The 72,089-nt window shown below is 44.1% G+C and overlaps 1 protein-coding gene across 1 annotated transcript; it reads right to left on the reverse strand.

Annotated features, from left to right (window-relative positions):
* Positions 1 to 9,773: 9,773 nt before the first annotated feature.
* On the reverse strand, positions 9,774 to 39,645 carry clrn1 (clarin 1). Its single transcript, XM_072572050.1, has 3 exons — positions 39,073 to 39,645; positions 19,537 to 19,716; positions 9,774 to 12,947 (listed from the first exon to the last, which is right to left on the reverse strand). Exons 1-3 carry the CDS (start codon positions 39,323 to 39,325, stop codon positions 12,682 to 12,684), a joined length of 699 nt encoding a protein of 232 aa, XP_072428151.1. The 5' UTR covers positions 39,326 to 39,645; the 3' UTR covers positions 9,774 to 12,681.
* Positions 39,646 to 72,089: the final 32,444 nt, after the last annotated feature.

The raw sequence follows: 72,089 nt of genomic DNA on the forward strand, positions 1-72,089 counted from the left end.
TTCAGGACCAGGATACCTGCATAACCCAACTTGCACCATTGGGGCCCCACTACAAACCCAAAGCACTTATGGAATGGCATAAAGAATACTGCACTTTACCCAGGAATGTCCCCTTTAAAGAAAATGACAGTCTAATCACCTCAAACTCAGCAAATGAAGAGCTCACCTACTTAGCATTAGGAATTTGATGGGCTGAAGGGCCTCTCCTGTACTGTCTGATTCTATAACTTGCATTTGTTAAGTAATAAATAAACACTAGAAAGGCCAAATTATGAGAAATGACATTAATACCAGATTAAAAAAAACCCATAACAATCAGGGTATGAAAAGGGCAAGCTGTGAAACATTGAGTCATCAAAACAATTATCGTTGAACCAAAAGATCTGTATTCACTTCCAGACTTGGTTCACAGTTGCCATCACATGGCCAGTCAACAAATTACAGTTTATTTCAAAACATGTTTCTGCCTCTCTTTCAATTGTTCCTTTCCCATCCTGAAGCTTCTAACCTGACCATCTGTATGGTGATGTTTGCTGACAGAAGGATATTGGCCCCTACACCAGAGAGAACTCTCCTGCTCTTCTTTAATATGAAGAGTTATAGGGACCTAACAGCACAGAAAAAGGCCCTTTGGTCCATCAAATCTATGCTGGTCAAAAACGACCCAACATTTCTAATCCCATTTTGCAGCACTTGGCCCATTGTCTTGATTGTAATGACATTTTGTGTGTGCTCATTCACATAGTTTTTCCATCCACCCTCCCCATTTGGACGGACAATTCACCTTTTGAGTCTGCTCATATTTATAATGAAGATCAATGGGCACCATTTAAAAATCTGGGTCTCATTCTGGTGTCCAGGGGCAACTTTTTCTCTCAAATAACACAAGCAAAATATCCCTCACTGGACTTAGTTTTGATTTAAAAGACCCATCTTGTCAAAGGTTTTCATCTTGTGTTCATCAGGACAATTTGCAAGAGACACCAAAATTAAAGAGGAAACAGAGTTATACTGGGGACATTATTGATTTGTTGGCAAGTGGGGTCTGATTGTTAAAGGTGTTGCTCTGGTGAATGGGCCAGTTAATGACAATTGACAGTTAACTGTCAAGCTTTGTTTAAATTTTAAATGAGATATTGACCTGAGAAATGAAGCAGAGAATAACTGTCACCTATTTTGTTGTGTTGAAGCAGGCATTATGTGTAAATTTGTTCATTCTGTCTACAAAGAACAGACCCTATATATTCATATATATATATATATATACATATATAGCTTTCAAAACATATGTTTACCATACGATATGCCAGACTAAAAACCCCAGATTGGTTGTCAACATAATTTTCAACACACTGAGGTTGTGTTATCCAATTGAAGACTCATATCTAATTCTGGACACTGGTGTGACATTTACAAGCAAGATTAGACACAGTTGGTGCTTTTCTTGCTGCAAACAGCCAAAAGGATATGCTATTTGAAGCAGTCTTCCAGCCTTCAGGAGATACGGCCTAAACACTTGGCATCACACCAGCACTAAAATTCATATACCACTTTACTTATTCATGTGATAGACATAATGTCTTTTTGGTTCCGTGGCAGTACCTAGCTAGTGGTGAAGACCACTTGGATTTCTGTTGCATAGTTGCAGTGTGAAAGAGCTAACTTTACCTGTTGCTCAAACTTTTGAGATATCTTACAAGAAAGTCTGGTTAAACTGGCTCCTTTTAAAGCATAATTACATTTGGATCTGGGAGAAAGGTATCCACAAGGGAAGGCACCTTTTTAAATTAACTTTACTTCTATATGCCAGTTCGTGATTTTGTGTAATATAAGTGAGAAATGATTAGATCCATAAATCAGCCCTTTCTTCCAATTCAGTCTAAATGGTGGTGTTCTCCATGGATTGCTACGCTTGTAAAACATGCCTAATGTGTGCAAAATTAAAAACTTTTGACAAAACGTGTCTTTTTCAGATGTATCCACTTTTGCAGATCAGATGGCTATTTGCTGTTGTGGAATTTTCCTGTGTTTAAGAATGCTTTACCAGCGATATGGTCCAACGATCAGGCGTTCAAGAGACCCAGGTCCACCAGAGGATGTAAAAGATTAAGTTGCCATCGTCCTACTGGACCAGGAGGCTACTCTCTCATTGGAGAGAAACAGCACTTTGGAAAGACAAATCAAGGCAGGACATATGCACTTAATGTCGAGTGTGTGGTGCTGGAAAAGCATAGCAGGTCAGGCAGCATCCGAGTTACAGGAGAATTGACATTCCGGGCAAGAACCTTTCGTCAGGAATGAGGCTTGTGAGCTGAGGGTGTGGAGAGATAAACAAGAGCGGCTGTGGGGCTGGGGGCAAGGTAGCTGAGAGCACGATAGGTAGATGAAGGTGGGGGGGTGACAGGGATAGGTCAGAGAGGAGGGTGGAGCGGATAGGTGGGAAGGATTCTGGACAGGTAGGACAGGTCATGAGGGCACTGCTGATTTGGAGGGTTGGAAATGACATAAGGTAGGGAGAAGGGAAATGAGGAAACTGGTGAAGTCCACATTGATGCCAAGGGGTTGGAGGGTCCCAAGGCAGAAGATGAAACATTCTTACTCCAGGTGTCAGATAGTTAGGATGTAGCAATGGAGGAGGTCCAGGACCTGCATGTACTTGGGCGGCATGGGAGGGGGAGTCGAAGTTTTTGGACACTGGATGATGGGGTTGATTGGTGTGGGTGTCCCAGAGATGTTCTCTGAGGTGCTCTGCAAATCGGCGTCCTGTCTCGCCAATGTAGATGAGACTGCATCTGGAGCAACGGCTACAGTAATGACATGTGTGGAAGTGCTTGCAATGTTTGCAATTCCTGTGATGGCAGGGGAAGATGTCGGGAGGTGGGGGTGGGTTAGTGGGGGTTTGTGGACCTGACAAGGGAGTCATGGAGAGAATGGTCTTTACGGAAAACAGAGAAAGATATATCTCTGATGGTAGGGTTAATTGTAGGTGGTGGAAATGGTGGAAGCTAATGTAATGTATACGGAGATTGGAGGGGTGGAAGGTGAGGACCGGGGGTTCTGTCCTTATTGCAGTTGGAGGGGTGGAGTTCGAGGGCAGAGGTTTGGGAAGTCGACGAGATGCACTGGAGGGCGTCATTGACCACGTGGGAGGGGAAATTGCAGTCTTTGAAGAAGGAGGCTGTCTGGTGCGGTAGGCCTGGCACTCCTGGGAGCAGATGTGGCAGAGGCAAAGGAATTGGGAATAAGGGATAGCATTTTTACAGAAGGCAAGGTGGGAGGAGGTGTAGTCCAGTTATACACTTAATGGTAAGGTCCTGGGGAGCGTTGCTGAACAAAGAGACCTTGGAGTTCATGTTAATAGTTCCTTGACAGTAGAGTCGCATATAGATAGAATAGTGAAGAAGGTATTTAGTATGTTTTCCTTTATTGTCGGAGCATTGAGTATTGGATTTGGCTGTACAGAACATTGGTTAGGCCATTTTGGGATATTATGTGCAATTCTGGTCTCCTTCCTTTCAGAAGGATGTTGTGAAACTTGAAAGGGTTCAGAAAAGATTTACAAAGATGTTGCTAGGGTCGGAGGATTTGAGCTATAGTGAGAGGCCAAATAGGCTGGGGCTATTTTTCCTGGAGCATCAGAGGCTGAGGGATAACCCTATGGACGTTTACAAAAGCATAAGGGGCATGGATAGAGTAAATACACAAGGTCTTTTCCTAGGACTGGCGGAGTCCAGAACTAGAGAGCATAGGTTTAAGGTGAGAGGGGAAAGATATAAAAGGGACCTAAGGAGCAACCTTTTCATGCAGAAGATGGTAAATGTATGGAATGAGCTGCCAGAGGAAGTGGTGGAGGCTGATACAATTGCAACATCTAAAAAGGCATCTGGACAGGTATACGAATAGGAAGGATTTAGAGGGAAATGGACCAAGTGCTGGTCAATGGGACTAGATTAATTTAGGATATTTGGTTGGCATGGACGAGTTAGACTGAAGGGTCTGTTTCCATTCTGTACACCTCGATGACTCTCTCATATGTTGTGCTTTAACCTCAGACAAGTTGAGAAGAACAGTCTTTCACGGTAACCTCAGCCACTGCAGCATTTGAATTTTAAAAGTATTTGTCTCTTTCTTGACTATATTCAGTGACAGGCTTGGACTGTTTTTACTGGAGCGTAGAAGATTGAGAGGTGACCTTACAGAAGTTTATAAAATCATGAGGGGTACAGATAGGGTCAAGGGAAGGTGTGCTTTCCCTCCAATGGAGGATTTCAAGTCTCGGAAGCACATTTTGAAAGTGAGAGGAGAGAGATGTACAAAAGACAGGAGTGGTAAATCTTTTGCATAGAGGGTGGTTCAAATGTGGAATGACCTTCCTGAGGAAGTGATGGATGTGGGTGCAATCACAATGTTTAAAAGACATGTGGATAAGTACACAAATAGGAAGGGATATGGACCTGGAATGCGGCAGGTGGGATTGGTTTAATTGGGCATGGACTAGTTGGACAGAAGGGTCTGTTTCTGTGCAGTATGAATCTAAGACTCGATCTTCAACCCGGGGACCCACATTAGGGGAAATATGATCCAACTGATTAAATAAGTCTTGAATCTTCATTCCCAATAATAGTGCCCATGAAACTGTCATAATTATGATAAAATTTGATCTGGATCACTCATCACTTTGGTGAAGGGAATCTGCTGTTCTGGCCAGGTCTGGCCTGTATGGGAGTCCAGGCCACAGCAACATGATTAACTCTTCACTATCCTCTGAAATGGACCTTGCAAGCCATTCAGTTATCTTTAAGATAGCAGCTCACTGCTGCCATCTCAAGAGCAATTAGCAAGGGACAATGAACATTGGTCTTCTTACCAATGACACCCATAATCTCAGAAACTGTTGTTTGACTGTACAACAACCCTGACCATGCTATCAAGGGAATCCATGTTTGTAAAGATCTTTGAAGCTTCCCGATGACATAGTAAGAGGGACACAATGAGATAGAGTCATAGAGATGTACAGCACAGAAACAGACCCTTCGGTCCAACTCATCCCTGCTGACCAGATATCTTAAACTATTCTAGCCCCATTTGCCTGTACGTGGCCCATATCCCTTTGAAGCCTTCTTATTCATATACCCATCCCAGATGCCTTTGAAATGCTGTACTTGTACCAGCCTCCACCACTTCCTCTAGCAGCTCATTCTATTCACACGTCATCCTCTGTGTGAAAAGAGTGCTCCTTAGGTCCCTTTTATATCTTTCCCCTCTCATCCTAAAGCTATGCCCTCTAGTTCTGGACTCCACCAACCCAGGAAAAAGACTTTGCCTATTTGCCCTAACCATGCCCCTCATGATTTTATAAACCTCTGTAAGGTCACCCCTCAGCCATTGATGCTCCAGGGAAAATAGCTCCATCCTATTCAGCCGCCCCCTATAGCTCAAACCCTCCAACCCTGGCAGCATCCTTGTGAATCTTTTCTGAAACCTTTCAAGTTTCACATCATCATTCTTCTAGGAGGGTGACCAGAATTGCACACAATATTCCAAAAGTGGCCTAACCAATGTCCTGTATAGCTGCAACATGACCTTCCAACTCCTGTACTGAATGCTCTGACCAAGAAAGATGCCAGGTTATAAACACTAACAGGATTTCCTGAAGAAGGGCTCATGCCCGAAACATCGATTCTCCTGCTCCTCGGATGCTGCCTGACCTGCTGCGCTTTTGCAGCAACACATTTTCAGCTCTGATCTCCAGCATCTGCAGTCCTCGCTTTCTCCTATAAATACTAACAGTATGATGGAGCTGATTTAGCAGGTAGAATTGATGATGAGTCATCCTGTATTTATGTCTATCTGACTATTAATGATACCTCGGCTCTGTAACACTAGGTTTCAGCAACTTGTTCAGACATCAGAATGATCTCACTCCCTGCTTAGTGTTATTTTTAAAAATCATTTTTGTGTCGAGACTGTTGCTGGCCAGTCCTCTATTGATTGAGCAGCTTTCAATGACATAACAGATATGAACAACGTCTCAACACGTTAATCTTGTTCACAAAAATTCAGATTTGTCAACTTTGCTGTCATTAATCCTGTCACAGGACAAGAGGGAAAGAACAGGAAATGATCTACGATTCTAACATAAGAGCTGGGAGCAGGAGCAGGCCATTCAGCTCCTCGAGCCTGCTAAGCCAATCAACACAATCATTCGTGTTGATCTAATCTCGGTTATTCAACCCCATTTTCCTGCCCACTCTCTATAACCCTTCAAACTGCTACTAGTTAAAAATCCATCTCCTCCTTAAATGTACTCGATATCCTGACATCCACTGCATTCTGGAGTGGTGAGTTCCACAGATTCATGACCCTTTGAGAGAAATAATTCCTCCTTACTAGGAAGCACACAGTGGCTCAGAAGTTAGTACTGCTGCCTCACGGTAGTGTGGACCTGGGTTCCATTTCATCCTCTGGTAACTGAGGAATTTGCACATTCTCCCCGAGTCTGCATGGGTTTCCTCCATGTGCCTCCGGTTTCCTTCCGAAATCCAAAGAGGTGTGGCTTTGGTGGCTGTGCTAAATTGCCCATAGTGTCCAGGAATGTGCGGGTTAGCCCTGGGAAATGCAGGGTTACTGGGATGGGTTGGTGTAGACTCAATGGGCTGAATGGCCTGCTCCCACACTCTAGGGATCTTGCGATCACTATCTTAAATCTGTTACCCCCTAACCTAAAGCTAGGGGAACAAAGAGGAGTGGAACTGTGACTCTTAAACAGCCACAAAGAACTGACCAGCTGCCTTTGACCTGGTTTGACTTAATAATTAAATTTACCTGAGGGAAGCTGTCTCAAAATATGTTGTTCATTTTGCAGAGTTTGAACTTTATTTTGATTAATGCTTGGGAGTGCATAACCCTTTTGCTAAAAGTTCGATTCTAACAATATGTTTCTAAATCTGTTCAAACTTTTTTCACATTGATCTACTGCATTGAATGATGTATTAATCCATGGGCAGAAACTGTCAATCTGTTCAAATTTCCTGCCAAAACCATACTCAGGTGCAAGCCATACTGATATCAAACTGCGATTTTTGAGAAGATTTGTAGCTCAGGTTGAGTTTCAGGCTGCAAGTTTGCTCGCTGAGCTGGCAGGTTTGTTTTCAGACATTTTGTCACCATGCTAGATAACATCATCAGTGAGCTGTGGATGCCTCATTGATGTTGTTACCTAGCATGGTGACAAAACGTCTGAAATCAAACCTGCCAGCTCAGCGAGCAAACCTACAACCTGATTTAAAACTATGGTAACACATTCTGGAGGTCCTGCTGGTATGCCTGCATTATTTATGCTTGTTAATTTCTATTTGTTGTGTTAATATTGCAAATTAATTAATTTGACGTGTCATTGCTAAAGCTTTACACTTTGTGACTAATAGCATGAACTCTCCAAAACTTGGTCAATCTTATTAAAGCTCAGTTTGCAACAACTGCAGCATAAGGTAAAGTTGCTCGAGTTTTACCAGACCGTAGGGCTGCTTTCACATCAGAGAGGGAGATGATTAGTGGTGGTTTAACCTCAGGCAAGGGGTGTGGTGGAGAGACTGGGACCTTCATGGTAACCTCAGCCAGTGCTACAACATATGCACCTCCTGGAGTTTATTTTTCCTTCCATTTTTCACCGTCACTGTGACCTCCTGACCTCACACTCATACTATTTCTAAACAAGGGGGTAGGCCATTCGGTCTGGTTCCATTCAATATGATCATGCCTGATCTCCTATCTCAGAATCCCCACAGTGTGGAAGCAGGCCATTCAGCCCATTGAGTCCACAACAACCCGCCAAACAGCATCCCACCCAGACTCTCTCCCTACCTCCTCCCTGAATTTCCCTAACCCACCTAGCCTGCACCTCCCTGATCCCTATGAGGAAATTTAGCATGGTCAATCCACCTGACCTGCACATCTTTGGACTGTGGGAGGAAACTGGAACAGCCAATGAAAACCCAAGCATGCACAAGGAGAATGTGCAAACGCCACATAGACAGTCGTTGGAGGGTGGAATCAAACCTGGATCCCTGGCACTGAGGCAGCAGTGCTAACCATGGAGCCACTGTGTTGCTCTGACTCCTTTACATGTTTCCTATTTTGCCCCAGGTCACTTTAAACTCTAATCAAAAATTATGTTTTTTTCATGAATATATTCAGTGACTACACCTTCATGGCCTTCTGTGGTAGAGAATTCTGTTACTCCTTTCATCACACTGTTAAATGGCCTAACCCATGCCTGAGACTGTGACTCCTGGTGTGAGAAATCAGGCATCTTCTGAGCATCTAGACTAGAGAACCAGATTAGGATTCTGTACATTTCAATTAAGTCCTCTTGTTCTTCGAATTGTTAGTGAGTATATGCCCAATCCCTACTCAGAGCACAGTTCGGCCACCCTGGAAATGGGACACACAGAAATCTCATTGCTGACCAACATTTTGAGAATGACTAATAAAACTCAGCTCGTACCTATGTCCTTGATCAGAAACATTACACTTGCTGCAACAATGACATGCATTTATATAGCACCTTTAGTACAGTAAAGGAGATTCTTACTGGCATTGCCATTGCTCTGGACACTGAGACCAAAGAGAAAGGTCTAAACCAGCATCGAAGGAGAGACAAGTTGGGTACTTGCAAAGATTAAGGAGTGAATTCCGGTGTTTGGGACCTAGGCAACTGAAGGCCTTGATTGAATAACGTTAAGCGTTGTGCAAGGGGGCAGAATTGGATGAGTGCAGACAGATCTCAGTGGTGGTGTTGTAGGGCCGAAGGATGATACAGAGATAGGAAGCAGTGAGGTAACGAAACGTTAATAAGAGCGAAAGTTTTATAATTGAGCTGCTGCCGGACCTGTAAACTATGCAGCTCAATAAAGAGCTTGGAGCATGAGGACTGCATAAAGTATGGAGGTGATTGGCAAAGCATCACACACTGAACTCTGAAGGATGAACAATATATGGTGCGCAGAATGTTCTCCATTGAATAGATTTTCAGGGAGGAGGCAGGAAATTTGAGCTGCAAAGTTTCCTGTGTCTGCGTGGGTTTCCTCCGGATGCTCTGGTTTCCTCCCGCAATCCAAAAGATGTGTAGGTCAGGTGAACTGACCATGTTAAATTGCCCACAGCACGAGGTGCATTAGTCAGGGGTAAATATAGGGATGGGGAATGGGTCTGGGTGGGTTTCTCTTCAGAGGGGCAGTGTGGACTTGTTGGGCCGAAGGGCCTGTTTCCACACTGGAGAGAATCTAATCTCATCTAATCTAATCTAAAACAAAGCCATCTCCACCAGTTCCGAGGAGGTGAGGGATAAAGTGGAGTCAGTCTCACACCTCACTGGAGACTCGCCGAAGGTCAGGAATGGAGGTAGGCAGACGGCAAGGCTGATCGGACAGAATGGCCAATCTCCTTTATTAGGACATTGACCCAGTTTTGAAGAGGAATGTCAGTCCCTCAACTCTCTCATCCCTGTCTCCTCATGCTTCCTCCATTACTCCTCATTCCCCCAAAGCCTCCATGCACCTTCAAACCCAACTCCATACCCTCATGCCTCTACATACCACCCTCCACCCCTTCCCATCAAGAACTCTCTGTCGCCACTCACCCTATATCCATTAGGGACAGAGATCAGGCTCTTTTTGAAATTGATGTTGCTTAAAATAAATAAATGCACCACACTGATAAAACACACTTCAAAACAATTCCGAAAGCACTAAATTCCTTCAAAGTGGTGAACATGTTGTAAAAACAATCATTTATTTCACTAACTACATCAAAGACAGCTAATCCTTTAATACCTTATCTAAAGTAGCAATAAAAATATGAAACCAGCCCACTGTTCCAATCAGCTGTTCTTGAATGTTTTGGGCTCAGTTATCATAAAAGATCAGGGTAAAATTAAGAAGAACACCTATTCAAAGTGAAAAAAAAACACATTTATCCATGTTACACAAACTGCCAGATTTTCACTTCCCAAAGGAGGTGGAAATTCAGCCAAATGCTGGTGTGTGTTTTGAAAGTCCCTAAAAAAATCTTACACTCACAGAGTTTATGACCACTTGTGAAAATCTTCTGAGGAGTCCACAATATTCTGAAGCAAACATGAAACATTTTCACAGCTCATTAGATGCTGGTTTGTAAAATAGATGTGTTTGTAACGCACTAGATTACACCATAATGTCCTGCAAAGTTAAATCAACCGTTACTTCCACCAAAATTGTGTAAATGATGACGTGAATTACAGTACATTGTTCATTGGAGAAACTGCTATAACAAAGTCAAAAATATATTTAAAAAGTATTGGTAAACCTTCCTTGTCATCTTTAGTACTGGGAGGTACAGACAGGTCTGAATGTGAAAGAATCTCCTCCTTTCAACACAAAAGCTCTAAAACACTATTATCTCCATTGACTAATGGGCAACTTGCTTGAAATTGTGAGGATACCAATTCCAGCTTTTGCAGTTGTAGTGATGTTGTGATAGCTGTGCTCATTACAAATGGTTGGCTGAGTTCCAAATACTTTTGGGAATGGGTTAGAAAACTGGGGATCTAGACTGTTTCACCATTTTCAAATGGCTTCCCAATAATCCTGACCTGGCCACAATGTGGGCCTATGTGTTGAAGCACCACAGTCAACTCCAGTTCCCCCTTCCCCAACCCCAGACCCGAAAAGTAGCAGACTATGAGGACGTTGAGGGGTGGGTTAGTAAATTTGCAGATGACACAAATGTTGGAGGTGTCGTTGATAGTATAGAGGGCTACTGCAGGCTGCAGCGTGACATAGACAGGATGTAGAGCTGGGCTGAGAAATGGTAGATGGAGTTCAACCTGGATAAATGCGAAGTGATGCATTTTGGAAGGTCGACCTCGAATGCTGAATATAGGATTAAAGACAGGATTCTTGGCAGTGTGGAGGAACAGAGGGATCTGGGTGTGCAAGTACTTCTTCAGGAATGGTTTATGCCCGAAACATCGATTCTCCTGCTCCTTGGATGCTGCCTGACCTGCTGCACTTTTCCAGCAACACATTTTCAGCTCTGATCTCCAGTATCTGCAGTCCTCACTTTGTTCTAGTTGATTTTAACCTACGGCGAATCCTCTTGCAAGGATGCCTTCCTTGAAGAAGCTCTCTTCCTCCCTCTACAAGGATCTCAGTGAGTCTCTCTCTCACTGCACCCCTCAGGTCATCTCCTCTGCCCTGAAGCTCTTCAGCCACGTCAGCATTCTTGAAGAAGGGCTTATGCCCGAAACGTCGATTCTCCTGCTCCTTGGATGCTGCCTGACCTGTTGCGCTTTTCCAGAAACACATTTTTCAGCTCTGAACTCCAGTATCTGCAGTCCTCACTTTCTCCTTTCATTAATGGCTATAGGATAGTTGTTAACTGTACATCTGAAATAAATTACTAGTCGTATCCAATATGTGTTAAGGACAAGGTGCTATGAATAGAATAGAACAGAACAAAGTAAACAAAGCAGAAATTGCTGGAGAAACTCAGCAGGTCTCGCAGCATCTATGGAGAGAAAACAGAATCCAGCGACCCTTCTTTAGAACAATGGAATAGAAACCAAGCTATTTATGTGGAAACTGCAACTCTACATAAATTTCCTAAACCAATTCTTTTTGAAAATGCAACACATTAAATATAGTTGTTCCTTTAGCACTGACACCTTTAAATAACTGAAAATAAACTATTAAAATGCTTAAGGGAAAATTAATTCCTTGTAAACGTTATGTAGCTTGAAATTTTCTTTTGCAATATTAATACTGACTGAAGAATGAATGGGACAAAATATTCAAGTTACAGCTAAGCCATTTAGGGACAGAATTAGAAACGTACTTTTCTACACTAACAGTGGCAGAAATATGAAATTAACTGCCCTGAAAATCTGTAGATATTGGTGGTCAATTACAGCTGCCAAGATTAAAGACAATTCTTTTTGTTAGGAACGCCCTCAAGTGTAATAAATGGGTTTTGAACCAGGGTCTAATTGAAAGGCAGAGCAGGGCCAGAGGGGCTGAATGGCCTACTCCTGTCCCTGTGCATTTCAGGATGTGAAACCCTTCTGTGTGTTACCTGTTGAAAGTATGTAAAACTTAATTTGACACTTATTTCCTTACACTAAGGACGTAAGCTTTTCCACATGCCAAAATGTTTGTTGCTATTACTGCACCACAATATTTCGAAGGTGGTAACCATTTTACAGTCATTACAGCCCAGGAAGTGACCACCCAGCCCATGAAGTCCATGGGGAGCAATTCTACCAGTCCCACCCACTGTTCTGTCATGTAGTTATTTAAATTTATTTCCACCAGGTTTCTATCCAATTTCGTTTTGAAATCATTCACGATTCCAATGTACGCCAGGTGGCCAACCCTTTGGTTATTAATTCTGTTTTCTTGTCAACATGATGTTGTTTCTCAAAAACTCATCAATATTGCCTTATTTTTAGTCTCAATCTCCCCAAATGTTATCTATCCAAACGTTGTATCATCTCGGTGGGCAAAACATTGCTATCAATGAGCAATGCAGTATATAATCCATGTGCGGGATTCTGAATTATGTTCAAGAGTTTCAATGCAAATTTAGGGGAACGTTAGCCACATGTTGACTTACAAGTCTTGAGTATGCTGGGACTAACATGTTTTAGTACATAAGGTCAGCTCCCCCATTACTTGAATCTGCGTTTTTTGGTTTGAAGAAAGGGAATTGAATTCCAGCTAGTCTGATGAGCAGTATGTTGACAGAATGCATCGCTGTGCAAACAAAGAGAAGCCAGAAAGAATATCCAAAAGCTTCAGTCTGTGTCTTGAAGACAAAGTTTGCCTCTTTGTAGTTTGCAATCTTCTCAGACAGGCGATGAGTTTTTACTTCAGAGGTAAAGAGTATCATCACCATAAAACCGCAGGAACCTGATGTGGAAAGAAAGGATGATATTAAGAAAATATTTGAAAGGACAAAATAACTTGTGCCTCTGTGCTTTTCATGTGTTACCACAATAATTGTGAAGATAGTGTCGCCTGTAATTCTTCATCAATTGCTAGAAGCTTCAAACGCTTTTCTCATTATCTTTCTAATTTACTGATACGACTGTCCTCTGACTGACATCCACTAGACCCTCTGGCATTGACTTTCCAATCGTCATAGAGTCATACAGCATAGAACAGGCCCTTCGGCCCACCATCTCTGTGCTGCCCAACTAGTGGGCGGCACGGTGGCACAGTGGTTAGCACTGTTGCCTCACAGCGCCAGAGATCCGGGTTCAATTCCCGCCTCAGGCGACTAACTGTGTGGAGTTTGCACGTTCTCCCCGTGTCTGCGTGGGTTTTCTCCGGGTGCTCCGGTTTCCTCCCACAGTCCAAAGATGTGCAGGTCAGGTGAAATGGCCATGCTAAATTGCCCGTAGTGTTAGATAAGGGGTAAATGTAGGGGTATGGGTGGGTTGCGCTTCGGCGGGGCGGTGTGGACTTGTTGGGCCGAAGGGCCTGTTTCCACACTGTAAGTAATCTAATCTAATCTAATCAACCCCATTTACCTGCATTTGGTCCATAACCCACTCTGCCCTGGTATTTTAAGCATTCATCCAGATGCTTCTTAAATATTATGAGAATACTTACTTCCACCACCCTCCAGCACATTCCCTATTTCTACCACCCTCTGGGTGAAAATATTCCTCCTAGATCTCCTTTAAACTACTTGCTCCTTACCTTAAACTTGTGCCCTCTGGTCTTAGATACACCTGCCATGGGGGAAAAGATTCTCATGATCTATTCTGTCTACGCCTGCTATAATTTTGTATATCTCAAATCAGATCCCACCCACCCTGCCTCAGCCTCCTCTGCTCCAGGGAAAACAAACTCAGCCTATCCAGTCTCTACTTACAACTGAGACTCTTCATCCCAGGCAACATCCTGATGAATCTCCTCTGCACCCTCTCCAGGGCAATCATAGCTTTCGATTGTGTGGGGACCAGAACTGCTCACAGTATTCCATCTGGGACCTAACCAATGTTTTATAAAGTTGCATTGAGAATTCCTTACTTCTATATTCTACGGTCCAGCTAATGAAGACAAGCCTCCCCCATACGCCTTCTTCACCAGCCTGTCTGCCTGTGCTAACAACTTCAGGGATATTTGGACTGGTACACCAAGGTCCTCTCCGTACTCCCTAGGGACCAATCCTTCCCTGATTGAACCTCCCAAAATATATCACCTTACACATATCAGGATTGAATTCTATCTGCTGTTGCTCTGCCCAATTTACCATTTGATCAATATCATATTGTAGCCTGAGACCATCCTCCTCACTATCAACAAACCCCTCGATTTTCACATCACCCGCAAACTTACAAAATATACCTTCTATATTCACATCCAAGTCATTAATGCACATTACAAACAGCAAGGGTCCCAGCAGCAATCCCTGTGCTACACCACTGGTCATCAGCTTCCAATCACAAAAATAACCCTCCATCATCACACTTTGCCTCCCATTTGGAAGCCAATTTTGGATCCAGTTGGCAACCTGCCCTGGATCCCATGGGCTTTTACCTTTTGGATCAGCCTTCCATGTGGGACCTTGTCCATGTAAACCACGCCAAATGTACTATCCTCATCAATATATTTAGCCACCTTCTCAAAAAACTCAATTAGATTAGTCAGACAGAATTGCCCTCTAAGAAATCTGTGCTAACCATCCCTGATCATCCCCTGTTTTATTTCAGTATGGAGTTATCCCGTTCTTCATAAGTTTTTCCACTAATTTCCCTACTACCGATATCAGGCTACCTGGTCTATAATTACCTGGCCTATCCCTGCTGCCACACTGGAACAACTGAACTATATTAGCTATCCTTCGGTCATCTGGCACTTCACATGTGGCCAGCAAAGTATTAGATATCTCTCCCAGTGTCTCCTCCCTTGCTTCCTACAGCAGATTGGGATACATTTAATCAGGTCCTCGAGACTTATGTATCTTTATACCCTACAAAATGCATCTTCTTTCAGCAGCATTTACCCCTGACTAATTCACCTGACCTACACATCCCTGAATACAATGGGGCAATTTAGCATGACCAATTCACCTAATCTGCATCTTTGGATTGTGGGAAGAAACGGAGCACCCGGAGGAAATACCCGCAGACACAGGAAGAATGTGAAACTCCACACCGACAGTCGCCCGAGGCAGGAATGTTTACCTATTGTTTATTTGCTGTCTCTGCTACCTAACTCTGTGATCTGCCTATATTGCTCGCAAGACATTGCTTTTCACTGTGTCTCGATACAGATGACAATCAATTCAATTTAACTCAACATCCTCAATGGTCCCAATGCCAACCAGTTTCAATACAAACTATTAAGTGCAACGCTCCTTCAAATTAGCATTAAGAAACAATATTTTTTAAAAATCAGCAGAACGAAGCTAATGAGATTCATATTAGCTTAGCATTGTCTGATCCAAGAAAGTTCCCCGAGATTCCATTAGAATTGGATATGAGTCAGTGGTAATATACGTGCAACTTAGATCTCTCTGAGCTTGCAGCTAATGGACACTAAAGAGCATTGCTAACTTGCACCTAACTAACACTACCATAAGGCATACTGACAAACATGAGGGAAAAGTTCTAACATAAAAAAAAACCTGGTTTGACCACTTATGATGCCTCAGCTCATTTATCACTGTTGAGTCACTGGCTTGAGCTAATTAATGTTGGACAGTAATGCAATTCGTCACTATTATTTGTTAACCATGTAAAGAGAAACATTGATTGCTCAAGCAGCCCAAACTGGTGCATCTAAATCCTTGATTCCTCACGAGTAATTTGAGTTGTCTGATGAAGTTCACTAATCCTTTGTGATAGAGTTATGTTCTAAGACATGGAAATACCATATGTGCATAAATCATTTGGGGCGGCATGGTGACTCAGTGATTAGCACAGCTGCCTCACAGCGCCAGGAATCTGGGTTCGATTCCAGCCTTGGGTAATTGTCTGTGTGGAGTTTGCACATGTTGGGATGAAGGGCCTGTTTCTACGCTGTAGGGATTCTGTAGTTGGGTGCAGCATCATTGAACCAGTGAGAATGAAACAGGCAACATTTTCTGCCAACTGATTTGGGGTCAATTAGAATGGGGAGGTGGCTGTATATTGGGAATGTTGCAAGAGCGTAATCCCAAATCCCAGGCTAATGTTCTGGGGATGTGGGTTTGATAAATCCCACCAAAGCAGATGGTGACATATGAATTCAATAAGACACGCTGGAGTCAAGAACACTCAGCCAAATAATGACAAGGTAATGTCTGGCAATATCAAAGTCTTTAAGATAATAAGAAAAGACAGGGGTAGATCAAGATAAACTCTTTCCACTGGCTAGGGATTCTAGAAGTACGGAAAATTGTCTAAAGTTTTGGGCTCGACCACTCGGGAGAGATGTTAGGAAGCCTTTCGACACACAAAGGGTGGTAGAGGTTTGTAACACTCTTCGTCAAATGGCAGTTGATGCTATATCAATTGTTTGTTTTAAAACTGATGCAGATATATTTTTGTTAAGCAAAGGTATTAGGGGAAATGGGCCAAAGGCAAGTGTATAGAGTTAGACCAGAGATCAGCTGTGATCGCACTAATTGGGAGAACAGGCCCAAGGGGCTGAATGGCCTACTCCTGTTCCTATGTGAAACCTCTCTTGTTCACTAATATCCATTAGGGATGGAGATTTACCATCCTAAGCCATTCTAACCCGCATGTGACTCCAGACCCACGGCAATGTGTTTGACTCTTATGGGATGGGCAATAAATGCTGGCCGAGGTAGTGGCATCCATATTCCACTGAAATGTTTTTTTGAAAACTTTTCAACTTCTCACTGCAGTGCTGAACTAATATTTCAGGTCATAGTAAGTCCCATGTGAATTTCCTTTCCACAATTAAGTTGAAAATGATACCTTTATCTTTACACCATTCCTGAAATGTGCATGTTTTATGGGGTTAGAAGGTAACAGAAGTAAAGAATTCTTCTTCTCATCATTGATTCAACATCAATCATTTATACCAAGCAACAAGTTTGTAACACTTTATTCTCATTGTTGGGCCTGAAAATTCAACTTGAGCTGACAAGGTAATAGCCTCATGTTGAGACTATAGGTTGAGATATGCCACTTCCAGCCTGAGGGTCTTATGTATTTGAGTTAATGGCAGTCTGGCTCTGGAGCACAGTTTTCTCTTTACTCCTTCACTGGATAGGCCATCGCTGGCACAACCTACAGTTATTGCTCTCGAGCTGTCTTCTCAAGGATGTAGGTTTGCTCACTGAGCTGGAAGGTTCATTTCCAGACGTTTCGTCACCCTACTAGGTAACACCTTCAGTGGACTTTTCAGCTCAGCGAGCAAACCTACATCCAGAACCTCGACCTGAGCTACAAATCTTCTCAAAACTCACTAATGTCTTCTCAAGTCTAATTGAATGATTTGTTGGGCAGTTAAGAGTGAACTAGATCAGGCCAGACCACATGAGGAATGAAACTTTGCTTCTCTAACGTAAACCAGGTGCATTTTAACCATCAGTCAGTTCATTGTCACCACCACTGATAACAGCCTCTTGTTAAATTAATTTAGTTTCCAATTTGCACTCCTGTTCCCAGCCATCAGTCCAGGCGACTTCACTATAAGACCATATGACATAGAAGCAGAAGTAGGCCATGCAGCCCATCGACTCTGCTATCCAATGATATCATGGCTGATCTGAGAATCCTGAACTCCACTTTCTTGCCTTTTCCCTATAATCCTTGAATCCTTTACCGATTAAAAATTTGTCCATCACACCCTTGAATATACTTAATGAGCCAATCTCAACAGTGCTGCCTGGTAAAGAATTCCATGGATTCTCTACTCTCTGAGAAAAGAAATCCCTCCTCATCCCTGTCTTAAATGTATGACCCCTTATTTTGACATTATACACTGAGGGTACCAGACTCTATTACAAGGGAAACAACCTCACAGGACCTACCCTCTCAAGTCTTGTATGTTTTAACAAGGTTGCCTCTCATTCTTCTATATTGCAACAAGTTCAGGCCCAAACTATCCAACCTCTCCTTATAAATCAGTCTACCTATATATCTTCTTTGGACTGTCTCCAGTCAATTTATCTTTCTTTTCACTACCAGACCAGTCACATAACAATGAGGTTAGTGTAGCCTATATCGTTTTTATGTCTTGCATTTATTTATTGCTTTGTCCTGTTTAAATTTTATGGGTCCGAAAGTTTGGCTGGAATTTGTTTATCTCAAGGTAAATTCTCATTTCAGTGCTGAAGCAGACACTAAGTTCATCGCAATGAACTTGCTATCAGCTCAATGGCTACTGAGTGAGTCAGATAGTTTTGGGGTGTACCAGAAATCTGACATCAAGTGACTGACACATCAGCACTATGCCTGAGAGTGTGCTGCACTGTCACAGGTGGAACTGAAGGCTTTTCAGAAGGTAAATTGAACCAAGACCTAGTACATAGAAGAGTACAGCACAGGAACAGGCCCTTCAGCCCATGATGTTGTGTTGAACATGACACCAAGTTAAACTAATCCCTTCTGCCTCCCCTTGGTCTTTATCTCTCCAGTCCTTGCTTAATCATGAGCTTATCTAAAAGCCCCTTAAATGCCCCTATCATATCTGCCTCCACCTCCATCTCCCAGCAGCATATTCTAGACTCCTACCCCTCTCTGTGTACAAACTTGCCCCTCACATCTCTTTTGAACTTTCCCCATCTCACCTTAAATGCTTGCCCTCAAGTATTGGACATTTCAACTCTGGGAAAAAGATTCTGACCGTCAAATCTATCTATGCATCTCATAATCTTAAAGACTTCTATCAAGACTCCCTGCAACCTCCACCACTCCAGAGAAAACAATCCGAATTTTTCCAGCCTCTTCCTATAGCTCATATCCTCTGATCCAGGCAGCATCCTGGTAAATCTCTGTTGCACCCACTCCAAACCCTCCAAATCTGTCCTGTAATGTGGCGACCAGAATTGAACTCCGTACTCTAAGTGTGGCCTAACCAAAGCCTTATAAACCTGCAACATCATTTCCTGATTCTTGTACTCAATGCCCCGACCAATAAAGGCAAGCATGCCATATACCTTCTTTCCCACCTTTCCTATCTGTGTGGCCACTTTCAGGGAGCTATGGACTAGAACCATCCCTCAGTACATCAATGTTCAGGATCCTGCCATTAACTGTATATTTTCCCTTAATCTGATCTATGCTGTTGTGTAAATGATCCTATGCCAGTACTGGGAGATAAGCTGGGTATCCTGATTATCTGATCATTTATTGCTATCTTTGGGAGCTAGCTGCAAAGGAACTTCCTTTTTAAGATTGTGAAGTTTTCAATTAATTTCAGTCTAAGCAGAACCAAGACAAAAAAGGAAAACTCTTGCCATTATTCCATCTGCATTTTTCCAGTGTTCTAACTTTGGGATTGACGAAAAGGAGCAATTCCCTTTGATACTCACAGGCGATGGTATTCCAAAGGTACAGGCCATTTGGACCTTGGAGGGTCTCATAAGGTCTTCCAAATGCATTGAACATAAAGAATCCTGCCGCCACCAAAGCGAACACAATTACCACAACAGAAAACAGTATTACAGCAACATGAAGACCTGCAGGAATCGCATCCAAGAGTGTTGGAAAAACTGAAAAAAAATAGAAATAGCAATTGTTAAGAGATGGTTGTCCTGGACTATTGTTTGCAGCTTGTGCTGGGGCATTTGCGCGATAAGGTTTTTCTTTCATTTTTCCAATTTCACCTTCTGCTTGCCTGGATAAGTACATCGCTTGAGGAGCTCAACATCAAAGCAATCTGCTTGATTAGCACCACCTTCAACATTCACTCCCTCCACATACCACTGTACAATGCCTCTACTGCATCCCATATGCAATACAGCCACTTGCTTAAGCTCCTTTGACAGCAACCTCAAAACCAATAACCTCTATCACCTAGAAGGACAAGGACGATAGGCACATTGGAACAAGAGCTTAAAAATGTATTACTGGAAAAGTGCAGCAGGTCAGGCAGCATCAAAGGAGAAGGAGAATCGACGTTTCGGGCATAAGCCCTTCTTCAGGAATCCTTTGATGCTTTTCCAGCAACACATTTTTAAGCTCTGATCTCCAGTATCTGCAGTCCTCACTTTCTCCACATTGGAACAAGACCAACTTCAAGTTGCCTTCCGGGTTACACAGCATCCCACTCTGTAATGATAGCCAAATATTAATATTAGTCCAATATTAATATTAGCCAAATATTAATATTATCCAAATATTAAGAACTGCAACCCACTCACAACGTGTTCAGAAAAGATTTACAAGGATGTTGCTAGGATTGGACGATTTGAGCTATAGTGAGAGGCTGAATAGGCTAGGGCTGTTTTCCTTGCAGCGTTGGAGGCTGAGGGGTGACCGTATAGAGGTTTGTAAAGTCATAATGGGCATAGATAGGATAAATGGACAAGGTCTTTTCCCTGGGATGGGGAGTCCAGAACTAAAGGACATGGGTTTGGGGTGAGAGGTGAATGATATAAGGGCAACTTTTTCATGCAGAGGGTGGTGCCTGTATGGAATGAGCAGACAGAGGAAATGGTGGAGGCTGGTACAATTACATTCAAAAGGCATCTGGATGGGTATATGAATAGGAAGTGTTTGGAGGGATATGGGCCAGGTGCTGGCAGGTGAGACTAGATTGGGTGCGATATCTAGTCGGCATGGACAGGTAGGACCGAAGTGTCTATTTCTGTGCTGTACATCTGTATGACTTCAGACCTGTCCACTTTTGGTTTTGACAAGGCTGTGACACAGGGTGGGGCAATCATTTAAATATTTTCATGAATTAAAATTTCAGAGAATTCAGACAAGAATCCCTCTGTGCAGCTGAGAAGTTCTGCCTCTTGTAAATATTGGCAGAAATTTGTTTTCCCCCCGAGACCTCAAGGATTAAGCAATAGAGCTAATAATCCATTGATTGCACTCATATGGAGGTTGGGAAACAACCAGATGGATATCAGGATGTAACCCAATTTTAATTGTAGAGTGGTTGTTTCAACACGTACCAGCAACTATTTTTAAAACCCAAAGTGTCCTTAACAGAATACTTCACTCACAAGATTAATACTAAGCAATTAACCCCAGTGCACATGGCTTATGTTGTATTGAATAGAAAAACAACAGGGTGAAAGAATGTCCCTTCTGAATGCTTTCAGAATGACAGACACAACTGCTTTCTTTGTCACTGAAATTTTATATTGAGGTTATTGCTGATCCATAGGTTGTCAAGAGCTGGTATGATATTAACAATGCCAGACAGATGAAACAATTTAATTTACAGCTGTAGTTTAGCAGCTCACAGTTTGTTATCCTGCGCCACAACAGCAACGTTGCCCATTTTGCTTCCACAGAGCATCTGTCAGACAGAATCAGGTTCCTATTTGGCCGCTGAAGACATGACATGCCTAGTACAGAATTAATAAACCGTAACCTCAGTTAGATTGCATAGCTCCGCAGCCAGGGCTTTGTTTATATGTGTGCTTGCTTTGTACATACATCTGAGAGGGGGATTAGGGTACTCAGCAGTAATAGATCATGCTCCCGTCTTCTACTCCAATTCCACTCCTCCTAGCTCTGAGTTCCAGCCTGTGTTAAGTGTGTTCATCCCAATTATGTCAACTCTCAATTTGTATCAGGTATGAGCATAACGCATCTTCCTCAGATATTACAGAACATGCTGCTGTTAAATCCAATAACTTACTGATGGCAAGGTGGTGGTACGATGATATTGTAACCCAGAGGCCCAAGGTAATGCTTTGGGCATTAAATTCTACTTCTGGAGCTGCTAGAATTGAAATTAAATGGACTAAAATCTAGAACTGAAAGCTAGTCTTAGAAATGGTGCGTATGAAACTATTGTTGGTTGCTATTAAGACCCATCTGGTTCATTAATCCCCTTCAGAGAAAGGCAACGTCTGGCCCAGCAATGTGGTCGATTCTGGATTGTCCTTTGAAATGGTTCAAAACAAAACCTTTAGTTCGAGGAGAATTAGGACAATTGCTGGTTTTGTCACTGAAGTTTAGATCCCATGAAAGTATGGATCCAGGCAGTGGGCTGTGACGGGGGTCAATGAAATTGACTGTCCACCCTTTTTCCACAGTTACATTCATGTTTCGGTGTCTGTTGAGAGGGTGCACTTGGTGCCCGCCAACACAATTTAAAGATAAGTGGGCACTGCAGGGGCTGGAGTGCATCATCACACTGAATAGCCGTATTTTGATTTGACTTTTGAAGCTTCCACTTCCAGGTTTGTAAGCTTCCGATGACCATTTAATTTTGTTTTTGTTACAGTCCCAACCAGCGGCTGTTTAACAGGAATCAACGTTTTAAAGGAGTAGAAAAGAAACGTCGAAGAAGGTCGGTTTTATGGAGTGTGTTAAAGGATGAAAGGTTCTGGATTAAAGGATGAAGAGTCTTCCAGAGATTGGGACTGGCTGTGAGCGCCTCAGGCAGAATATTTAAAATTCAAGATGTTCAGGGATCTGGAATGCGAAGAATGTGGCTATCACATAGGCTTGTGGATTTTGGCAGATTATAACAACAGCAAAGAACTGGGCTATGGAGAGATTTGAAAACAAAAAGTATTTTCAAACTGAAGCACTACTTAACTGGGAGTAAATGTAGACACTGCCAGATCTGCTAAGTTCTTCCAGCAATTTCTGTTTTTGTTTCAGATCTCCAACATCCACAGTTCTTTGCTTTATTTCTGCTCCTGTGGGGTTTCTCCCCACAACAATTGAGGATCACTAACACCATCATTGAGGCTAGCTTTATATTCCAGATTTCCCAACTGAGTTAAAATTCCACCCTCTCTCACGTTCGATATGAACCCATATGCCAAGAGGATTAGAATGGACCCCTGGAGTGGGTGGGCAATGAAAATTGCTATCTTGATGTCGAGATCTTGACACTTCACAGGCCTTTTTTGGAATTTGAAAGAGGTGTTGGGGAATTGGGGGTAGCAGGGAGGATGCCTGACATCGGTTAACAATTCCTCAAGTTCCTAAGGGAATTTATTCAGGGGTTGATGTGGAGCAGAACTATTGAAAAGTTGTTCAAGCGTGCCTGTGCAGTCTCATGCATAGCTATCTGGCTTCATCATGGGTTTAAATAACTTCACAGGCAATGGCTTCATAAACCTGGAGTTGACTCTGGAGGTGACTTAATTAAAAACACTTCAGATTCTGAGGCGAAAAGTGTGGTGCTGGAAAAGCACAGCAGGTCTGGCAGCATCTGAGGAGTGGGGGAATCAACGTTTCAGGCATAAGCCCTTCATCAGGCATATGAGGACAGCGGTGGGGGTGGGGTGGGGAGGGATGCTGAGGTAGCTGGGAAGGAGATAGGCAGATGCAAGTGGGGGTGATGATGATAGATCAGAGGGAGGGTGGAGTGGATAGGTGGGAAGGGGGATAGACAGGTCGGACAATTCAAGAGGGCAGTGCTGGGTTGGAGGGTTGAATCTGGGATGAGGTTGGGGGGGGGGGGGGGGGGGGTGGAGGGGAGATGAGGAAACTGGTGAAGTCGACGTTGGAGGGTCCCAAGGTGGAAGATGAGGTATTCTTCCTCCAGACATCGGGTGGCTTGGATTTGGAGGCCCAAGACTTGCATATCCTTGGGGGAGTGGGAGAGGGAGTTGAAGTGGTCAGCTTGACCGAGTTGATATTACAAGCATTTTTCCTTTTAAAACTTAGAACCAGTGGCATCATTTAAAAATCAGGGCTCGCCCATTTAAGGCAAAGACGAGAGAACATTTTTTCTTTCAGAGGATTGAGAGCCTTTGAAGTTCTCTTGCTCAAAAGGCATCTGATGCAGAATCTTTAAATATTTTGAAGATTAGATTCCCTACAGTATGGAAACAGCCCGTTCAGCCCAACAAGTCCACACCAACCCTCCGAAGTGTAACCCACCCAGACCCTTTCCCCTAGCCTATATTTACCCCTGACTAATACACCTAACACTACGGGCAATTTAGCATGGCCAAGTCACCTGACCTACACATCTTTGGATTGTTGGAGGAAACTGGAGCACCCGGAGGAAACCCACGCAGACACAGGGAGAATGTGCTAACTCCACACAGACAGTCACCCAAGGCAGGAATCAAACCCAGGTCCCTGGCGCTGTGAGGCAGCAGTACTAACCACTGAGCCACCATGCCACCCTGTTTGTGCCCAAAACATTGATTCTCCTGCTCCTCGGATGCTGCCTGACCTGCTGTGCTTTTCTAGCGGCACAGTTTTTGAGTCTGAAGTCATAAGTATGCCAGACCATGTAAGTGCAGCAGATGTGTGGTAAATCCTTTGGGTTTTGAACAACAATTGAAAATAGTCGTCAATTCCAGATTTATTAGTGGAATTTAAATTCCATCAGCTTCTGTAGTCAGATTTAAACCCATGTCATCCGATCATTCATCTGGGCTTTTGGATTACTAGCCCAGTGACATTCCCACTTACTCACAATCTCTTTGGCATGGTCTCTAACATCGCACTGAGTTTGCTCCCTGGTTAATGAGGTGATGAATATTCAAAAATGATATCGCAGAATCAACACACTTGGTTCCCAAAATTCACTCTTCCATTGGAATCTGGAACTTGCTGTGGGATTGATTGACATATCCACAAAATGTCAAATCAAATGTTGGTGATGACACTTTACAATGTTCATTCTTTGCTTTCCTCTGGGGAAGCAGTTGGCTTTGGTGGGTTGAAGGGATCAAGCTGGATCTCCAATGATGGTGGTGGTAATGGGGGGGGGAGGGGTGGGGAGCAATTGTTGATCACACCAATTCTCAAATCAATTAATTAATTAATACTACAAGCTCACCTGTTGATGAATTTTTGTGGAAGATAACGAGATGGAGAGAAGAAAATTGGCTGAAGGTAAGGGCAAAACTAAGGAATTTCATGACAATTCTATGATTCATTCAGCTGCATTTGGAGAGAGCTACCAAAGATCTGGCAAACAAAATTACCTATTTCTACACTGGAACCATTCTATGATTCTAAATTTGGGTAATTATATGCTGGGGGGGTTAATTAACCTTGGACTCAGGAACAAGTTGGAGGCAATGGAATTGGCTGTTTGCTGCATAAAAAAACCAAACTTACTTTCTACTGAAATCAATGGAACACAGTTGGAGTGTTTAACAAGCAACCGGTTTGAGAGCTCCCATTTTACACGATCATTAGGGTTAAGATTACTCCATACAATTTCCTTTATTATTTGTGACAGTTAGAACCTTAGTTCTTTAAAATTGATGAAAATTATCATTCACAGCAGTTTTATTGCATGTGGTTCAGTCATCAATTGGAAACAATCTCCTTTCAAAAACTTCAGAAAGATTACTTTCCATCGCACAGAGTCCCATTAGGTCATTTTGTTTCTCCTATTCAACATAACTTCCATTTGTCATTAATTCACTTCAAAGTGCCCCTTTGAGACAGCTCTCTTGTAAATCGGCCATTAGAATTGTGTAGCTTGAAGATTACACTGACCGCATCTGTTTTTACAGTGTGTCAAACAATCCACTTGCCACGAATAAGCTACCCTTTCTTGTTTAGTATTTTTTAATTAACTTGCCTTACTGTTATTCACAAACCATGCCAGTCTTATCAAAGGACAATTGGCCAGAATGTAGAAGTGCTGATGAGCACAAAATGCGAGTCACCGGGCAGATTAGGATACCGAAAAATAAAGCAGGTCAAGTCAAAATACTGACTAAATTTAGTTTCGATTCATCTGCTGGTAAGAAGTCTTAATTTCTAAACTTTTTTGTGTAATCTCTGTTTTTGATCAAAATATGATGAACGTTATAATTTCATAGTGAACTAGTAGCATACATAAGACATGAATGAGGAATAGCAGCTAACTGCACATAATAGATGATTGTAACCTTTACAAAATTCATAACAAATAATATTCCCTCAGCAGAAACTCACACAGAAGTACAATACACTGTTTTATCAAGCCCTCTGTGCTAAGGGTTGTTGCTAATCGCTGAAGAATGTCAACTTGTTATAAAACCACTTGTACTAAATTTAAATTGAATTGGTGAAGCAACAAGAAAAATGTTCAACATATTTTAATGACCTGCACAACTTAAAAGTGCAGCGTGGCAATGCCCTATGCCCTGAAATATTAACCCACATGTATGGGTTATACTATGTTATAGTATGTGGAGGAGGGACCATAGAAAGCAAAGAAAAGGGTACAGTTTGCTGCACAATAGCAATGAGATTCAAGTTACATTGTAAAAGTTAAAACTCTATTACTATCACAAGACAGGTGGGTAAAGGCATTCACCCTACAAGATCCTGAAATATTCTGCTTTCCCCATCTGTCCTTAAGAAATAATTAGATTGGGTAGACCTTAATGCTGTCTCCAACATTAACCCTTTCAAAAGCACTAGCATATACAACAGTCTTTATAGAGTAATAGAGAGGTACAACACGGAAACAGACCCTTCAGTCCAACTCGTCCATGCTGACCAGATATCCTAAATTAATCTAGTCCCATTTGCCAGCATTTGGCCTGTATCCCTCTAAACCATATCTTTTCCCATCCAGATGCCTTTTAAATGTTGCAATTGTACCAGGCTCCATCACTTCCCCGGCAGCTCATTACATACATGCACAAGCCTCTGCATGGAAAAGTTGCCCCTTAGATCCCTTTTAAATCTTTCCCCTCTCACCCTAAACCAAAGCCCTCTAGTTCTGGACTCTCCCACCCCACGGAAAAGACTTTATCTATTTACCCTATCGATGCCCCTCATGATTTTGTAAACCTCTATTAGGTCAACCCCCTGCCTCCGATGCTCCAGGGAAAACAGCCCCAGCCTATTCAACTTCTCCCTATAGCTCAAATCCTCCAACCCTTGTAAATCTTTCCTGAACCCTTTCAAGTTTCACAACATCCTTCCTATAGGAGGGAGATCAGAATTGCACACAATATTCCAAAAGTGGCCGAACCAATGTCCTGTACAGCTGCAACATGACCTCTCAAGTCCTATGCTCAATGCTCTGACCAATAAAGGAAACCATACCAAACGCCTTCTTCACTAAACCATCTACCTGAGACTCTACTTTCAAGGAACTATGGACCTGCACTCCAAGGTCTCTTTGTTCAGCAACATTCCCCAGGACCTTACCACTATGTGTATAAGTCCTGCTCTGATTTGCCTTCTGAATTAACATTTTCCCTTTTACTTAGAGTCATAGAGTTGTACAACACTGAAACAGAATCTTCTGTCCATGCTGACCAGATGTCCTAACCTTATCTAGTCCCATCAGCCAGTATTTGGTCCATATCCCTCTAAACCCTTCCTATTCAGATGCCTTTTAAATATTGTAACTGTAGCAGCCCCCACCACTTCCTTTGGCAACAGACCATACACGCTCCACCCTCTGCATGAAAAAGTTAAACCTTAGGTCTCTTTTAAATCTTTCCCCTCTCATCATAAACCTATGCCCTCTAGTTTCTGACTCCCCTAGCCTGGAAAAAAAGACCTTCGCTATTTACTCTATCTATGCCCTTTCTGAATTTATAAACTCCTATAAGGTTGCGCCTCAGTGTCTGACGCTCCAGGGAAAATAGCCTCAGCCTCTCCCTGTAGCTCAAACCCTCCAACCCTGAAATATCCTCGTAAATATTTTCTGAACCCTTTCAAGTTTTCACAACATCTTTCCTGTAGCAGGGAGACCAGAATTGAATGTGGTATTCCAAAAGTAGTCCCACGAGTTTCTTGTACAGCTGCACCATGACCTTCCAACTCCTAAATCAATGTTCAATAATAATACTCAATACTATTGATACAAGTTTATCACACCAAAACATTTCAACTAAACATGCATGAAATGAACATGCAATTAACAACAGGTGGCAATAGATGTTCAGAGAGAACATGAAGTAAGACATAATTTTTCACTCCAAATGAGAAACCCTGAGTTATATTGGTCTTTTCATTAATGATGGAGTGTTAAACTGTCACAATCATGGCAGGCAAGGATGGATTATATAGTTTTCTCAGTAGTGAGTGTTCACCTAGCCACCAATACACAAATCCGAGATTGATAGATTCTTGTTGTATAGATTCTTGTTGTCTAGAGGAATTAAGGGCTACGGGGAGAACGCTGGTAAGTGGAGCTGAAATGCGCATCAGCCATGATTGAATGGCGGAGTGGACTCGATGGGCCGAATGGCCTTACTTCCACTCCTATGTCTTATGGTCTTAAGTATAAAAGCAAATTACTGTGGATGCTGGAATCTGAAACCAAAAGAGAAAATGCTGGAAAATCTCAGTAGGTCTGGCAGCATCTGTAAGAAGAGAAAAGAGCTGACGTTTCGAGTCTAACTGACCCTTTGTCAAAGCTTTGGACCACTGTAATAAAACAGAGAACTGTGGATGTTGGAGATCTGAAACAAAAACAGGAATTGCTGGAGAAACTCAGCAGGTCTGGCAGCATCTGTGAGGAGAAAACAAAATGTTAATAATTTGAGTCTGGTGACTCTTCATCAGAACTGTGAAGTGTGACTGGACTAGAAACATTAACTCTGCTTCCTCTGCTTCCTGGCACAGAAGCTGCCAGAGCTGCTGAGTTTTTCCAGTGATTTCTGCTTTTGTTCCAGATTAGTGGGCGGCATGGTGGCACAGTGGTTAGCACTGCTGCCTCACAGCGCCGGAGACCCGGGTTCAATTCCCGCCTCAGGCGACTGATTGTGTGGAGTTTGCACATTCTCCCCGTGTCTGCGTGGGTTTCCTCCGGGTGCTCCGGTTTCCTCCCACACTCCAAAAATGTGCCGGTCAGGTGAATTGGCTAAGCTAAATTGCCCGTAGTGTTAGGTAGGGGTAGATGTAGATGTAGGGGTATGGGTGGGTTACGCTTCGGCGGGGCGGTGTGGACTTGTTGGGCCGAAGGGCCTGTTTCCACACTGTAAGTAATCTAATCTAATTAGTAAAATCTGGAATTATAAGCTTCGTTTAGAGATGGTGACCATGAAATTGTCAAGATTTGTTGCAAAATCCCATCTGTTTCACTGATCTCCTTTAGGGAATAAAATCTGCTGTTCTTACCTGGTCTGACCCACATGTGACTCCATTCCTACAATAATGCAGTTGCCTCTCAATTGCCCTCTGTAATGGCTGAGCAAGCCACTCAAGTTTAAGAACAATTAGAGATTGTTTATTATTATTTTATTATTCCAATTTAAGATGACAGAAGGGCATACATGAACCAAAATATTCATTCACGATTCATTGATGTAGAATTCATTTGTGTATTAAAGTGAGAAATAGTTTCACACCTGGGAAATATCTTTCCCAAATTGAAATATGATTAATATGAGAGGTAAATTTCAAAAGATTATGTGAAGGAACATAAATAGTTTAACTTAAATAACAAAGTCCCAGCTTCATCTGCTGCTGACTTGAGGCCATTGTTGATGGAAATTTAAATTGGCGATAAATTAATGTTTAAAAAAATTAATTACAAAGGATTACTTATTTGCAGAATACTAGACCTTTTGGAGTACTTTTCCATGCTGAATACTTGAACTAAATACAGTAAAGATATTTCTAATAAAAGCAAAGTACAGATCGTTCCACTCTAACATGCGTTTCATTAATATGAATTTGCTATAACACGAATGACGAATTTGGGACACTGTTTCTAAAGCACGAAATTTTAAAGCGTGCATTGATTATAATGAGATTCCTGCCCCATTAGTTCAAATGGTGCAGATATTATACAATTTCTTTTAACACGGGGTTGCGTGAGAATAGAACTATCGTGTGATAGCAGAACCGACTGTACTGCACATCCAAACAAGTGTCATATCAAATTTGAAACGTTAACTTTTGTTCTTTTCTTCGCATATGCCAGACCTACTGAGTTTCTCCAGCACTTTCTGTTTTTTGTGAAACATATTTCTAAAGCCGCTGAGAGTTTTGGGTCTTTGAGAAATAGAATTTGTGCCAGCTCAGTTTGCTTGGTCATTCTTTAGCTCTTAAATCAGAACACTGCCGCATCCAGCTTGAGCACACTTGATTCTAAGGAAATACTGCATTGCCATTTCTTTGCAAGTAATATTAATCAAATCTGTCTAATCTGTTGAGTGTTTGGATGTTTGAGGTCCTATGATACTGTTTGAAAGAGATTAAAGGGTTATTCTGGTCAACAGTCCTCCCGTAAACCACCTATAAAGCAGATTTATTGCGGAACATTTTGTTATGATTTAAAGGGCACTGCAGTGTACCAAACAAGCAACATCTTTGCTTACATGTCAGTATTGACTGCAGTTCAGAATGGCTTGAGGGGTATAATGCAGAGTTGTGAAAATGCACATTTGTTTCCATGGATAACTCTACTTTAAGGTTACAGTGTCGAGTTTACAAAAACAAGGGATTTAATTGATGTATGACTTGCTGCTGTACTTCAAATTATGCAACAATAGTCATTGGCTCAAAACGACCTAACTAACCTGGAGAGATCACTTGTAGATGGACCGAGTGACCCCTCTGATTTCCTCCGAGACTTCGGTTAGCCAATTGCTAAATTTCAAGGGATACTTCATTGTAAACCTAACTTGAGGGATTTGGCTGTGAGCAGCTAATTCTGCATCACGTTTCTGTGCTTGCAAGCTTAATGGTCTTTATTGCCTCCAGCACTTAATCTCTCCAAAGGGAATATTTTTCCTGAGTGATCTGAATTTTGATGACCTGTGAACATCTGCTTGGCATTTCCAAAGCAATTCTAAAGTCAATTTGGTAACCTCAATTTACTGAGTTAAGTACTTTGTTGCAATAAGCTTTTGTAACCCTTCTTGCAAGTTAATGGATTTACTCAGGCCCCCTTCAATGAAGTATTTTTAAAAGGAAACTTTTCGCCAAAGGAGCAGAATGGTTCACTTTGCCATTGCTGACAGCAGAATTGCTATTATTTTTATATTGCAGACAATGTGCCATAGTATAAATACATAACTAAAAACCTGTTTTTCTAAATTGATTAAAGTAAAATCAACAGGGAAAACTGCAAGGTGATATAATGGGAAATTGCATTTGAACTCAGGCCAGATCTAGGAGATGCAATTCTACTTTTTGACTGATGTGTTTGTATTTAATTCTGCAAATAGAAGCTAAATACCTTGGAGTTAAAGGTAAGTGGACAAACATGTGTTGTGACTGAATCAATTAAATTTATTAAAATATATGTGCTTTTAATTTAATTTTATATTTGTATCAAAAGAGGTTTTTTTATTCATCCATGGGACTGAGCCAGCACTTCTTGCCCATCCCTTCAGAAGGTGATGGTGTGCTGCCCTCTTGAACTGCTGCAGTCTGTGTGTTGTTGGTAAACCCATAATGCCCTTAAGGGAGGGAATTCCAGAACTTTGACCTAACAACACTAGAAGGAACAGCAGTATATTCCAAATCAGGATTTAAGTGGCTTGGAGAGAAACATGAAGGTGATAGTGTCCCCATGTATCTGCTGCCCTTGTCCTTCTGGATGGTAGAGGTTGTGGGTTTAGAAGGTGTTACCCAAGAAACCTTAGTAAATTTCTGTAGTGTATCTTGTAGATGATACACACTGCTGCTACTGAGCGTTGGTGGTGAAGGGACTGGATGTTTGTCGACGTGGTGCCAATCAAATAGGCTGCTTTGTCCTGGATGATGTCAAGCTTGAGTATTGTTGGAGCTGCACTCATCCAGGCAAGTGGGGAGTATTCCAACACAGTCCTGACTTGTGCATTGTAGATGGTGGATTACGTTTTGGGGGAACTCACCCATGAGATGAGTTATCCACTGCAGGATACCTTGCCTCTGACAGTTTTGTGACTATCCAGGTCAGTTTTTATTTAGATTATATGGAAACATGCCATTCGGCCCACTAAGTCCACACTGACCCTCCGAAGAGTAAACCACCCAGATCTATTCCCCTACATTTACCCCTGACTAATACACCTAACACAATGGGCAATTTAGCCTGACAAATTCACCTGGCTTGCACATCCTTGGATTGTGGGAGGAAACCGGATCAATCAGAGGAAACCCTTGCAGACACGGGGTGAATGTGCAAACTCCAAACAGACAGTAGCCCGAGGCAGGAACTGAACCCAGGTCACGGGCGCTGTGAGGCAGCAGTGCTAACCATTGAACCACCATGCCGCTGTTTTTGATCAATAGTATTCCCAGGATGTTGATGATGGGGTTCCAGGTTAACACCATTGAATATCAAGTGATAATGTTTAGATTCACTCTTATTAGAGATAGTCATTGCCTGGCACTTGTGTTGCACACATGTTACTTGTCGCTTTTCAGCTCGAGCCTGGATATTTGGACATGGACTGCTTCAGTATCTGAGGAGTTGCAAATGATGCTGAACATTGTGCAATCATTAGCGAATATCTGACCTTATGATGGAGGGAAGGTAATTGATGAAGACAGTTGGGCCTTAGACACTACCCCGAGGAATTCCTGCAGAGGCATTTTAAGAGGTGAGATGACAGACCAACCCTGCAACGCCCGATTCTACCTCCTTCCCAAGATCCACAAGCCTGACCACCCTGGCCGACCCATTGTCTCAGCATGCTCCTGCCCCACCAAACTCATCTCCACCTACCTTGATATTGACCTATCCCCCCCAGTCCAGGAACTCCCCACATACATTTGAGACACCACCCACGCCCTCCACCTCCTCCAAGACTTCAGTTTCCCCGGACCCCAACGCCTCATCTTCACTATGGATATCCAATCCCTCTACACCTCCATCCGCCATGACCAGGGCCTCCAAGCCATCCATTTCTTCCTCTCCCGACATCCCCACCGGTACGCTTCCACCGACACTCTCATTCGTTTGGCTGAACTGGTCCTCACCCTTAACAATTTCTCCTTCAAATCCTCCCACTTCCTCCAGACCAAAGGGGTAGCCAGGGGCACCTGTATGGGCCCCAGCTATGCCTGTCTCTTTGTTGGCTATGTCGAACAGTTGATCTTCCGTAATTACACCGGCACCACTTCCCACCTCTCCCTCCGCTACATTGATGACTGCATTGGCGCCACCTCGTGCTCCTGAGAGGAGGTTGAGCAATTCATCAACTTCACCAACACATTCCACCCTGACCTTAAATTTACCTGGACCATCTCTGACACCTCCCTCCCCTTCTTGGACCTCTCTATCTCCATTAATGATGACCAACTTGACACTGGCATTTTTTACAAACCCACAGACTCCCACAGCTACCTGGATTACACCTCTTCCCACCCTACCTCCTGCAAAAATGCCATTCCATATTCCCAATTCCTCCACTCTGCCGTATCTGCTCCCAGGAGGACCAGTTCCACCACAGAACACACCAGATGGCCTCCTTCTTTAGAGTCCACAATTTCCCTTCCCACGTGGTTAAAGATGCCCTCCAACACACCTTGTCCACATCCCACCCCTCCAAACATAACAAGGATAGAACCCCCCTGGTGCTCACCTTCCACCCTACCAACCTTTGCATAAACCACATCATCCGCCGACATTTCCGCTACCTCCAAACAGACCCCACCACAAGGGATATATTTCCCTCCCCACCCATTTCCGCAAAGACCGTTCCCTCTGTGACTACCTGGTCAGGTCCACGCCCCCAGCAACCCACTTTCCCTTCCTGGCACCCTCCCCTGCCACTGCAGGAATTACAAACCTGTGCCCACACCTCCTCCCTCACCTCGATCCAAGGCCCTAAAGGAGCCTTCCACATCCAAAGTTTTACCTGCACATCCACCAAAATCATTTATTGTATTCGTTGCTCCCGAAGCAGTCTCCTCTATATTGGGGAGACTGGATACCTCCTAGCAGAGCGCTTTAGGGAACATCTCTGGGACACCCACACCAATCAACCCCACCGCCCCGTAGCCCAACATTTCAACTCCCCCTCCCACTCTGCCGAGGAATTGCAGGTCCTGGGCCTCCTCCACCGCCGCTCCCTCACTACCCGATGCCTGGAGGAAGAACGCCTCACCTTCCACCTCGGAACACTTCAACCCCAGGGCATCAATGTGGACTTCACCAGTTTCCTCATTTCCCCTTCCCCCACCTCATCCCAGCTCCAACCTTCCAGCTCAGCACTGTCCCCATGACTTATCCTACCAGCCTATCTTTCTTTCCACCTATCCGCTCCACCCTCCTCTCTGACCTATCACCTTCATCCCACCCCCATTCACCCATTGTACTCTTTGCTACCTTCCCCCACCCTCCTCTCTGACCTATCACCTTCATCCCCACTCCCATTCACCTATTGCACTCTGTGCTACTTTCTCCCCATCCCCACCCCCCTCTCATTTATCTCTCCACCCTTCAGACACCCTGCCTTATTCCTGATGAAGGGCTTTTTCCCGAAACGTCGATTTTCCTGCTCCTTGGATGCCGCTTGACCTGCTGTGCTTTTCCAGCACCACTCTAATCTAGACTCCAAAATCCACAGCCATTTTGCTTTGTGCCAGATATGACTCCAACCAATAGAAAGCTTCCTCCCCTGATTCCCATGGATTCCAGTTTTGCTGGGGTTCCTTGATGCCACCCTCGGTCAAATGCGCCCTTGATGTCAAGGGCAGTAACTCTCACCTCACTTTTGGAACAGTCTCCGAATGGCCATTTTTAATTAGGTTGAGTTTGGTTTATGGCTCTGCCAAATGAAGATTAAAATGTGTGGAGTTCTTGTGGCCTAGTGGCAGTGAAAGAGCCTTCAGGCCAGAGAGACTGGGTTCAGGTCAAACCTGTCCCATAGAGGTGTGCCAACATGTATTTGAACAAGTTGTTTAAAAATAATTATGAAAATATACATGATAGGGTTTTGTGGCACATTGTTGGTGTTCCTGGGCTAGAAGATCAAGATTCATCCTGGAATCACAGAATTGTTACATTGCCAAAGGAGGCCATTCAGTCCATCACGCCAGCACCCATTCTATTCCCTAGTGCTAATCTTCTGCCTTTTTCTCCCATCTCTACACTCAATTTTTATTCAAATAATCATTCACTCACAATGAATGTGCGTCATTACATGTCTGAGCAGGTTGATCAAACACAAATTAAATCTTATCCAGAAAAGTCAGAGAGAAGGGAAGAAGGTTTCATGGTATGTGGTTGGTTGAAACAAAACTGTAACTTCAAAGTGTATAGAGTTGCAGCACAGATACAGACCCTTCGGTCCAACTAGTCCATGCCAATCATAATCTCAAACTAAACTAGTCCCACTTGCCTACGTCTGGTACATATCCCTCCAAACATTTCTTATTCAACTACTTATTCAAATATCTTTTAAACGCTGTTGCTGTACCTGCATCCACCACTTCTCCTGGAAGTTCATTCCACATATGAACCACTGTGTAAAAATAATTGCTCCTCATGACTTTTTAAAAATCTTTCTCCTCGCACCTTAAAGATATGCTCCCTATTCTTGAAATCCCCCACTCTAAGGAAAAGACACCTGCTATTTAGCCTATCCATATTCCTCATGATCTTATAAAACTCCATAAAGGTCACCCCTCAACCTCCCAAACTCCAGTGAAATAAAGTCCCAGTCCATTCAGCCTCTCCATATAAATCAAGCCGTCCATTCCTGGCAACATCCTGGGAAATCTCTTTTGAATCTCTCTGTCCAACTTCACACTGTCCTTCCTATAAGCCTGAGCTTTGGTTAAAGCATTGGACGTCAAGTGAATAACTTGGTGTAATGAGTCCCTCCCAAGTCACTCTAATCTTTGGGAAAAAGGAATGAGTCAACACCACAAAACCAGTCAAACACTCAGCATGAGGTTCACTCAGGCAGGGCACACGGATGATGGTGAGAGAATCATGATAGTGGGCTGAAGGGATGTTATGGGGGGGGGGGGATGTAGGCAAGTGGCTGTTGTGATGATAACAGGTTTTTACATGTTAGAGGAAATGGGCAGCTGAGGTAAGGGATGTAACCCTTACCAACTAAGTTCGTGAGCAATTAAATCTCCCCAGGGTTACCTCCCCTCCAGGGTTACCACCCCCTTCCCCCCCCCACCCCCATTTCCAATTTGAGCAGCATTTCAGAACTGCTCTCAATGTGACACCCACCAAAAGCTGGTCAGATCTTAATTAATGGAACCAAAGAAAAGTAGTGCTATAGAAAGAGGCTCTTCTGCCTATCCTGTCTGTGGTGACTGAATAACCTGGTTGCCCATTCTAATCCTATTTTCCAGTGACTGGTCTGTGTGATATTAAAGAGTTAATTTGCTCTGCTAACCTGCAAGAAATTGAATACCCCGGGGGCAGGGTGGGATGTCTCTGTTCTACAGGAAGAAGGTAAGTGAATTTACATTCCCATCCCTTGCCATTCAGAGCCATTTACATTGTCATCATCTCCTATTCAGAAATCAATAAGAACATTACAGTTGGAATCCTGACCACACCCTATAGTTACAAAAGGAATGATCCATAACAGATTTGACCATTAAAAGATGATTTACATTACATTGTTTCTGAAGGTGATGTGGTCACTGCATTGTGTGCTGAGTGACATGTGCAGTAGATGTGATCTATATGGACTTCAGTAAGGCGTTCGACAAGGTTCCCCATGGGAGACTGATTAGCAAGGTTAGATCTCACGGAATACAGGGAGAACTAGCCATTTGGATACAGACCTGACTCGAAGGTAGAAGACAGAGGGTGGTGGTGGAGGGTTGTTTTTCAGACTGGAGGCCTGTGACCAGTGGAGTGCCACAAGGATCGGTGCTGGGTACACTACTTTTTATCATTTACATAAATTATTTGGATGTGAGCATAAGAGATACAGTTAATACGTTTGCAGATGACACCAAAATTGGAGGTGTAGTGAACAATGAAGAAGATTACCTCAGATTACAACAGGACCTTGACCAGATGGGCCAATGGGCTGAGAAGTGGCAGATGGAGTTTAATTCAGATAAATGCGAAGTGCTGCATTTTGGGAAAGCAAATCTTAGCAGGACTTATACACTTAATGGTAAGGTCCTAGGGAGTGTTGCTGAACAAAGAGATCTTGGAGTGCATGTTGCGGCTGTACAGAACATTGGTTAGCCCACTGTTGGAATATTATGTGCAATTCTGGTCTCCTTCCTATCAGAAAGATGTTGTGAAACTTGAAAGGGTTCAGAAAAGATTTACAGGGATGTTGCCAGATTTGAGCTATAGGGAGAGGCTATCCTATATTTACCCCTGACTAATGCATGTAATCTACACATCCCTGAACATAATGGGCAATTTAGCATCGCCAATCCACCTTACCTGCACATCTTTGGACTGTGGGAAGAAACTGGAGCACCTGGAGGAAATCCACACAGACACGGGGAGAATATGCAAACTCCACACAGACAGTTATCTGAGGGTGGAATCGAACCCGGTCCCTGGCGCTGTGAAGCAGCAGTGCTAACTACTTAGCCACCGTGCCGCCCCTCTGTTCCTTCCCATAACTGTTTCCTCTCGGACGCAAGCCAACGTGGGAAAGTTTTGGAAGCTGAAGAGGGCCTCAAGTTTCATAGAATCATAGAATTCTTACAGTGTGGAAGCAGGCCATTTGGCCCATCGAGTCCACACCAACCGTCCAAATAACATTCCAGTTAAATTCAGTCACCCTTTCTGTTTCCTCTAACCCTGCAGTTCCCATGTCTAATCCAACAATCCTGCACATCCCTGAACACTATGGGCAATTTAGTGAAGCCAATCCATTCTCGGACTGAGGGGGGAAACTGGAGCACTCGGAGGAAACCCACTTTTGGTTTGACCCTTTCTCTTGTGGGGTCAAGAGCAACAGGACTACTTCTGTGGGCTACAATGAGAATTTATGTCTCCTTAATCTGAATCCACTCCACCTGCTACACCATCCATGACAACCACACACCCCCACCACACACACAGAAGGGCGGTAGTATCTGTCCTTACATCTGGCCTAGACATGACCCCAGATACACAGTAATGTGGTTAAACAGTAAAATAAACAAAGAACTACAGGTGCCAGAAATCTGAAACAAAACAGAAATTGTTAGAGAAACTCAGCAGGTCTGGCAGCACCTGTGGAGAGATAAAAACAATGACTGCAGATGCTGGAAACCAGATTCTGGATTAGTGGTGCTGGAAGAGCACAGCAGTTTAGGTAGCATCCAAGTAGCTACTTGGATGCTGCCTGAACTGCTGTGCTCTTCCAGCACCACTAATCCAGAATGTGGAGAGATAAAGCAGAGTTAACATTTCGAGTCCAATGACCCTTCTTCAGAACCTGAACTGAATAGGACCCAAAATGTTAACTCTGCTTTCTCTCTCCACAGATGCCGCCTGACCCGCTGAGTTTCTCCAGCAATTTCTGCTTTTGTTTCAACAATGTAGTTGAATCTTAGCAAACCCCCTGAAATAGCTGAATAAGACTTTGAGCTCAAGAGTAATTAGGGATGGGCAATTAATACTGGCCTTGCCAGTGACACCGTGAAAGAATTTTCAAAAGCCTCAAAGACTGGTTAGATTTTGTCTTCTGTAGCTACATTTCACCTGGTGAAGGACTCAGCAACAGGACAGTATACAACACATTGGTGTTATGTGGCACAATGCCCGATCATTGGTTCGTTCAGTTAGTTTCACAGTCGGTTTGCAATGTTGCAACAGTGTGGGTTCAATTCCTGCACTGGCTGTGGTCATTATAAAGGTTTCTCCTTCTCAACCTCTCACCTGAGGTGTGGGAACCTTCAGGGTAAACCAGCACCGGTTTGTATGTCTAATTGGTTTGATCAGACTATAACTCTGTACCAGGATCTCCAATGTGTGCAGTCCTCACTTTCGCCTATAGCTCTGTACTGCTGAGGCCATTATTCCTACTTTCACCACGTCCTTCATATTAATCTCATGAAAGCTGGGATCTGTTACTAAATTAAATGAAATTGATATCTGAGTGATTGGAATGGCGGAACAGAATACCCACATGTTATCTGCAGGCTCCTTCCTCCCAAGCCGCACTCCCGAAGTCGCTGTCCGTGGAAAAGCCCGTAGCTGATCCGCCCGATGAATTTTTCCAGTTCGCTGCCTGAGGCATTGACGAGCTGGGCGCCAGTCTGACACAGGACAGTAGCTTCTGCCCAGCTGGGAGTGCCCAGGGCCAGGGCGGCAGTCAGAGCAGAGGCCAAGCTCAGCAAACCAGCTCCGCACAGAGTCACCTTCTTCTGGAGGCTGGGCATCTCGAGCAAAGAGCTCCCAGACACTGTAGCACAGACTCAGAGCGATGGACACTCTCTCTAAAAATCATTCATTCATTGCATAGCCCTCTCCTTACACCCAGCAGGGGGCACTTCATTCCAACTGTTTCCAAAAGATGGTTTAAAAACTCCACTCGAATATTAACAGGAATGCTCCAGGAGTTAGCGGAACTCATCCAGATAACAACAACAAACCCTTCCTGCGATTCCCCCGTTTACCAGCCACAAAGCTGCTCCCTGGTGACACTGTCTCTGTGTAATGTGATAAGGCTGTCTTTGTTCTCCTGGTCTTTCCCCCAGTGCTGGGCCCCTGCCCTCCGTCTGATTGGATCTCGCAGTCAGCTGGGGGGTGGGGGGGTAGGCTGGCGAGGGAGCTCCTTCATTCACCTAGCGCCCCGAACAACAACAGCAACTACTGCTGCGACAACAATTCCACCCATCCGTAATAACGAACAAAAGCAGAAATTGCTGGAGAAACTCAGCAGGTCTGGTAACATAGAGTCATACAGCAGGGAAACAGACCGTTCACCCCAACTCTTAAACTGAACTAATGCCTCTAATTTTGGCCCATCTCTTTCTAAACCTTTCCTATCCATGTACTCATCCAAATGTATTTCAAATGTTGTAACTGTACCCACCTCCACCACTTCCTCTGGCAGTTCATTCCATGTACGTAGCCCTTCCCTGTGTGAAAAAGTTGCCCCTTAGGTCCCTTGTAAATCTTTCCCCTCTCAACTTAAATCTATGCCCTCTAGTTTTGGACTCCCCCACTCTGGAGAAAAGACCTTGGCTATTCACCTTATCTATGCCCCTCATGATTTGACAAACCTCTATAAGGTCACCCTTCAACCTCCTGCACTTCAAGGAAAAAAGATCCAGCCTATTCAGCCTTTTCTTATAACTCAAACCCTCCAGTTTCGGTAACAGCCTTGTAAATCCTTTTTGCACCCCTTCCAGTTTAATAACATGTCATAGAGTCATAGAACTGTACAGCACAGAAACAGACCCTGTGGTCCAACCTCTCCTGGATTAGTGGTGCCGGAAGAGCACAGCAGTTCAGGTAGCATCCAAGTACTACAACCTCTCCTGGCTGACCAGATATCCCAATTTGACCTAGTCCCACTTGGCCTATATCCTTCCAAGCCCTTTCTATTCATATGTCAAGATCAGAGTGGAAAAGCCCAGCAGGTCAGGCAGCGTCCGAGGAGCAGGAAAATCGATGTTTTAGGCAAAGCCCTTCATCAGGAATAAGGCTGGGAGCCTCGGGGGTAGCCTGAAAAGCCGATTTTCCTGCTCTTCTGATGCTGCCTGATCTGCTGTGCTTTTCCAGCACCACTCTGACCTTGACTCTGATCTCCAGCATCTGCAGTCCTCACTTTCTCCTTTCTATTCACCTACCCATCCAAATACCTTTTAAATGTTGTAATCGTACCAGCCTCCATTACATCCTCTGGCAGCTCATTCCATACTCGCACTACCCCCTGTGTGAAAAAAGTTATCCATCAGGTCCTTTTTAAATCTTTCCCCTCTCACCTTAAACCTTGGACTCCCCCACCCTGGGAAAAAGATTCACCCTATCCAGGCCCCTCACAATTTTATAAACCTCTGTCAGGTCACCCCTCAGCCTCCGACCCTCCAGGGAAAAAATTGGCCCAGCCTATTCAGCCTCTCCCAATAAAACCCAAACCATCCATTCCCGGCAACAACTTTGCAAATCTTTTCTGAACCTTCTCAAGTTAAACAACACCCTTCCTGTAGGAGGGCAACCAGAATTGAACACAGTGTTCTAAAAGCGATCTCACCAATGTCCTGTACAGCCACAACAATGCCACCTCAACTCTTCTACTCAGTGCTCAGGCCAATGAAGGCAAGTGTATCAAAAATGCCTTCTGAACCACCCTGTCTACCACTTGAGCAGAGAAAGCAGAGTTAATCTCTCAGGTGCAATGACCCTTCTTCAAAACATTTTAAATAACTTGCTCAACATTCTCAATAACCTGCATGCACCTTGTTAATGAGAGAAATTTTTGGGAGTCAGCTGAGTCATTTGCTGAACATCCTAAATAACTTCTGAAGGAGAATCACTGCAGCCGTGGCTGTACTTTCTCTCTCCACAGATGCTGCCAGAGCTGCTGAGTTTCTCCAGCAATTTCTGCTTTTCGTTTCCAGATTTACAGCATCTGCAGTTCTCTGTTTTATCCGAAATAACGCCACTCTTCTCAAATACTGCTCTGGATCCCCCATATGGCCCTGTGTGAATTTCCAGTCACATTACTGTTTCCTGTAAATTTCAGCCAACGCCCCGTCAAAACTTTGCCGAAAATAACAAAACAAAACTTGCATTCCCAGCAGATTGCAATCGAACAGTGAGTCTGCTTCATGACACCTCTGAAAATTCAAAGCCTCCCTGATGTTTAAACAGGGCACAATGATCCCCAGAAAGGAAGCAGCAAGAGATCTAAAAATAAAATATGAGGAGATTGCAAATTGCTATTTGATTTGAACACACTATTTCAGAACCAAAGTGGTGGAAAGCAACCATTTATCACAGGCTATATAGCACGGAAACAGACCCTTTCGTGCAACTTGCCTGAGATGACCAGATATCCCAATCTGACCGAGTCCCATTTGCCAGCATTTGGCCCATATCCCTCTAAACCCTTCCTATTCAAATACCCATTCAGATGCCTTTTATACGTCGTCATTGTATCAGCTTCCACCTCTTCCTCTGGCAGCCTGTTCCACACATGCACAATCCTCCCAACCAGAAGGTCCAACTGCCCCAGCCATGTGTTAATACATTGGTGAAAGATTAGGATTGGTTAAATTCCTGACACATCCAGGGCAGGTAAGGACCTTAAAATCAGGATGCTGGAAATCTGAATTTTATAAAGATATGCTGGATGAATTCAGCAGAAGAAGAGTCATACTGGACTTGAAATGTTTGCTCTGCTTCTCTGTCAGAGTGCCTGATTTTCCAGCACCTTCGGTTGTTATTTCAGGTAAGGAACTGGTTTGATTTTCACCTTCCTCCCAATAGGAGGCATTGATGAGGACTTGTGGGTACACTGTAGCCATGGTAGACAGAGAGTGTGTTGGCTGGCCAACCGATCCAGCCATATCCTGGATAACATAAATGAAGAAACATAGAAAACAGGAATGGGAGGAGGCCATTCAGCCCTTCAAGTCCGCTCCATCATTCAACATTGTTATGGTTGATCTTCCAACTCAGTACACTGTTCTTGCTTTCTGCTTATAGCCTTTGATACCTTTATCCCTCAGAACTATATCGAACACCTCCATGAAAGCACTCAATGCTTTGTCCTCAACTGTTTACTGTTGTAGACAATTCCACAGGCTCAGTACTGTGTGAGTGAAGAAATTCCTCCTCATCTCAGTCCTAAATGGCCTACCCTGTACGTATTTTCCAAATCAACCTGTTCAGAAATGTTAATACACATTTCTGGATACTGGGCCCTCCTGACTCTGAGGTAGGGGCTGTACCACTGTGCCTCAAAAGTCCTGGCCTACTCAGTATCCTTAGATAGACAAATGCAACCCATTCGAGGCAGGCAGAGAATGTTCCGGAACAGTCCTAGCTTGCAAGAGGGATTTTGGTGAGTTGGTGAGTCACTCGCTGAATAATGCTCAGCCTTTGATCTTTGCCAATGCCATAGGGTTTGTGCTGCTTGGGCCAGTTCAAATGTTAGATCAATGTTAGTGTAGGCAAAGGCCTAGTGGTATTATTGATAGACTCTAAATCCAGAGACCCAGGTAATATTCAAATGGGTTCAACGTGGGTTCAAATCCTGTCATAGCAGATGGTGGAATTTGAATTCAATAATAGTCTGGAAATAGGAGTTTAATGATGACCACAAAACTATTGCTGATTGCCAGACAAAACCCATCTGATTCACTTTTGTCCTTCAGGGAAGGAAACTGCCATCCTTACCTGGTCTGGTCTATATGTGACTCCAGACCCACAGCAATATGTTTGACTCTTAACTGCCCTCTGGGCAATTAGAGATGGGCAATAAATGTTACCCTAGCTGGTGACATGAATGACGACGTTTTTAAAAAAAATTGTGATTCTCAAAGATGCTTGAGGAGGAAAGTCTTCTCCCAAGCGGTTGTGAATTTGTGGAATTCCCTAGGAGAGAGTGAGGGCTGGAGATCAGAGTCAAGAGTGTGGTGCTGGAAAAGCACAGCCGGTCAGGCAGCATCCGAGGAGCAAGAGAATCGACATTTTGGGCATAAGCCGACATTCTGATGAAGAGTTTATTCTCAAAACTTTGACTCTCTTGCTCCTCGGATGCTGCCTGACCAGTTGTGTTTTCCAGCACCACACCTTTTGACTGTGGAATTCCCTGCCCAGTGAAACAGTTGAGGCTACCTCGTTGAATGTTCTTAAGATAGATTGATTTTTGAATGGTAAAGGACTGAAGGGTTATGGTGAGCGGGCTGGTAGGTGGAGCTGAGTCCACACAAAGATCAGCCATGATCTTATTGAATGGTGGAGCGGGTTCGAGGGGCCAAGTGGCCTACTCCTGCTCCTAGTTCTTATGTGGATTCCAGGGAAGCTGTTATTACTCATAATGAGAAGGTGCCAAACAGCTCCCTTTACAACGTCCACACAGGCTCAGGTTACCAGGAGGCCTTGCCTCTCAACCACACCCCTCATGTGACCTTCAGGTTAATCTCACCACCAGTCATCTCTCTGTAATGACAGAGCAACCCTTTGGTCCTCTGGGACAATGGCGACTTTACCTTTTATTCTGTGCAACTCCTAACAGGCTATTTTTAATGCACACTTAACACATTTCTACCTAATGCCTTAAGCTTCCAACTCAATCTTCTGCTTCCCTCCATTTCAGACACTGTGATAGAGAAGAATGCTGGATCAATGAGAGAAGGTCAGTGACATGGATAAATAAAATGCTGAAATTGATTGTCACGCTACCAATAGTTTACACGCCATTCATTCTGTGGATTCTCTGAAATGGCTCAATTAAATGTGTTCCGCGCTGCACTCTAGCCTTACTTTCAAATAGCATTCTGAACCTCAGCAGAGAGAAAGGACGTTCATTCCATCAATCTGAGCCAGAATCAGTCCAAATCTCAGATGAGGATGATCTGATAAAGGCTCTCTAGAATTGCAAATGTTCACCTGAAATTAGATTATTAGGAATTAATGCAACATGAGCAGAACTCAAAAAAAAGGAGACTGGTTAACTTTTTTAAAGCACAGATCTTGCATGGCTAAATGTCACTCCTACAGGGCAGTAATTAATGGAAAGTCCACTTGCCTCTCGATGAAGTACAAGCTGTCAACTTTGATAAATGAAGCTTTACAGCCAAGTGATAAATAAGCAGAGTCAGGGAAATGAGCAGACCTTTCAAACATGTGTCACATGGAATACATCTGGTACTGCATTTTAACAAGTGAATGCTTGCTTTTGATGGACAGTGGAAAATATCAGAGTCATTGAGAAAACATTATCAGAAGTCAGAGAGAACAATATATTTGCAAAATATATTGATGCACATGCATCAATGTTTTATCTGTGAGCAGTGAAGACATTTCATTTAGAACTGGGCTGAGGAGAAATATTTTCACTCAAAGTTATGCGAATCTATGGGCGTTTTGCACGTGTCATCACTGAATATATTCAAGGTTGGAGTAGACAGACCTTTTTGACTCTCAGGTAATCAACAGACACAAAGAATGGTGGAAGGCAGAGTTGAAGCCTATAAGCTGCTATGATCAGATTGTATGATGGAGCAGGTTTTATTGACCAAATGGCCTCTTCATGTTCTTATTTCATATGTTAGGTTTTCTTTATAAAGATAGAAATAATACATTTTGTTCACGATAATCAAATGCTGCAACATGGGCTGGTCATGGGCCTAGTGATAATGTCACCAGGCTAGAAATCCAGAGTCTCATGAGAATATTCTGGGGGACATAGATTTGAATCCCACCATGGCGTATGGTGAAACTTAATTTCAATGAAATCTAGAATTAAAAGCCAGTCTAATGGTGACCATTGTTGATTATTCTAAATATGTAAACAGCTCACTAATATCCCTGAGGGAAGGGAATCTGCCATCCTTATCTGGTCTGGCCTACACGTGACTCCAGATGCAAACTGGCTGACTCTGAAGTGGCTGAGTAAGTCACTCAGACCAAGGGCAATAAATGTTGGCCTAGCCAATGATGCACAGCAGGTCAGACCGCATCCAAGGAGCAGGAGAATCAATGTTTCAGGCATAAACACTTCATTAGGAAGGGCTTTTGTCTGATACATAGATTCTCCTGCTCCTCAGATGCTGCCTGACCCGATGTGCTTCCCCAGCACTACACTCTTAGCTCTGACCTCCAGCACCTGCAGCCCTCACTTTCTCCTAGCTAATGATGCCCACATTTCATGCATGAGGTAAATTCACTATAGTCCTACCAGACCATAGGGCATTAGAAAGGGACAGATGATTGGTGGTGGTTTAAGCTGAGTCTCACCACACCTCAGGCAAAAGGAGAGATTGAGAAGGAGATTCCTGCGTGCTAACCTCAGTCAGTGAAGGAATTGAATCCATGCTGTTGATGTCAGTCTGGTTTATAAACCAACTATCCAGCCAACTAAATCTAATATTCATAAGAAATTCTGTTCATCAGATGAGGGCAGCTTTGACTTCTGCTGTGAAACCCAGAGTTGGAAACAATAATGTGACCGAGAGGGCCAAGGTTACTGGATTTGAGCTCCACTCTGTCTGGAGATTAGGTTTGAACTGGACTGCTGCCACAGAGTGACTCATTTGTCTGCCTGAATGGCAGCACTGGGTTAATAAAACAGTGTCTAGTGGTGCAGGGAGAGTGTCACTTGAAGGCCTTGATTCCAATCACCAACCCTGAAGCTATGTCATAACATGTCTGAACAGGTTGGTTTAAAATAATTACGTATGTGGGTAGGGTTAGGAAATGAGGAAATGCTCACAGAGCATGGATGAGTTGCTAGGGTCAAAACAAATAGAAACAAAACTACACACAGCAAACAACCCCGCCACCCTGTGGCTGATCACTTCAACTACCCCCCCCCCCCCCCCCCCCCCCACTTCCCCAAGGACATGCAAGTCCTGGGTCTCCTCCGCTGCCAAATCCAAGTCACCCAGCGACTGGAGGAAGAACACTTCATCTTCTGCTTATGGACCCTCCAACCACACGGCATCAACATCGACTTCACCAGTTTCTAAATCTCCCACCTCCCACCTCATCCCAGATCAAACCAGTGGTTAGCATTGCTGCCTCACAGCACCAGGGACCTGGGTTCAATTCCCACCTCAGGCGACTGTCTGTGTGGAGTTTGCACATTCTCCCCATGTCTGTGTGGGTTTCCTCCAGATGTTCCGGTTTCCTCCCACAGTCCAAAGATGTGCAGGTCAGGTGGATTGGCCATGCTAAATTGCCCATGGTGTTAGGCGTGTTAGTTTAGATCAGAATGAACATAGAACATAGAACAGTGCAGCACAGAACAGGTCCTTCAGCCACGATGTTGTGCCGACCACTGATCGTCATGTATGCACCCTCAAATTTCTGTGACCATTTGTATGTCCAGGAGTCTCTTAAATGTCCCCAATGACCCTGCCTCCACAACTGCTGCTGGCAACGCATTCCATGCTCTCACAATTCTCTGTGTAAAGAACCCGCCTCTGACATCCCCTCTATACTTTCCTCCAACCAGCTTAAAACTATGACCCCTCATATTAGTCATTTCTGCCCTGGGAAATAGTCTCTGGCTATCGATACTATCTATGCCTCTCATTATCTTGTATACCTCAATTAGGTCCCCTCTCCTCCTCCTTTTCTCCAATGAAAAAAGTCCAAGCTCAGTCAACCTCTCCTCATAAGATAAGCCCTCCGGTCCAGGCAGCATCCTGGTAAACCTCCTCTGAGCCCTCCCCAAAGTATCCACATCTTTCCTATAATAGGGCGACCAGAACTGGACGCAGTATTCCAAGTGCGGTCTAACCAAAGTTTTATAGAGCTGCAACAAGATCTCACGACGCTTAAACTCAATACCCCTGTTAGTGAAAGTCAAAACACCATATGCTTTCTTAACAACCCTGTCCACTTGGGTGGCCATTTTAAGGGATCTATGTACCTGCACCCCAAGATCCCTCTGTTCCTCCACACTGCCAAGAATCCTATCCTTAATCCTGTACTCAGCTTTCAAATTCAACCTTCCAAAATGCATCACCTCGTACTTATCCAGGTTGAACTCCATCTGCCACCTCTCAGCCCATCTCTGCATCCTGTCAATGTCCTGCTGCAGCCTACAACAGCTCTCTATACTGTCAACGACACCTCCAACCTTTGTGTCATCTGCAAACTTGCTGACCCATCCTTCAATCCCCTCATCCAAGTTATTAATAAAAATTACAAACAGTAGAGGCCCAAGGACAGAGCCCTGTGGAACACCACTCACCACAGACTTCCAGGCAGAATATTTTCCTTCAACTACCACTCGCTGTCTTCTGTTAGCCAGCCAATTCTGTATCCAGACAGCTATGTTCCCCTGAATCCCATTCCTCCTGACCTTCTGAATGAGCCTACCATGGGGAACCTTATCAAATGCCTTGCTGAAGTCCACATACACCACATCCACAGCTCGACCCTCATCAACCTTTCTAGTCACATCTCGCTGGAAAAGCACAGCAGGTCAAGCAGCATCAGAGGAGCAGGAAAATCGACGTTTCGGGCAAAAGCCCTTCATTAGGAATAGAGGCAGGGAGGTGCATTAGTCAGGGGTAAATATAGGTAGGGGAATGGGTCTGTGTGGCTCACTGTTCAGATGGTTGGTGTGGACTTGTTGGGCTGAAGGGCCTGTTTCCATCCTGGAGGGAATCTAAACTAATCTAAACCCTCCAAAGCGGCACTGCCTCTTGACTTGTCCCTTCTTGTACATCTTCCTTCTCACCTGGTTGCTCCACCCTCCCCACTGACCTATCACAATTACTCCCAACTGCATCCACCTATTGCCTTCTCAGGTACCTCCCCACCCCCATTTATTTCTCATGCCCCTTCCCTCTCCACATTCCTGATTAAGGGCTTATGCCTGAAACATTAACTCTCCTGACCTGCTGGGTTTTTTTCCAGCACCTCGCTTTTCGACTCTGACTCTCCAGCATCTGCGGTCCTCACTTTCTCCTACAAATTGCTTACAGTAAGGAAGTAGTCCACTTTACCCATAGCACAGGCCCTCCAAAGAGCATCACACCCTATCTCTGCACTTCCCCTGGCTCAACCACCTAACCTGCACATCCTTGGACTGTGGGAGGAAACTGCAGCACCCTGCAGAAACCTGCACAGATGCAGGGAGAATGGACAAACTCCACACAGATGGTTGCCTGTGGGTGGAATTCAAGCCAGGTCCCTGGTGCTGTAAGGCAGCTGTGCTAGCCACTACGTCACCGAGAATTTCTGGACTGAACAAAACTAAAGTGCGGCAGTTTCTGGAAATCAGAAACAAAATAAAAACTTACTGGAAAATCTCAGGTGAGGAAGTGGCGAAGCTTTGAAAGTTTGTGATTTCAAATAAACATGTTGGACTATATCCTGACTCTAACTTTGTCCAGGTGAAGGTGAGAACTGCAGATGCTGGAGATTAGACTGGTGCTGAAAAAGCACTGCAGGTCAGGCAGCATCCATGAAACAGAAAAATGAGGACTCCTGATGAAGGGCTCCTGCCCGAAACATTGATTTTCCTGCTCCTCAGATGCTCAGATGCACTGCTCTAATCTTGACTTCTGACTTTGTCCACCCTAGCTGAAAAATGTGTTGCTGGAAAAGCATAGCAGGTCAGGCAGCGTCCAAGGTGCAGGCGAATTGACGTTTCCTGAGAAGGGCTTATTCCCGAAACGTTAATTCTCCTGCTCCTTGGATGCTGCCTGACCTGCTGCGCTTTTCCAGCAACACATTTTTCAGCTCTGATCTCCAGCATCTGCAGTCCTCACTTTGTCCTCCCTAGTCCAACACCGGCACCTACACATTAAAGATTGGGGGGGGGGGGGGTGGGGAGCGAAGGCCTTTGTTACATGCAACACTGGCAGCAGTACTGGAGAAAGAGGCAGCTGCATTGTTGGAACATTACTGTACCTGAATCATATTACTAGGGCTGTAGAAGGACTTCTTAGATAAAGTTTGCTTATTTGAACGGTAATTGTGCCCAGCAGCAAAATAAGGAAGGAGAAGTTACACTCTGAAAGAAAACTGGCAAGGGCTATATGCTTGGATCTTTTAAGCAGTATCCGCAATGGTCATGTTGCCACTGAACTTATTAACTTCCCAGGTTTGACACTACTTCCCGATTCTACCAGGCCAGCTTTCCCAGGAATGCACAGTGCATTGTCCATTGAGGAATTCTATTAGGAAGAAAAATGTTCTGAGAAAGACAGGGCATGCCCCAATTTTATATTCTTAGCTGTATTATGGTAAGTTTGGTAGCCCAATCTAAATATTAGTGATTGCATGACAAGCAGAATGGGTTAGTAACTGAGAGAGTGAAGAGGTTAGTGGAGAAGGTGGACCTTCTTAGAACATAGAACATAGAAGAATACAGCGCAGTACAGGCCCTTCGGCCCTTGATGTTGCGCCGATCAAAGCCCACCTAACCTACACTAACTCACTATCCTCCATATACCTATCCAATGCCCGCTTAAATACCCATAAAGAGGGAGAGTCCACTACTGCTACTGGCAGGGCATTCCATGAACTTACGACTCGCTGAGTGAAGAACCTACCCCTAACATCAGTCCTATATCTAGCCCCCCTTAATTTAAAGCTATGCCCCCTTGTAATAGCTGACTCCATACGTGGAAAAAGGTTCTCACTGTCAACCCTATCTAACCCCTAATCATCTTGTACACCTCTATCAAGTCACCCCTAAACCTTCTTTTCTCCAATGAAAACAACCCCAAGTGCCTCAGCCTTTCCTCATAGGATCTTCCTACCATACCAGGCAACATCCTGGTAAACTTCCTCTGCACCCGTTCCAGTGCCTCCACATCCTTCCTATAGTATGGCGACCAAAACTGCACACAATATTCCAGATGTGGCCGCACCAGAGTCTTATACAACTGCAGCATGACCTCAGGACTCCGGAACTCAATTCCTCTACCAATAAAAGCCAGTACGCCATATGCCTTCTTCACTGCACTATTTACCTGGGTGGCAACTTTCAGAGATCTGTGTACATGGACACCAAGATCCCTCTGCTCTTCCACACTACCAAGTATCCGACCATTAGCCCAGTACCCCATCTTTTTATTACTCTTACCAAAGTGAATCACCTCACACTTAGCTACATTGAACTCCATTTGCCACCTTTCTGCCCAGCTCTGCAGCTTCTCTATATCCCGCTGTAACCTGCCACATCCTTCCTCACTGTCTACAACTCCTCCGACTTTCGTATCATCCGCAAACTTGCTCACCCAACCTTCTAACCCTTCCTCCAGGTCATTTATAAAAATGACAAACAGCAATGGTCCCAAAACAGATCCTTGCGGAACACCGCTAGTGACGGCACTCCAAGATGAACCTTTGCCATCAACTACTACCCTCTGTCTTCTTCCAGAGAGCCAATTCCTAATCCAAACCTCCAACTCACCCTCAATGCCATATCTCTGTATTTTCTGCAGTAGCCTACCATGGGGGACCTTATCAAACGCCTTACTAAAATCCATATATACCACATCTACCGCTTTCCCCTCATCTACCTCCTTAGTCACCTTCTCAAAGAATTCAATAAGGTTTGTGAGGCACGACCTGCCCTTCACAAAACCATGCTGACTATCCTTGATCACATTATTCTTATCTTTTTTGTTCCTTCATAGAATGTGAGCATCATTAGAAAGACCAGCATTTATTACCTACTCTTAATTGCCTTCCATCTCTGGCTTATTAGGCCAGTTTAGGGGGCAGTTAAGTATTGACCATATTAGTGTGGGTTTGGAGTCACATGTAGGTCAGACCTGGTAAGGACAAGTAGATTTCCCTCTCGAAAGCTTATCAGTAAACTATTTCTTTTTAAAACAGTGAATGATGGTTGTCTTGGTCATTATTGAGATAGTTTTTATTTCCAGATTTATTAGCAGAATTTAAATTCCATCAGATGGGATTAGGACCCATGGCCCCAGGATTTTAACCTGGGTCTGTGTATTACTAATCTAACAATATTACATAGAAAGTAAGCATGGAAGATAGGAGCAGGAATAGGCCATTTGGCCCATAATTGAATGCTCTGCCATTCAATTATGCTCACTGCCGACCAACCAACTCAATACTGTACCCTATTCCTAATTTCTAACTCCTTCCTGAAATGCTTTGGCCTCACCTACTTTCTGTGGCAGTGAATTCCACAGGTTCATCACTAGGTGGGTAAAGAAATTTCTCCTCATCTCAGCCTTAAGTGGCCTACCCCATATCCTTAGACAGTGACTCCTTGTTCAGGACTCCCCGGTGATTAGGAATTTTCTTCCTGTGTTTACCCTGTCTACTCCTGTTAGAATTTTATAGGTTTCTATGAGATTCTCTGCCCCCATCTTTGCTCTGAACTCCAGTCCCTCTTCACACATCAGACTTGCCATGACCATTAAGTCACTGTCTCCACTTGAGTGGGTGAGGTGGGTGAGTGGGTAGTTGAGTTAAAAGGTTGTCAGATGGTCAGAGGGGATTTGCCCAAGGTGGGAGGGTATTTGGGTACTCAATAACAATAGTCAGCTTGGGTGTGGAGTCAGGTCATGTCAAGAGGGTAATCAGGTGATCTAGAAGGTTGGAAGGAGGATAATCCGATTGGGTCAGGAAGGTAATCAGACGATCGGCAGAGTTAGTCAGGTGGATAAGAAGATGTTGTCCAGTGGTAGTGTGGGAGTATCAAGCTGTGTTGGGTCAGGAAGCTAATCATTTGGTCAAATTATTAATCTGGTCAGGTAATAGTTGTCTGATGAGGAAGGTTGGTTAGTTTTGAAGGCTAGCTGTCTGGTCAGAAATGGTGATCAGGATGAGGGAGTGGTCATTGAGGTTGAATGAAGAATTCAGTTGGATCAGGAGATTAGGTAGTTTGGTGGTCAGGGGAATAGTCAAAGGAGACTGGGAGGGTGATTTGGAGATCAGTTGTGTTGTTACTCAGATGTCAGACTAGGTTTTAATCTGTATAACATTTCCTGGGTGACTTTTGAGGTGAGTACCACAGAATTGGTACTGGCACTGCAGGAGGTGCAGAGGAGGCTCAAATGGTTGATTCCAGAGTTGAGGGGGGTTGGCTTATGAGGAGACAGAGTAGATTGGGATTATATTCATAGGAATTTAGAAGAATGAGGGGGGTTCTTATAAAAATTAAAATTATAAAGAGAAAAGATAAGATAGAAGTAAAGATGTTTCCACTGGCAGGTGAAACTAGGACAAGAGGGCATAGCCTCAAAGTTAGGGGGACCAGATTTAAGAATTGAGAAAGAACTTCTTTACCCAGAGGGTTGTGAATCTGTGGAGTTCCCTGCCCAGTGAAGTAGTTAATGCTACTTCAGTAAACGTTTTTAAAGCTAAGATGGATTTTTTTTTGAACAATGAAGAAATTAAGCGTTACAGTGAGAGGGCAGATAAGTGAATCTGAGACACAGAAAGATCAGCCGCGATCTCATTCAATGGCGGAGCAGACTCAAGGGGCCAGACGACCTACTCCTGCACTTGGTTCTTACGTCTCAAGTCTCCAACTCAAACTCAGAGAGAGAAACACAGACAAAGGATTCCAGGGAACAGAGCTACTGTCCATTGGAAGTTGAAACTTGCTAAACAGTTCCAGAACTGCATCTTCAGTCACCATCTGTTCTCTGAAGATTTGGAGACCAGAAGATTTGGGCCATGAAAACAGACTGTAAAAGCTTCTACAAGTAAATAAAAACAGAAAAGAATTGCAGAACTGAACATCGGTCCCTTAGTGAGTGAGGAGAAAGTGAGGACTGCAGATGCTGGAGATCAGAGCTGAAAATGTGTTGCTGGAAAAGCGCAGCAGGTCAGGCAGCATCCAAGGAACAGGAGAATCGACGTTTCGGGTATGAGCCCTTCTTCAGGAATCTTTCCTGAAGAAGGGCTCATGCCCGAAACGTCGATTCTCCTGCTTCTTGGATGCTGCCTGACCTGCTGCGCTTTTCCAGCAACACATTTTCAGCCCTTAGTGAGTGAGGCTAGGGAATTATTAATGGGAAACAAAGAAATGGAAAAAGCTTTGAACAAATATTTTTATCTGTCTTTACATTAACAGACACACAAATCAGAAGAATTGTCAAAAAGCAGGGGCAAAAGGGAAGGAGGAACTGAAAATGATCATAATCAACCCTGGCCTTCCTAATTGTTTGTTTTACTTGCCTGCTACGTTTTAGTGACTCATGCACAAAGACACCCCGGTCCCTTTGGATATCAACACTTACCGATCTTTCATCATTTAAGAGTTCTCTTTCTGTCTTTTTTTTTCAACTGAGGTGAATAACTTTACACTTATTCACATTTTATTCCATTTGCAATGTTTAGACCATTCATTTAGCCTGTCCAAGTCCCCTTGAAGCCTCCTTGCAGCCTTCTCATTACTTACACTGCTGTCTAATTCTGTGTCATCAGCACATTTAAAAATATCACATTTGATTCCCCAAAACCGAATTATTTATATCGAATGTGAACAGCTGTATTTTCAGTAATGATCCTTATGATGCACCACCACTAACAGCCTGCCTGGTTATTTATTCCTACTCACTGTTTTCTGCTTGTTAACCAGTTATTAGTACTTACCTCTGATTCCCATGCACTCAAATTTTGTTTGTTAACCTGTGAAGGAGCCTGTCAAAACCCTTCTGAAAATCAATATGCACCACGTCCACTGTTTCTCCTTTATCTATGTCACAAGTTTAAAAGAAACTCTTACCAGGTTTGTTGAACGTAAGTTCACCTTTATGAATCTGTGTTGACTCTGCCAAATCATAAAACTATTTTCCAAGTGTCTGGTTGTCACATCCTTTATAAATTCCAACATTTTCCCCACTACTGACATCAAACTAATATATTCTCACTTTCCCCCTTCTTAAATGTCGGGGTTGCATTTGCAACATTCCTGTCTGCAGGAACCTTTCCAGAATCAATTGAATTTTGAAAGATATTGCCTAATGTACACACTATTCCTGAAAGCCACTCTGTCAACATCTGGTCTTTTGGGAAGGTCAAAATGGATTGGTAAATCACGATTGAAACACCAATATTTCAGAAAGAAGGGAGACAGAAAACAATGATGTATAGGCCAGTTAGTCTCACATGCCCTGATACTTAATGGGGAAAATGCTAGATCCGTTATCAAGAAGGTAGCAGCAGGACATTTAGGAGATTATAATACCCTCAGGCAGAGTCAACATAGTTTGGTGACCAGGAATTTGTGTTTGCCAAATACATTAAAGTTCTGTGAAAATATAGCAAGCAGAATGGATAAAAGGGATTAATCAGAGAGATGTACAACATGGAAACAGACCCTTGTGTCCAACTCTTTCATGCTGACCAGATGTCCGAAATTAATTTAGTGTCATTTGCCAGCCTTTTGCAGATGGCACAGTGGTTCAGTGGCTAGTACTGCAGCCTCACAGCACCAGGGACCTGGGTTTGATTTTCACCTTGCCTGACTGTCTTAATGGACTTTGCACATTTTCCCCGTGTCTACGTGGGTTTCCTCCTGGGCTCCAGTTTCCTCCCACAATCCAAATGATGTGCAGGTCAGATGAATTGGTCATGCTAAATTGCCCTTAGTGTTAGGTGCATTAGTCAGAGGTAAATATAGGGTAGGAGAATGTGTCTGGGTGGGTTACTCTTCGGAGGGTCGGTGTGGTCCTGAGGACCGAAGGGCCTGTTTCCATACTGTAAGGAATCTAAATCCTTTCTATTCATATACCCATCCAGAGGCCTTTTAAATGTTGTCATTGTACCAGCCTCCACCACTTCCTCTGGCAGCTCATTCCATACACACACCGCCCTCTGCATGAAAAAGTTGCCAAATACGTCCCTTTCAAATATCTCTGCTCTCACCTTAAACCTATGCCCTGTAGCGCCCCCACCCCAGGGAAAAGATCTTGGCTATTCACCCCCTCCATTGCTTTTATTTTTGACAAAAGTCTTTGGATTTCCAAAAGATATTCAATAAGGTGGCACAAGCATCTGCAGTCATTGTTTTTGCCTCTAAAATGTTCAGTGGGCAAGTAGAAAATTGAGTGCCAGGAAATAAAGAATCAGAATAAATGGGTGACTTTCAACTTTTTAAAAATTTGCTGATGGAATGTGGCCAGGCAAACATTTATTGCTCTTTGCTAAGAGTTAATCCCATTGCTGTTGGTCTGGAATCATATGTAAACCAGACAATTTCCTTCCCTAAAGAACGTCAGTGAACAAGACAATGGCCACCATTAAACTAGCTTTATATTCCAAATTTTATTGACATCTAATTTTACCATCAGTCATAATGGGATTCAAACCCATGTCCCCAGAGATTTAGGTTGCTATTCTGGTTTGATGCAAGTGTGGTGCTGGAAAAGCACAGCAGGTCAGGCAGCATCTGAGGAGCAGGAGTATCGACTTTTCGGACATAAGGGCTTATGCCCAAAACATCGCTTATGATGAAAGGCTCATACCTGAAACATTGATTCTCCTGCTCCTCGGATGCTGCCTGACCGGCTGTGCTTTTCCAGCACCACACTCTCGACTCTGATCTCCAGTATCTGCAGTCCTCAGTTTTTCCATTCTGATTTGATAGCCCAGTGACATTATCACAATACCAGTCCCTAATAATATCTGTACCTAGTGGAGTGCCACAAGGATCAGTGCTGAGGCATCAATGACTTAAGATCCATATTAATGACTTGGATGAAGGGACTGACTGTAATGTAACCAATTGCTAACAATACGAAGAGAACAATACAATGAATGTGGAATTCATTGCCACGGAGTGCAGTGGAAGCCAGGACCCTAAATGTCTTCAAGGCCGAGATTGATAGATTCTTGTTGTCTAGAGGAATTAAGGGCTACGGGGAGAACGCTGGTAAGTGGAGCTGAAATGCGCATCAGCCATGATTGAATGGCGGAGTGGACTCGATGGGCCGAATGGCCTTACTTCCACTCCTATGTCTTATGATCTTAAGTGTTAACCTTAGTTCTGAACAGGACAAAGACGGTTAAGTGAATGGGTAAAGTTTGGCCAATATAACATAATGTGAAAAAATGAAATGTTGTCCACTTTAGCAGGAAGAGTAGAAAGGCAGAATATTGTTTTAATGATGATAAACTGCCAAATGTCATAAGGCTGAGGGATCTTGTAAATAGGGAGGTGGTGACACACTGTTAATGTGACTGAAGTAGTAATCCTGAGCCTGAGATTAAAATTTAAGGCACTAATATTCAAATGATACCATGATAGATAGTGAAATTTGAATTCAATAGAAACTGGAATGAAAAAGTAGCCTAATGGTGACCAAGATATCAATAATTAGGAACCCCCCCTCCTTCCACCATCTAGTTCTCTAGTTTCCTTGAGTGAAGGAGATCGACCATCCTTACCTGCACTGGCCTTTATGTGACTGCAGACCCAAAGCAGTGTGGTTGACTTTTGTCAGTAAGAGTGTATGGTCAGTGTGAGGAAAGACTTTACCGAAGTGAGTGTCCCTGGGATTTTGTTTCAAGGTGAGAATTCAAGTGGTATTTCTTTTTCGAATTGAGATGTGTCAGATTCTAACCTATAAGTAGCTAACTGTAACTTTGAGTTAAAGTGACACAGCTAAATTGGCAGCTGCCTGATAGTGGCATTTATCCACCTGAAGAGGTGCTTGAATAGCTGTTGATTACTGTATTACAAAGCTAAACTAGAGAGTGACTCATCACAGCTCGATACTTAAAAAAAGGATGTGAAAGGACAGAGGCAATGTGAAGGATACTTCATCTGAGTAAGACAGAGGTTGAGTTCTTCAAAATGGAAATTCAGTGCATAAGAGGAAAGAGATGCTTTAAGTAAAGATTACTGCAAGAAGCAGATTGTTCTGAATATGAAGTTTGACAAAGGATCTCGAGGGACAAAGGATATGGAGGAGGTGCTCCCTTCTGTGACTTTGTTTCCAGCCTGCAGCTCTTTATATCCAATTTATGCAGCATGAAGAGCAGGTAAATCAATAACCAGTATTATGAGAAACTGTAAGGTTTGTCAGTTTTGCAAAGTTTGCTTTATTTGTTACCTTTGTACTATGGAGTCTTGATTGCTGATATATTCTTATGTTTTTTTTTGTCCCTTCATTGTCCACATTAGTATTGCTCTTCTGCCTCAACTACATCTCTTGATTTGTTGCATTTGTTACAAGTTTGATCCCCTATCTTGATCAGTAGGCTTGTTGAGGAGTTGATAGAGTGATTTTGAGAGAATTTCTCAGAGTAACAAAATCTGGAATGGACCAGATAGCAGGCTAGGTCAGAGTCGTGCTGGAAAAGCACAGAAGGTCAGGCAGCATCCGAGGATCAGGAAAATCGACATTTCGGGCAAAAGCCCTTCATCAGGAATAGAGGCAGGAAGCCTTGAGGGTGGAGAGATAAGTGGGGTGGGGAGCTGGGGAGAAGGTAGCAAAGAGGACAATAGGTTAATGGGGGTGGGGATGGAGGTGATAGGTCAGAGAGGAAGGTGGGGGAAGGTAGCAAAGAGTACAATAGGTGAATGGGGAGTGGGGATGGCGGTGATAGGTCAGAGAGGAGGGTGGGAGAAGGTAGCAAAGAGTACAATAGGTGAATGGAGGTGGGGATAGAGGTGATAGGTCAGAGAGGAGGGTGGAGGAAGATAGCAAAGAGTACAGATAGCAGGCTATTCTACACTTGGTTTTGTGCAATGAGACATGATTGATTGATGGAATGGGAATAAAGACACCTCTAGGTAGTAGTGATCATAATATAATTGAAATTAAATAGCCACTTTGAAAGGGAAAAGAGTGGATCTTAAGATCTGTATTAAACTTAAAGAAGGACAATCACAGGGATATGCAAATGGAGCTGGCAGAGGGAACTGGGACATGAGGCTCAGAAATAGATGTGTAGAGAAGCAGTGGCAGACATTAAAGGGATGTTTCAGAATAAGTACATTCCTGCTATAAAGAACACTTTCAAGGGAGGATACATTACCCAAGGTTAACTAAAGAGGTTAAGGAAAGCATGAAACTAAAGAAAAAAGCAGAGAGTTGTACAAAGGTGGTATACAGGTAAGATAACTGGATTGAACCTAAAAAAAAACTTAGCAGAAACCTAGAAACATTGAAATTCAGTGGAAAAGTAGGTCACTCAGCCCTTTGAGCCTGCTGTGCTGTGAACATAGCTGATTCTCAATGCCATATTCCCACTCTACCATCACCATAGCCAGGTGATCAGCCCTCGTCCAATGAAGGCTGGAGGAGACATGCCAGGAGCAGCATCAGGCATATGTAAAAATAAGAAATCGGGGGATCCAAGATGGTGGTGATCTAGGAGGATCGCGTTGCAGAGCTCCGCACTGCAGCACAAGCCGGACGAATTTCTAACACACCCAACCCAGACCATTGCGATATCCTGGGACTCTGGAAAGGTCGTGGAGTCCCAGGAAATTGTGAAAAATCAACTTACCTGCGTTTTACTGGTCAGGGATGCCGAAGAAGGAAGGAGGGCTTCTGAGGCCGGGCCCATGGCCCACCCTGCAGGATCCTCGGACTCGGTTATCTATCAGGCCCTGAAATCTCGTGAGATTTTGGGTAAGCAGATGAAGGAGAAGCTGGCTCCAATCTGTATCATGCCTACTTACGAGCAGTTTTTACCTGGTTCAGGTGTTTAAGTGCCCGGGCTGCAGTATTGACAGTGGGATGGGAAATTGGGTTTTGGGATTGGTAGTTGCCCCCTTTGGGTAGGGGGTGATTTCCCCTATTCAGCGCCGTTGGCACTTTATATGTTGGTTTGCTTTTTGGTTTTTGTTGTATATAATCTTTGATAGCTTTGTAGGTTTGTTAACTGTAGTGCTTTTAGTTTATGTAGTTTTTATTTTTGATGGACCTTGCGACACTAAGACTCAGTGATTTGTGGTTCGAGTTCTTCCTCTCTGGAATCTAAATGTTACTGCAGAAGTTATAGCTAATGACTTGATTAAGTGGTCTACCTGGAACGATCTGTGACATCTGTGTGGATTTTTTCCAATCCACTCAGATGTCACACCAGGATTGATTTTTTTCTGACCCCCATGACAACCCTGGACTTGGTGGCATTTTGTACGATTGGTAGTATTACCATCTCCGATCACGCTCCAGTGTACCTGCTGGTTAAGATTAAGGACATTATACTGGGTTCGAGGCACTGGCAAATGGATCCCTTTATCCTCAAGGATAATAAGTTTGTGGAGTACTTCTCTAGGGAATTTCAGGCGTTCCTAAACATTAACTCAGGCTCAGTTAATAGCCCATCCATCCTTTGGAAAACTGCCAAAGCCAATGCCAGGGGGTTAGTTATTTCCTACTCTGCCAGTAGGAAGTGGCAGAAGGGTGAACAGCAACATCTCCTTGAAGCTCGGTTGAAGGCAGCCAATAAGGCTGACTATGACAGGCCCTCGTTGGTCAAGCTACAGAGGATTACGACGCTGCGGTCTGCATTGAATTCTGTGCTCACCCAGACAGCAAAGAAGGAGCTTATCTTTACAAAGCAAAGATTATATGAGCATGGTGACAGGCCAGGCAAATACATAGCATATCTCGTCAGGAAAAGGAATGCCCCTCAAGCCATTACCACGATGAGGAAAGGGTCTGGGACCCTAACGTGTGACTCCAAAAATACTAATGTGGCATTCCAGAGATTTCACTCCAAGTTATACTAATCTGTAGGTTGTGAAGAGAGGCGGGCCAAAATTGAGTCTTTTTTGAAGGATCTGGAGCTCCTGGGCGTGACCCCCCAACAAGAGTCTTTTCTCAATGCCCCCTTATCAGAGCAAGAGGTGCAGGAGGCTATGAAGCAGCTTCAGAGTGGAAAGGTGCCCCGTCCTGACCGACTTCTCAGTGAATTCTATAAGGAATTTACAAACATATTGTCAGGCCTGATGCTCAATATGTTTAACGACTCATTCAGCTATGATTGTCTCCTGCCATCTCTGAGAGAGGCCAATATTTCACTTATTCTTAAAAAAAGGAAGGTCCTGGAGGACAGGCCCATTTCACTCTTAAACGTGGACTTTAAAATCCTCCCTGAGACTCCTGCATTAAAGCTGGAGACTGTGCACCTTCTATTGTTAAAGAGGACCGGATGGGCTTCGCTAAAGGCTGCAGATCCTCCAATAATGGTAAGAGGCTGCTTAATGTAGATCAAGCATGTTACCAACAGTCAATACAGGGATTGGTGGTTTCTCTAGATGCAGAGAAGGCATTTGACTGAGTTGAGTGGCCGTACCTTTTCTGTACTCTGGACCGGTTTGGTTTGGGCAAAGTTTTTATAACGTGGATAAAGGTTCTCTACAGTAACCCTCTCGCTGCAGTCATCACCAATGGGGTGCGATCAAGCAATTTAACAGTTCTAGAGGCAGCCAGTAAGGCTTCTTCCCCTTTTGCCACTGGTTTTTACGTTGGCGATTGAACCAGTGGCGGAAGGCATTCGTAGGGATCCCAATGTATCAGCTCCAGAAGTGGGGTCAAAATTACATAAGGTTTTGTTGTACGCGGATGATGTCCTTTATTTTGTCAAATCCAGCGGTTTTGGTACCTCGCCTGATACAATTCATCAGTGCGTTTGGTGCCTTTTCGGGGTACAAACTTAATCGTGCAAAATCAGAGGTTATGCTTATGGGTGGTCCTACAAAGGTGCTAATTCTTGAGGGCGAATATCGAATCCCATTTAAGTGGTCACAGGAGGTGTTCTGTGTATTTGGGCATATCCATTATGCCAGTTCTGGATCGGTTGTTCAAAGCTAATTTTGTTTAATTATTTGACAAAATCAAACATGACCTTCAAAGATGGGAGGCGCTTCCAGTCTCTTGGTTGCGTCGGATAGCGCTTATTAAGGTAAATATTCTTCCCCGTTTGTTGTACCCTATACGGATGCTCACACTGATTTTTGATAAGCAAACATTTAGGAGACTGAACAGCTGGTTCAGCTCTTTTATTTGGCATCGTAAGCGGCCCCTTACTAAATTAGCTAAACTGCATTTGCCTCACAGATTGGGGGGAGTGGATCTCCCGGGCATTAAAAGCGACCAACAAAGCTTGCTTTTATCCTATGTGAGTGATTGGGCTTGTGGGGACCCTTTTTCAATATGGTTAGATATTGAAAACGCCCAGGCAAGGTATCCCCTTCCTCGCTTGCTGTGTTTGAACAAAATGAGGACAGTTAAGGAATATTGCCATAACCCAATAGTTATTAAAACTATTAAAGCATGGAGGGCAATTTGACAGAGGGAAGGCAGTCTTGGCAAAACATCTTCTCTTACACCTCTAGTGGGTATGCCGGGTTTTCAACCGGGGATGATAGATTCAGGGTTCAAACATTGGGCAGCTAGGGGTGTGTCTTGCATGGGTGATTTATTTGAGGGAGACACAATGATGTCCTTTGATCAGTTAGTACAGAACTACGAGCTAACAGGGACCTCTTTCGTTATTTTCAAGTCAGGGATTTTGTTCAAACAAAAACTACACTTTTGACTGATCACTATAAATCCGACATAGAGAGGAGGGTGCTCTGTGCTAAGAGTATACTTTCTGTCAGCACTTTATATCATCAATGGGGGGTGTGGGGTGTGTGGGGGCGGGGGGAGCGGGGTGGGGGGGTGGGGGTGGGGGGTGGGGGTTGGGGTTGGGGTGCCCCTCAGATGAATTCGATCGACTCTGCAGGGTGTGGGGGAGAGACCTAGGTGTTGAGGTCTCCTCAGAGGCATGGGAAGATATTTCGGAAAACACAAGAAAGATATCAATTTGCAATAGGACCCATGCTTTACAGTTGAAGATTCTCCACAGCATCCACTTGGCTCCAGACCGTTTACCAAAATTTAATCCAGGGGTACCTTCAACATGTCCCAAGTGCAAGGTCTGTACAGACACTCTTACCCATTGTCTCTGATCCTCTGGTAGGCTTCAAACATACTGGAGCGCTGAGGCAGGTACAATGGAGAGGATTTTGGGTGTCACGGTGGGGAAGGACCCGATCTCTCTCCTTCTTGGCCTACCCAGTGTGTTCCCTGTAGATGTGCATGAAAAGAAAACCTTTCAACATCCTCACTTTCTGCACAAGAAAGAATACCTTGTGAGGTTGGGTATCTGAAACACCCCCCTCCAGGCCTGTCGAGTTGGCGGAAGATTGTTATGGAGTAAATCCCCTTAGATTTTCTCACAAGTATGGTACACCACAAAACTGAGAATTTCTATAAGCCACGGCAACGCTTTTTGGAATACCTGGCCACAGATTTATCTGCCACATGAACAAAGGCTTTTATATAACTGTAACGATTGTGTTTTACGAGTCCAATATATAGGGAGGAGGAACTGCGAACGTGTGAGTGTTTTGTTTGGCTGAGATGAGTTATTACTATTTATTAGTTTGTTGTTGGTTATTATTTATTTAGTTAAGTAGTTAGTTGGGGTTTTTTGTTAATATATATTTTCTATATATTTATACATGTGTACATGAGGGTGGGTTGGTTTTTTAAACTTTTTTGTGTTCTTTCTTTGTATTGCTTTGTATTTGTTGTAATATTTAAAAAATCTATTTTTCAATAAAAATATGCTTTTTAAAACATGAGAAATCAATCTATTGAAGCTCCCAAACAGGTGTACTTGCATGCTAAACAGCATAGCAGCAAGTGACAGACAGAGCTAAGAGATCTCACAACCAATGAATTATATATAACCTCTGCAGTCCTGCCACATCCATCGCGAATAGTGGTGGACAATTAAACAACTCATTGGAGGAGGAGGAGGCTTCACAAATATCCCCATCCCAAATGATGGGGGAGCCCAGCAGATCAATGCAGGCGATAAGACTGAAGCATTTGCAAAACCTTCCGCCAAAAGTGCCTAGTGGATGATCAATCTCGGCTTCCTACTTGCAGAACATTTCAGAGAACATCTCCGGGACACCCGTACCAACCAACCCCACTGCCCCCAGCCGAACACCTGAACTTCCCCTCCCACTCTACCAAGGACATGCAGGTGATGCCTGGAGGGACAATGCTTCATCTTCCACCTTGGGACCCTCCAACCACACAGCATCAATGTAGATTTCACCAGTTTCCTCATTTCCCCTCCACCCACCTTATCCCAGATCCAACCCTTCAACTCAGCACCGCCCTCATGACCTGTCCATCTTCCTTCCCACCTATCCGTTCTACCCTCCCCATTGACCTATCACCATCATTCCCCACATTCATCTACCTATCGCACTCTCAATTACCTTCCCCCGCAGCCCCATCCCCCCTCCCATTTATCTCTCCACCCCCTCGGCTCACAAGTCTCATTCCTGATGAAGGGCTAATGCTTGAAATGTTGATTCTTCTGCTCCTCGGATACTGCCTGACCTGCTGTGCTTTTCCACAGAGGACTCTTCAGCTTAACAGAGGCCAGTCTTCAGCCAATTCAATTCACTCCAAGCGGTATGAAAAAATAGCTGGAGGCACTGGATACTGCAGAGGCTATGGGACCTCACAACACTCCAGCAATAGTGCTGGAGACTCATGTTACAAAACTTGCCTCTCACCTAGCCAAACAGTTCAGATACAGGCTACAACACTGGCATCTCCCCAACAATGTGGTAAAATGCCCAGGTTTGTCCTGCACGTAAAAAGCACGACTGATCAAACAGAAACAGTTACTGTCCCATCAATCTACCCTTGACCATCAATAATGTGCCAGACGGGGTTCTCACCAACAACTGACATTAGGAAAGGAATATGCTCTTCACTAAACACCCAGTTTAGGTTTTGCCAGGGCCATTCAGTTCCAAACCTCATGACAACTTTCATAAATGCTGTCTTAACCAACATTGCCTAAATCTCAGTATCTAAAGAAAATCACAAAACTTAGCATGTAGGTATGGCAATTAATTAGGAAGGTAAGTATGTGATATTATAGAACATAGAGCAGTACAGCATAGTACAAGCCCTTTGCCTATTGATGTCGTGCCAACCTTTTATCCTACTCTAAGATCAGACTAATCTACATACCCTTCATTGCACTATCTTCCATTTGCTTATCCATGAGTCACTTAAATGTCCCTAATGTATCTGACTCTTTAGATTTCAGAACTTTAATAATTGTTCACAGACTGAATGATTCAGCAAACATAAACTGTTATGTTCCAAAGAAGAAGCAGTAACTCTGTCTGGAATAAACTATTAAAGGACCAGAATAAACTTACACAGGAATTGAAAGTAACTAGCCATGCCAGGTAAAAGGAGGAGTGAGAGCTACATGAATAAAATTGCTTTGATACCTGCCTAATAAACTGTATGCCTTATTACCAAGAGGACAAGGATTGCCCTGCAGAGAATTGAAGGAGTTAATCACAGGAAAGCTATGTCTCAAACAGACAATTATGGTCTGATGTAACCAGGAACAAAGAAGCTAATTCTGATAAGAAGGTAAGCTGCTGACCTACAGTATTTTGGATGCAAGGACTTAAAGAATCATCAATGATAACCTGAGGGACAAAAGTCTGTAGAAGAATCGAGCACCAGAACTCCACCCTGAGTCGAACTTTGAAGAATAATACTGTACAAGGATCGAAGCCTGGACATTGCCAGAGTCGGTCACTTTATCCTGGTCATTTTACATCATTAGAGTCAAAAGGTGTGGCGCTGGAAAATCACAGCAGTTAGGCAGCATCCAAGGAACAGGAGAGTTGACATTTCGGGCATAAGCCTGGAATTCCTGATGAAGGGCTTATGCCCAAAACGTTGACTCTCTTTCTCCTCAGATGCTGCCTGACCTACTGTGCTTTTCTAGCACCACACTTTTTGAATCTGACTCTCCAGCACCTGCAGTCCTTATTTTTTCTCATATTTCAACATTAATTGGGTAAAAGCCAAATTAGGTTATGAGGCTTAACTTGCTTTCTTGAGGGGTCTTATTTTGATGGCTACGTATAATAAAGTTTAAATCATTGTTTCAGTACTTGATTGTCTATGAGATTTCTTAATAAGTAGCTGAATTAAAGGTCAATTGTGGTGAGTTCACCCATAATAAGTGGAACCTAGGCCTTTATTGCAAGTGCAATGGAGTCTAAATGTATTGAAGGCTTGGTGCAATTGTAAGGGGCATTATCTAAGTCCAGAACTGTAAGGCATAGGTTTAAGGTGAGAGGGGAAAGGTTTAAAAAGGACCTAAGCGGCAACTTTTTCACGCAGAGGGTGGTACGTGTATGGAATGAGCTACTAGAGGAAGTGGTGGAGGCTGGTACAATTACAACATTTAAAAGGCATTTGTATGGGTATATGAATAGGAAGGGTTTAGGGGGATATGGACCAAATGCTAGCAAATGGGACAAGATTAATTGAGGGGTTATGTGGTTGGCATGGACGAGTTGGGCCAAATGGTCTGTTTCCGTGCTGTACATCTGTATGATTCTATGACACAGGAGTACCGTGTACTCTCTTGAGGAGAAGGTCCTTTCTCCTGATTCCTGAGATGAAGGGTGGACTTCTGAGTAAAATTTGGCAGGTTGGCTCTATAAACATTGGACTATGGAAGAATGAGAGATGTTCTTACTAAAACATTTCAGGTTCTGAGGGGGCTTGGCAGGAAACTGGGGGGAAGGATAGGTTGGATTTTCTGTGCCCAAATTATGCACTCTGCTCCCCTGTGGTCATGTGTTAGCAATGTGACCTTATCACACCAAAGAGAGAAGGCAAAAACTGGCAGTCCATCCACCATTTCGAAATCACAAAGTAACAAATAACCAAGCTTGTTAACATCGCCACTGTCCACAGTGTTTTGGCAGCTGTTGTATTTTTCTGGCAGCAGCGCAGGAATGTTTGGAACTCATTTACGATAACGATAACAGGTAAGGCACAAGGATGCGAGAAAAACATCCTCCAGGGGATCTGGACTGAATTTACCCATAAACTCTGCTGGAGAAGATGGCAGCCTCTGCAATGAGAGTCGTAAAAAGAAATTCTTAAATCTTCGTGATGAAATTCCATGTTTCTGAGATCAAGGTGCCTGTGTAGTTCCTGATGTGATGCACATCTTGTTTGTTGCAATACCCCTTGACCACATGACACACTGATTGGTTGTCAGAGCTCCTTAGTTCTATAACTGCCTGCTTTCTCAGCAGGTGAGCACTTTTGTTTCCCCTTTTAATAATTCACACAATGTGGGCATCACCAGCTGGGCCAGCAATTATAGCCCATCCCTAATTGCAGTTGACAGTCAACAATTTTGCTGTAGGTCTGGAGTCACATGTAGGCCAGACCAGGTAAGGATGGCATTCGTGAACCAGATGGGTTTTTCCAACAGTGGATTCATGGTTATCACTAGACTCTTACTTCCAGATGTAAGGTAAAAACAATGACTGCAGATGCTGAAAACCAAATACTGGATTAGTGGTGCTGGAAGAGCACAGCAGGGCTTTTGCCCGAAACGTCGATTTCGCTGCTCGTTGGATGCTGCCTGAACTGTTGTGCTCTTCCAGCACCACTAATCCAGTATCTTACTTCCAGATGTCTATTGAGTTTAAATTCTACCATTGGCCATCCTGGGATTTGAACCCAGCACATTACCTGGGTCTCTGGAGTAACAGGCCAGCGATGATACGACTAGTTCATTGCCTCCCCAGTGATTGACCATTCACTGCTGAACAAGCTGGGATAGTGATAGGAGACAATCTATTGCTCATCCTACAGCTGACATCTCTCACCTCGCTAAGTAGTGTAAAATTCAGCCTGAGGTTTCCTCTCAAGGGAGGAACTAAAACTGGGATAGCAGAGTGTCATACTACCCCTGCTCACGACTCCACCCCCATTCCCCCCACCATCACACCCACTCCAGTTACAGGTTCCGCCCCCACTCCCAGCTCTACACCCACACCAGATCCCAGCTCCCAGCCCTGCCGAGTTTTCACCATCACCCCAGACCTTCCCCTCACTGAGGACGAGCGATCAGTCCTCAGCAAAGGACTCACCTTCATCCCCCTCTGTCCACGCATCAATGAATTTAATACACACCATGACATTGAACAATTCTCCTGTCGCCTCCGCCTCCGAGCTTACTTTCACAATCAGGACTCCCGCCCACCTTCCGAGGACCCCTTCGCCCACTTCCAACACACTGCATCCACCTGGACACCCCGCGCTGGCCTATTACCTGCCCTTGACCTCTTCATTTCCAACTGCCACCGGGACATTAACCGCCTCAACCTGTCTACCTCCCTCCCCCACTCCAACCTCTCACCCTCACAAAGCGCAGCCCTCCAATCCCTCTGCTCCAATCCCAACCTCGCCATCAAGTCAGCAGATAAAGGGGGCACAGTGATAGTCTGGCGCACTGACCTCTACACCACTGAAGCCAAACGTCAGCTCGAGGACACCTCTTCCTACTGTCCCCTCGACCATGACCCCACCCCCCATCACCAAATCATCATCTCCCAGACCATACAGAATCTCATCACCTCAGGAGATCTCCCACCCACAGCTTCCAACCTCATAGTCCCGGAACCCCGCACTGCCTGGTTCTACCTCCTTCCCAAGATCCACAAGCCTGACCACCCTGGCCGACCCATTGTCTCAGCATGCTCCTGCCCCACTGAACTCATCTCTACCTACCTCAACACTGTCCTATCCCCTCTAGTCCAGGAACTCCCCACATACGTTCGAGACACCACCCACGCCCTCCACCTCCTCCAAGACTTCCGTTTCCCTGGCCCCCAACGCCTCATCTTCACCATGGATATCCAATCCCTCTACACCTCCATCCACCATGACCAGGGCCTCCAAGCCCTCCGTTTTTTCCTCTCCAGACGTCCCCAACAGTACCCTTCCACCGACACTCTCATTCGTTTGGCCGAACTGCTCCTCACCCTGAACAATTTCTCCTTTGAATCCTCCCACCTCGTCCAGACCAAAGGCGTAGCCATGGGCACACGGATGGGCCCCAGCTATGCCTGTCTCTTTGTTGGCTACGTAGAGCAGTTGATCTTCTGTAATTACACTGGCACCACTCCCCACCTTTTCCTCCGCTACATTGATGACTGCATTGGCGCCACCTCGTGCTCCCACGAGGAGGTTGAGCAATTCATCAACTTCACCTACACATTCCACCCTGACCTTAAATTTACCTGGACAATCTCTGACACCTCCCTCCCCTTCCTGGACCTCTCCATCTCCATTAATGATGACCGACTTGACACTGACATTTTTTACAAACCCACCGACTCCCACAGCTACCTGGATTACACCTCTTCCCACCCTATCTCTTGCAAAAATGCCATCCCGTATTCCGAATTCCTCCGCTTCCGCCGGATCTGCTCCCAGGAGGACCAGTTCCACCACAGAACACACCAGATGGCCTCCTTCTTTAGAGACCGCAATTTCCCTTCCCACATGGTTAAAGATGCCCTCCAACGCATCTCGTCCACATCCCACACCTCCGCCCACAGACCCCACCCCTCCAACCGTAACAAGGACAGAACGCCCCTGGTGCTCACCTTCCACCCTACCAACCTTCGCATAAACCAAATCATCCGCTGACATTTCCGCCACCTCGAAACAGACCCCACTAGCAGGGATATATTTCCCTCCCCACCCCTTTCCGCCTTCCGCAAAGACCGTTCCCTCTGCGACTACCTGGTCAGGTCCACGCCCCCAAACAACCCACCCTCCAATCCTGGCACTTTCCCCTGCCACCGCAGGAACTGTAAAACCTGCGCACACACCTCCTCCCTCACCTTTATCCAAGGCCCTAAAGGAGCCTTCCACATCCTTCAAAGTTTTACTTGCACATCCATTAATATCATTTATTCTATCCGTTGCTCCCGATGCGGTCTCCTCTACATTGGGGAGACTGGGCGCCTCCTAGCAGAGCGCTTTAGGGAACATCTCCGGGACACCCGCACCAATCAACCACACCGCCCCGTGGCCCAACATTTCAACTCCCCCTCCCACTCTGCCGAGGACATGGAGGTCCTGGGCCTCCTTCACTGCCGCTCCCTCACCACCAGAAGCCTGGAGGAAGAACGCCTCATCTTCCGCCTCGGAACACTTCAACCCCAGGGCATCAATGTGGACTTCAACAGTTTCCTCATTTCCCCTTCCCCCACCTCACCCTCGTTCTAAACTTCCAGCTCAGTAACTGTCCCCATAACTTGTCCGGACTTGTCCTACCTGCCTATCTTCTTTTCCACCTATCCACTCCACCCTCTCCTCCTTGACCTATCACCTTCATCCCCTCCCCCAATCACCCATTGTACTCTATGCTACTTTCTCCCCACCCCCACCCTCCTCTAGCTTATCTCTCCACGCTTCAGGCTCACTGCCTTTATTCCTGATGAAGGGAATTTGCCCGAAACGTCGATTTCGAAGCTACTTGGATGTTGCCTGAACTGCTGTGCTCTTCCAGCACCACTAATCCAGAATCTGGTTTCCAGCATCTGCAGTCATTGTTTTTACCAGAGTGTCTCAGTGGTTAGTACTGCTACCTCACAGTGCCAGAGGACCCAGGTTTGATTTCCAGCCTCAGGTCACTGTCTACGTACAGTTTGCATATTCTCCCTGTGTCGGCATTGCTTTTGCCAGATACTCCTGACTCCTCCCAGAGTCTGAAGATGTGCAGGTTAGGTGGATTGGTCATGCAGGCTGGGTGGGTTAGCCATGGGAAATGTAGGGTTATGGGGATAGGATGGGAGGTCGACTCTGGGTGCGATGCTCTTTGGACGGGTGCTATATACTTGATGGACCAAATGGCCTCTTTCTACAGTCATTCTGTAGGCTTTCTATGATATTTCATCTTTCAGAGGGATGTTTGGGTTTGGACTGCCCTCCACAGAGAGCAATTGGGGCTGGGCCATTGTAAGAATCAAGTCTTACTCAGACAAGAGGGCTGTCAAGGATTAAAGGGGACAGTGGAGCTAAGGCCACAAGCAGATCAGCCTTGATTTTATTGACTGACGGAGCAGTTACTTGGCTGAAATGTCTATTTCTGTTCTTATTTATAATGATCTTAAATGATATACAGCCTGTTTGATATTGCTATCATCCAGAATCAGTCACTTCCTTCTATGGATGTGAAAACATGGACAAAAATTAATCATTTTTGAAAATTTCAGTGAGCAGTTCAAAAATCCAAAATATGAAGCATCTCAGAATGAGCGAATTGGGACTTCAAGACAGTAGAGATGTACAAGTGATCTCTATGTGCAGAGGTCTATCAGAAGCCCATACTCAGAGATTAAGCTAAAAATCACACAACACCAGGTTATTGTCCAACAGGTTTATTTGGAAGCACTAGCTTTTGAAGCACTGCTCCTTCATCTGGTAGTTGTGAATCAGGATCATAAGACACAGAATTTATAGCAAAAGATTACAGTGTCATGCAACTGAAACAATACATTAAACAAACCTCAGTTGTTGTTAAGTCTTCCATCTTTTAGAATGTGTTGCAGGTTTTGGTTCATTAATATGTAAATCCCAGAACCTTTTTCAAGTCACATTGGCACGGTGGAACAGTGGTTAGCACTGCTACCTCACAGCACCAGAGACCCAGGTTCAGTTCCCACCTCGTGTGGAGTTTGCACATTCTCCCTGTGTCTGCATGGGTTTCCTCCCACAGTCCAAAAATGTGCAGGTTAGGTGAATTGGCCATGCTAAATTGCCTGTAGTGTTAGGTGAAGGGGTAAATATAGGGGAATGGGCTTGTTGGGCCAAAGGGCCTGTTTCCATACTGTAAGTAATCTAATTATAACTTAAGGTTTTATAAAACAAAAGGTGACATCTCAGCTCAGACAATGCATTAAAGGTGTGAGGTGAGAGTCTGTCTGTATCCCAATCTTGAGTCAGACTGGTTCTATTTCCAAAGTGGAATTTACAAAATATTACATGGATTGACTACCTGCATTGACTGCCTGCAGGTTGTGCAGTTGAGGGCAGTTTAACCTCCATCCTGGAAGTCAATCTCTGTGCTCCGGCATGACTAGAAAGTTCAGAACTTTCCTAACTCACAACCCGGTGCAATGAGAAACGTGTGCAAAATACCATTTCCTCTCCTTTGCCCACCTAGCATTGCCAATTCCTCCATCATTTTGATTCAGCAACAGACCGAGATCGGACACGTGATCGCTGTGCGGTTTCGGTTTGACCTCTGCACTTTGTCCCCTGGGTCCTGCTGCAGCGAGTGATAACAGATGGCATAGGGAAGAATGATTTTGTTTTAAAAACAGGCGAGGTTTATCTGTTTCGGGTTTGAGCTTGAGCTGGAGGTGAAGGGCAAGAGGGGGACAGGTCTTGGGAAAGCCTAGAAAGTGAGGAGGGGTTGTCCAGTGCTTTTTGGGTCAAGTGCAACCATAATGGTTGCAAACGGCTGGGGCGGGGGTTGCTTTATGAACATCTCAGTACTTACACCATCAAAACCGTTGGCTTTTTCGGTTCAGCTAGCTCAAATCACTCCCAGGGGATGTCATTAGTTAGTTCCAGCTGACCTAACAAGCAGATGTGTGAAATTTTGCCAGAA

Source organism: Chiloscyllium punctatum, chromosome 6, assembly GCF_047496795.1.
Source record: "Chiloscyllium punctatum isolate Juve2018m chromosome 6, sChiPun1.3, whole genome shotgun sequence".
NCBI lineage: Eukaryota > Metazoa > Chordata > Chondrichthyes > Orectolobiformes > Hemiscylliidae > Chiloscyllium > Chiloscyllium punctatum.

Excerpts from the sequence above, each read along its gene's own strand:
- clrn1 (XM_072572050.1), bottom strand. The coding sequence starts at position 39,325 with ATGCCCAGCCTCCAGAAGAAGGTGACTCTGTGCGGAGCTGGTTTGCTG. Across the intron at positions 19,717-39,072 it reads AAGGAGCCTGCAGATAACAT|TTTTTCCAACACTCTTGGAT; the intron begins GTGGGTATTCTG and ends ATTTTTTTTCAG. Across the intron at positions 12,948-19,536 it reads CCTTTGGAATACCATCGCCT|GTTCCTGCGGTTTTATGGTG; the intron begins GTGAGTATCAAA and ends TTTCCACATCAG.